Source organism: Chanodichthys erythropterus, chromosome 4 (assembly GCF_024489055.1).
Source record: "Chanodichthys erythropterus isolate Z2021 chromosome 4, ASM2448905v1, whole genome shotgun sequence".
Taxonomy (NCBI): Eukaryota; Metazoa; Chordata; class Actinopteri; order Cypriniformes; family Xenocyprididae; genus Chanodichthys; species Chanodichthys erythropterus.
In genome coordinates this window covers 8710918-8783006 of record NC_090224.1, presented here as the reverse complement: position 1 = coordinate 8783006, position 72089 = coordinate 8710918, and the positions used below count along the sequence as shown (strand labels likewise).

The 72089-nt window shown below is 36.9% G+C and overlaps 1 protein-coding gene across 9 annotated transcripts; it reads left to right on the top strand.

The window, feature by feature from the left end:
- The first annotated feature begins 23517 nt into the window (after positions 1-23517).
- On the top strand, positions 23518-45525 carry rnf144ab (ring finger protein 144ab). 9 transcript variants are annotated; one of them, XM_067383963.1, is made up of 10 exons: positions 23518-23783; positions 24560-24748; positions 26209-28571; positions 38676-38829; positions 39266-39370; positions 39485-39545; positions 40334-40544; positions 41983-42130; positions 42441-42530; positions 44093-45525. In XM_067383963.1, exons 4-10 carry the CDS (start codon positions 38695-38697, stop codon positions 44222-44224), a joined length of 882 nt encoding a protein of 293 aa, XP_067240064.1. In that variant the 5' UTR covers positions 23518-23783; positions 24560-24748; positions 26209-28571; positions 38676-38694; the 3' UTR covers positions 44225-45525. The 9 variants fall into 9 exon arrangements, with proteins under 9 accessions (XP_067240064.1, XP_067240065.1, XP_067240062.1 ...); XM_067383964.1 differs by having other exon boundaries at positions 24601-28571; XM_067383961.1 differs by lacking the exon at positions 26209-28571.
- The last annotated feature ends 26564 nt before the right edge of the window (positions 45526-72089 follow it).

Below are 72089 nucleotides of genomic sequence, written 5' to 3'. Positions count from 1 at the left end.
CTCAAAATAGGACATATTCTACTTATTATAACCTTCAAGCTCTGTGGATTAGGTGGCGTTTACAGGGCATCGTTTTTAACTAAATATATGGAAAACTCACTTACTGAGGTTAAAGAAAACTACTATTACATTTATCATTTTATATTTATCTAACCATTAAAAAGTAATTCTGAAACTGTCAGAGATCCTTCGAAATCTTTTCATCAGACTTTCCACAACAAATAATTAAAAACGCAGTACCCATGTCTTTGTAACAGGCACGACCTGTGCATCAGCATTACACAATTTCAAATTAGCGGTGTGTTAATGGTTTGGTCCCAGCTGCAGATGCCTGTAAAATGCACTTAGATAATGGATCTGGGTCTGTAACCAAGCTATCATTAGCGTGTCCAGCGCTCATTAAGACACATACATTAATGCAGATTGAATGAGACCAGGGGCCCTATGCGTTTCACAAATGACTAGACAGCTGTTCCGTAAGACTGAGACATAACCTTTTAACACACTATGCCACTGTGTAACCTGTGTAGTGATTAAGGGGACGCTGCCCGGGAGCTAGAAAAATTCACCTAATGCAATTCCCCTTTGGGGGACTTGGCCCCTTATTCCCAATGATTTCATGTGTGCAATCTATGAATGCAAGGTCCACATTAACAGACATTGTCCTTTAGGTTTATGGGCTTTATAGGATTAATAAAAAAGCTTGTCTTGACTCGGTGGTTTGACTGAACTTGTGTTTGTGTGTGGTCCTGGTATTCCCTATGTGATGGGGACCAAATGTCCCCACAAGTATAGTAATACCAGTAAGTTTTGACATTGTGGGGACATTTTTTGGTCTCCATGAAGAATCAAGGTTATAAATACACAATGATCTTTTTTGAAAATCTAAAATAGCAGAACGTTTTCTGTGATGGGTAGGTTTAGGGGTAAGGTTAGTGTAGGCCGAGGCATAGAGTATACAGTTTGTACAGTATAAAAACCATTACATCTATGGAATGTCCCCATAAAACATGAAAACCCAATGTGTGTGTGCGCGCACACACTCTAAATGAACTCATGGGACTTGCCATCCAAGTTCTCTGCTAGTTAGGGTTTATTTAATGAATGCAAGAGGCATGGGGTGAAAATCAGACTGGCTAAATATTTGGCTGTGTGTGAGGCCCTACTGTCGCCAGTGTGAAAACAGTCCCTTATGGTCTATCATCACTATGTAAGTCATGTTCATTATTCTGCAATAAAAGTTTATTGCATTATGAATCATAAAATAAATTGGGCAATAACAAAAACAGCTCCCATCACCATGTGGCCTAGGGTAATCTATCATCACCATGCTGCTACTTCATGACTAATGCTCAGTGTGCCAGTTCGTATACTTGTATGCAATAAATAAATAAATACATAAAAAATGAGTCTCTTTTTCTCATTGTAAATCCTAGTTCTGTTTCGCTCAAAAACATGCAGTATAGGCACTGAGTTAACAGCTGAGTTTTTTATCAGCTGCTCTGCCTTTCCATTGTTTATCTATGTAAACATATATTAGCCAGAAGTTTTTGACTATAAACACGGCACTAATGTTAAAATAAGTTTTTTTTTTTTTTTTTTTTTTTTTTTTCCCGTTTCCTATCACTTGTCACATTTTTAAATGCCTAAACGCATTATATGTGAACTGACCCATAGAACCCAGTTTAGCATTCCATTGTGCTGCTTTTGAATTGTTTTTATATCTAAACATGCTCCAGACGGATGTGTTTGACTGCTTCACTCACAATATTGCGTGTTTTGCAGCTTCTTTGTGTAATATGTTTTTATATTAAGTTGAACTTAACTTTATGTAAGTTGAACTTTCTAGATATTGAGGGTTTTTTTTTTTGTTGTTGTGGTTCATTCCACTGCCCTGCGCATTGCGTTTTTTAAAAACAGTGAGCTCCTGTTTCTTGAAATATTCATATGCTTTTTACAGTCACAGAAACTTTGCATTGTATTTTGTTTCAGCAGGAGAATCAAAATGTCAAACAGTGACGGAAAGTACGTTAATTGGAAAGTCAGTTCTATTACATATAAGCCAAAATAATGTGCAAAAGCGAGTCAAGCCATAATTTAAACGGATAACGATTTACGAATGTGATACTTTGAAAAAACTTAAATGCCCAGGTTTCATTTATGAGATTAAGTGTGATTCATTGTGTTAACCTTTTGTTAGTCAGTATTTTTATTTTCACAGTTTATTTTATAGGTTTGTTAAGGCAAAATTTAATACCCACTGAAATCTTCTTATGTAGGATTAAAGGTTAAACGTGGTTATGGATCACTCCTGAAGATAATATAGAAAAATAGTCATAACTTTATCAGAAATGTTTAGATTACACGAGTAAGCGTGCGTGATTCGGCCGTAGGAAATCACAGTGTGCTGATATACAGCCATATCGCTTGGCTACGAGTGTAATATTGCATTTATACAACAGTTTGACAGCACAAGTGCGTAAATAAATAGGATTTAAATAGGAACAACTGAGTGTCTTTAAATCCCTCTTTTGTGAGGAACTACTTCCTTCCACCATGGATTCAAATTAAAGTTGACAGTTTAACAGTTGAGCCCAAGCCTCCATTACTAATACTATAACGTCAATTTAGAACTAGTAACGAAGGAATGTTGGGTCACTTCATTGAAACTCACTAATGTGTAGAGTATTATGAGAGATAGATCGCCTGTAATAACTTACCTGCATCTAGCTGATATTCTTCAGGAAAATCTTATATTTCATACGACATGTTATTTATATATATATATATATATTTATTTATATATCTCAATACAGATGGCTCGGAGACAGAAGATCACAGTTATTGGTAGTTTATTGACACAAGTAGAGAATACGTTGAACACAGGTGAGTAATAAGTGCAGTGAGTGAAGTTGGAATGAGATAGAAGATGATACTGTCTTTTCTGTGACTGCAGGTTGAAGTTGAACTTGGTGGTTGAAGCAATGAGACGCTGAAGACTGGAGACACGCACATGCAGGTAACACACGAGGACACGAGGGATCGCTGGATACAGGTAAGTAGCACAGGATTCCTTGAGGTAAGCATACAGAATGAATCCTAGTTGCGAATAAGACCAGACAATGTGACTGAGTGTGAGTTTCTTAAATACTGGTGCTGATGAGTGAGGTGATGAGGTGCAGGTGTGAGTGATCAGTACTCCGGAGATTGGGTGCGCTGTGATTAGAGGGTGTTGGAGCCTGGCGTGTCTGTGACTATATATATATATATATATATATATATATATATATATATATATATACAGTACAGTCCAGTCCAAAAGTTTGGAACCACTAAGATTTTTAATGTTTTCGTCTGCTCACCAAGGCTACATTTATTCAATTAAAAATACAGTAAAAAACAGTAATATTGTGAAATATTATTACAATTTAAAATAACTGTGCACTATTTAAATATATTTGACAAAGTAATTTATTCCTGTGATGCAAAGCTGAATTTTCAACATCATTACTCCAGTCTTCAGTGTCTCATGATCCTTCAGAAATCATTCTAATATGCTGATCTGCTGCTCAAGAAACATTTATGATTATTTTCAATGTTGAAAACAGTTGTGTACTTTTTTTTTTTTTTCAGGATTTCTTGATGAATAGAAAGTTCAAAAGAACAGCATTTATCTGAAATACAAAGCTTCTGTAGCATTATACACTACCGTTCAAAAGTTTGGGGTCAGTAAGAATTTTTATTTTTATTTTTTTGAAAAGAAATTAAAGAAATGAATACTTTTATTCAGCAAGGATGCATTAAATCAATCAAAAGTGGCAGTAAAGACATTTATAATGTTACAAAAGATTAGATTTCAGATAAACACTGTTCTTTTGAACTTTCTATTCATCAAATAATCCTGAAAAAAAAATATTGTACACAAATATTTTGTACAATTGTACACATTAAATGTTTCTTGAGCAGCAGATCAGCGTATTAGAATGATTTTTGAAGGATCATGTGACACTGAAGACTGGAGTAATGATGCTGAAAATTCAGCATTGCATCACAGGAATAAATTACTTTGTGAAATATATTCAAATAGAAAACAGTTATTTTAAATTGTAATAATATTTCACAATATTACTGTTTTTTACTGTATTTTTAATTGAATAAATGTAGCCTTGGTGAGCAGACGAAACTTCTTTTAAAAAACATTAAAAATCTTAGTGGTTCCAAACTTTTTAACTGTACTGTACTGTATATATATATATATATATATATATATATATAAGACATAAAATAGGAAATAAACACAAGCAAACAGTTCAGTCAAACATACAAAAGCAATGCTCTAGTTAGTACAGGATTTTAATTTCAATGTAAATATAAAGTTATGAAACTTAATATAGCCCTTAAGCCAAATCTATTAGCTCTTGAACAAGTTATAGATTAATAAGACCAAAGATTCCCTGTTTGATATAACAAATTATACCTCATGTTTAAACACTATCTACATAAGAGCCAGTGGCAAATTCCTGAAGGACTGGCCGAGATGAAGCTGTTCTCTGTGGGTACATGAGCACTGAACGGTCACTAACGGTCTGAAGCTCACATCTCCGAAAGCATCTAAACAAATTTTCAAGTAGGCGCTATGTTTACATTTATTTAAATCGCATATCTCAGATTCGAGAACCAGAAAGAACTGTTGTATAATATATATATATATATATATATATATATATATATATATATATATATATATATATATATATATATATATATATAATCCATTAAATTCAGTAGTACATCTTGGGGCTGCATGGAGGACATCTGCTAAACCAATTACTCTATATTTAATATTCCACTCCAATGTATCACATATGTCAGCATGCTAGATGCCTTTTCCTCATTAACACAACTGTGGAGAAATAAGCAACATAAAGATGAATGCGACCGCTCTCATTACTGCCTTTAAGCACATGTCTCCCTCCCCTTGCATAACTTAGATCTCAGTGACAAATTGCTTCAAATTGTCTCTGTGCTGTATTAAATGAGTGGCTCAAAAAAACACTTGGAGAGTCTGGCAGTGAGATGCGCATGAGCTGCAGGCCTCCCACCGCCAGATTATTAAAGTCAGTCTGTAGCTATTCATCACCCCCAATAGAGACCTGCAGGCATCAAATGAGTGCATCGTCGCCCAATGACATATTGTAATATGCCAGCAGTCAGCAGGCCACACGTATGGCCCTAATGACTTTGCACCGGGTCAGTCTTCATACTGGGATTATACAACAACAAAAAAAACCCAATCCTGATATTTCACATGAAGTAATTTGTTGAATGTATGCAATGTGTTCATCTATTTAAAATCATGCAGTCAGAGGCGGAGGAGGCGGTAGAATGAGGTATCAGCTCATGTGGATTCTCCTCAGTATTATTTTTGATATCAGATGTGTTCATTATGGCGGTAGAGTTCCTCACGATGCATTATACAGTCAGCAAGTGGCACAGTCACTGTGATGCCTGTCCTGTGAATCTCTAGAGCACATCAGTTAAAGAATCACTGAGAGAATAACAATGACAATGTATTCAAAATTCAGCTTTGCATCAGTTTTGCATTTACTCTTGCTGTTTATTATCGAAATCAGCACTGTACTGTGCAGCACTGGCTGTGCCAGTGAAATAGCCTCTGTAATTATCTTATTATCATTAAATAGTTGCTTATGTGCATTACAGCTCAGACTGTGCTTCTTTAAAGCCATGGCTGGTATTTCTATCTGTGAAATCGTGGACTGTATTCTCTGGTTTCCCTGATCAATAGATAAGCAAACAATTCCCGAAACCAGGCCTCTACTTTCCTCTCAACACAAAAAAATGATGATTTCGATTGTGTGGAGAAGATAGTTGTTTTAGTTTCTTAGTTACTTTGTACTTATTTCAGCAATTATGAATGTATAGTAATATTGTGAAATATTACAATTTTAAAATAACTTTTCAATTTTAATATATTTTAATATGTCATTTCTTTCCACTGATGGCAAAACTGAATTTTCAGGTGCCATTGCTCTGTGGTGTCACATGATCCTTCAGAAATCATTTTAATATGCTGATTAGGGTGCTTAGGGGGCTTTTTTTTCAGGAATCTTTGATGAGCATTTATTTGAAAAGGCATTTTTTTGCAACTTTAAAAGTCTTTACTGTCGCTTTTGATCAATTTCATACTTTGTTGCTAAATAAATGAATTAATTTCTTCAAAAAAATCTTACTGACCATATTCAAACCAAAAATTATTCAGACGTTTTTGTGGTCAGAAAACAAGTTCTGATGACGAAAGTGATCTCTCGTGCTTTGCTTCAATGAGTGCAAGAGATCACCTCCGTTGTCAGAGCGCATTCAGACCTCACCAACCGGATGTGCAGAGCAGTTGGACATAGTGGTGTTTAAGAGGTAAAAAAATTATATAAATACTGTTTGGTTTCTCACACAAACCGATCGTTTCATGTCTTAGGACATCAATGTGTCGTTACGATCTGTCGCGTAACATTAAAGAGCGCCAAATCCGTATTCTCGTGCTTTGTTAAGTGGATATACGGAAATCCTTGACCTTTCCTAGTGGGTTTAAGGCATTTACCTGCATATCACATAGACTGGGGGATTCCCCCAGGGAGAACTCGCAGGGCCCCACGCAATTGCGTGCTTTAAACACGCTACTGTTTTTGGTATATTTTTACTACAATTCATTTATGGAAGTGAGGATACCAAAATAAAGTAAACTGTGACATATTTTACCCAAAAATTCTTCATACAGTGGATTACCAGTAAAATTGATAAAAACTTGGAACCAAAAATTATTCAGACACCTTGACCTGACCATGTTCTGCTTAAGTGTTATGAGACATAAGATTATTTTTTTCTGACACAGTTTAACTCTGAGATCTTGTCATATTTTCATTTTTTATTACCTTTTTTTTTAAACTATGTAATTTTTTTAACTATTTTAATAAACTGTAATAATGAATGAAATGTTCAAGGTGTCTAAATAAATTTTGGTTTGACTGTATATATATAATATTTAGAATAAATATTACTATATATATAATATTTAGAATAAAAGTGTGACAAATGTAAGTGATTTTTGAAGCTCAATAAGATGTTGCATGTGTGCCACCTGCAAACATGAGACACTGAGACAGGCACATCCAAAAACCTTTTTAAACATATTGTAATGTACATGTTCATATGCATGTAAATGTAGAACATGAATATTTAATCATGAAATGTGTTTAATGACATAGGCCTATAAGTTTGCATTACTGTACACTGTGCTTTTATAACAGATATCATTTGACAATATACACACATTTCTAGCACTTAAGCTAATGCACAGCCAATGTCATCTGTGTCTAACTTATGGGTGCTGCATTAATGATTTAACACTGATGCACACTCCATAGAGCTTAATTCACGGGCCATAGGGCTCGTTTTTTTTACTGAACTCTAAAGTGGCACCACATCTGAGGAGCCACGTGGGGTAACGGGGACCACAGCTCCTCTTCAGGCACACAGCGTCTGTCTCGCTTGCTGTAGTAATCTTGTGCGACGTTGTGAAACCAATGGCCTGAATGACTGTTGTCATGAAGCGAGAGAGTATGGATGGTTCCCGTGTGTGTGTGCAGTAGCATACCTGAGGGCATACAGGAGGATTGTGTGGTTCAGTGCTTAATGGCGCTTACCTCCACCGTGGGCACGGACACAGGGAACCACACTGACAGGGTCACGCAACGACCGTGCCCCAGGTCACATCTCTTACACGCAAGCCTCCAGTGGATAATGTAGGGTAACTGTCACATATTGTAAATAAAAGCTTGATTCTCTACTTTCTGACATTATAGGTGCAGGGATTTGTATGAGTGTATGTCTGCAAGGTCAGTTGCGGTTAATGTTAGAATGGGCTCGTTTTGGGGCTAAATCACTTTGAAACATTCCGATCAGTGGAAGAATTCTTGCTGAAGAACCTGCGCTCTCCTTTTGTGCCCCCTGGCCAACGCACCAAAACAGCACTCTGGTACTGTATTTAACTAAGTTTGTATTATATTTCTTTTCCTACGGCTAAACTTTAAGATGTTGTCATAGGAAGCCCATTTATGTCACATAAGAAAAAAAATAATGGTTTGGAAAATCATAATCATGAAAAGGCCTAATTTATGAGATACCTTTTAATGTCAAAATTATGAATTATGTTTGTTAGTTTCTGCTTTATCTCATAATATGACTTAGTATGTCATGATTTTGACTTTTTATCTCATAATTATGACCTTTTTTCATATGACATTTTATGTCATAATTATATCATAATAATGACTTGCTATCTCATTTAGATGTTTTTATAATTATGATTTACATAGCATTATTTTTTTCCCCTATGTGGCAGAAATAAGCTTTCAAAAGCTTGTGTACTACTGTACTTTTCTCTTGAATTTAGCGTTGTGGTATTGTTGGCTTTTGTTTGATAAATTGATTGTGTTGTTCTTCATTTGTAAGCTGATTTTGATAAAAAGCTCTGCTAAATTATGTAATATAAGTAAGCAATAAGGTACGAGAGGCTGTGTTGTATCGTGAATAAGTCACGGCTGAAGGGCGTTGTTAGGCACGATGTGTTAGGCACCCCTTCGGCCGTGACTTATTCACGATACAGCACTAGCCTCGAATACCTTAGTGCTTTTATAATGCGGTTACCGCACAATACAAATATTAAAGCCAAAAATATGTATCACTGCAACTTTAATGAAGTAAACTTTTAATAAAATCCTTCCTTCCACCAGAAAAAAATAGTCCCTGATCGCGAACAGCAACAGAAGTTACATTATTACGCCATTAGATGGCGGCGAAGACTGTCTTTATGAGTGTGTCAGTCAGTAGCGAAGACTTTTATATTGAAAGGACTGAATTGTTGTGAACACAGAACAAGGCGCAACTGACAAATGCATTGACTAGCGCTGTCAGTCACGGGAAAACCCCTTAGCTGTTAAAAGGACAAGATAATACATCAGACATTTAAACTATTTTTATATTGTGAACATAGGACTGACCTGAAGGAAAATGCTAAATCTGAATGCAGGTAATAAACTCGCTCACTCGATCTCTTTCTCACAATACTCTTCTACGTAATACAGTAAGTTTCAATGAACAATATCAACTGAGAACAAACAGTTTACGTTGCTAAGAGTGGTTGCTAAGGGTGTTGTGTAGTGATACCATTTATCTCCATGTTATGTTTTTATATTGTACAGTGGTTGGGGTTATGGCTTAAAAAATCTATGTAATGGAATAATGTATTTAAAATATAAAGATACAACATTGTGTTTAAACACATTTTTGTGTTTCCTTACATTCACATATGTGAAGGAATCCTCCAAACTGAGGGGGAAAATATCATCAGAGCGGTGTTTTGGTGGTGCAGTATAGAGTATAGAGTGAGCTATAGAATATTGCAAATTGCCTATTTGTCTATTTCATGTACACTATTATTCAGCATTTGCAGTCAGAAAGATTTTTTTGGTTTTGTTTTGTTTTTTGAAAGTGAAAGTACTTGTAACCCAAAGGTTGCAGGTTCGAGTCTCAGTACCAGTAGGAAATGTAGATGGGGGGAGAGAATAAACAGCGCTCTCTTTTCAATTCTCATAACCCACAACTGAGGTGCCCTTGAGCAAGGCACCTAACCCTCAATCACTCCCTGGGCGCCGCAGCAAAAATGGCTGCCCACTGCTCCGAGGGCTGTTCACGGTGTGTGTGTGTTCAATACTCACTGCTGTGTGTGTGCGCACTTGGAAGGGTGAAATGCAGAGCACAAATTCAGAGTATGGAACACCATACTTGGCTACACGTCACGTCATTTTCACTCTTTTTTGTTGAAATTGTAACAGTAAAGATTTTTACATGAATACAAAAAAATCGTATTTCAAATAAATGCTGTTCATATGAACTTTCTATTTATCAAAGAATGCTGAAAAAAATTATCACAATTTACACAAAAATGTTAAGCACAACTGTTTTCAACATTGATTATAAGAAATGTTTCTTGAGCACCGAATCAGCATATAAGAATGATTTCTAAAGGATCATGTGACACTGAAGACTTGAGTAATGATGCTGAAAATCCAACCTGATCTCACGACAATTCATGCGTATTTAACGAGGTGGCTAATTGAGCAGAGGTTGTATGAATTCATACGTTTTTTTTGCTAAATTGTACGTATTTTGCGAGTTACAAATTCGTATGATTGACCTACCCTTAAAGGAACACTCCACTTTTTTTGAAAATAGGCTAATTTTCCAACTCCCCTAGAGTTAAACAGTTGAGTCTTACCGTTTTCTAATCAATTCAGCCGATCTCCGGTTCTGGCGGTACCACTTTTAGCATAGCTTAGCATAGTTCATTGAATCTGATTAGACCGTTAGCATCGCGCTTAAAAATGACCAAAGAGTTTTGATATTTTTCCTATTTAAAACTTGACTCTTCTGTAGTTAAATCGTGTACTAAGACCGACGGAAAATAAAAAGTTGTGATTTTCTAGGCTGATATGGCTAGGAACTATACTCTCATTCCGGCGTAATAATCAAGGAACTTTGCTGCCGTTCCATGGCTGCAGCAGTGCAATGATATTACGCAGCACCCGTGAGCCCCTGCTTGCACAGGGAACGTGCTTTGCAACCATGGAGACGTTTGTGAGAGACGCTGCGTAATATCATTGCACTGCTGCAGCCATGGAACGGCAGCAAAGTTCCTTGATTATTACGCCTGAATGAGAGTATAGTTCCTAGCCATATCAGCCTAGAAAATCACAACTTTTTATTTTCCGTCTGTCTTAGTCAAGTTTTAAATAGGAAAAATATCAAAAATCTTTGGTCATTTTTAAGCGCAATGCTAGCGGTCTAATCAGATTCAATGAACTATGCTAAGCTATGCTAAAAGTGGTACCGCCAGAACCGGAGATCGGCTGAATGGATTCAAAAACGGTAAAACTCAACTGTTTAACTCTAGGGGAGTTGGAAAATTAGCCTATTTTCAAAAAAAGTGGAGTGTTCCTTTAACCCTGCCCGGAAAGCTACCCATCACTGGGGTTTAGTCAAATTGTACAAATTCGTACGAGTAAGGTCGTACAAATTCATACGAATTAGCCACCTCATAAAATACATACAAATTGGTCGTGAGATAGCGTTGGAAAATCCAGCTTTGGAATCACAGGAATAAATTACATTAGGAAATATATTCAAATAGAAAATAGTCATTTTAAATAGTTTTTACTGTATTTTCGATCTAATAAATGCAGTCTTTGTAAAGACTTCTTTCAAAACCATGAGTAGTGTATGAATAGTAGTGTACATGATTTAGGTTATGCAGCATTTGACTTTTTGCTTTTCAGATTGTCTTGTAGCCCCCACCAAATCAGATATCAGCATTCATTTCAACTTCTCATTTAATTTATGATTCAGACCCAAGGCCCAAACTGACACAAACGCTGTTGACAGAGTACAGTATGCCATTTCTTTTTCACTCCTTTTTGTCTGTTCCACATTTGTATCATGTTGCTGAGTTGAATGGGCCAAGCCCTGGAGTGACTACTTTGTATAGAGAGAGATAGAGCAAGACAGAGGAGGGAGTTGAAGGTGAGCTCCACTCCCTTCACACACTCCTCAATCTCAGAAACAGGATCTCGCCCAGCCCCATCGTGGCTTTGAAGAGATGACTGCTGCTGTAAATGGCAGCAGTGGCCAGGGGCTGTGTGTGAATAATTGAATAGAAGAAACTCCACAATGCCACATTTCCGTTTCTTAAGAGCTCAGTGGGGCTGTCTCAGTTACCGGTTATGTGCAGAGAAAATAGAGCTCCTTTGAGTCGATGCCTTGGTTTTTTGCAAGCGCTGAGGGCTACGGGCGAGGTGACAAAGACAGGGAGGCAGCCCCAAGATAAAGTTTGGCCAGCCATTATGTGTGTTTTTTCCAGGCTTTTAGCCTAAGCCTCGGGCTAGACTGTGCACAAGCCTTTGTGTGAGACTGATGACATCGATCTCAGAGAGGTGTTTCAGCATTCCTCACTCTCCTTCTCATTACCTGACTCATCCGCTTCCTGATGCCTCTGACCATGAGCCAGACCGCAGAGCGCGCACACACAGCCTGTCACTAGCCTTGATGACCTACGAGATTTGTGACACTAGTAGGCATAAGGAGCAAATATATTATGGCTAGTAGGAAGGGTTTGCAATGTGCCTTTTCTTTCAGTATTGTTATAGGACCTCCTGAGACCACAATAAAAATCTGGGATTGGAAATCTTATTTATACCTTGAAATGAACAGGAAGCCAGTTTCCCCCTTATAATCATGACTGTCTTATATTGCCAGTTTAGTTCTCACAATGGTGACTTTATAGCCTTTATGATTTCTTTTATAATTATTTTTTTACTTTATTTTTTTTAAACGGGCAATCAGGTTTGGTACAAAATTGTGGAATCATGTCAGTGCTGCTGTCATTAAAGGTCCAGTGTGTAATATTTAAGAGGATCTATTGACAGAAATGCAATATAATATACATAACTATGTTTTCAGTGGTGTGTATTATGTTTTTATTACCTTAGAATGAATCATTTCTATCTACATACTACGGAAGAGGATTAAAATGTTGAGAATAAACTCATTAAATTACAAGAAAAAACTTGTTAAATTTCAAGAAAAAATGTCGAGATAAAATGTTGAGAATAAACTCGTTAAATTATGAGAAAAAACTCGTTAAATTTCAAGAAAAATGTCGAGATAAAATGTTGAGAATAAAGTCATTAAATTACGAGAAAAAAGTTGTTAAATTACGAGAACAAATTCGTTAAATTATGAGAAAAATGACGTTAAATTTCGAGAAAAAAGTCGAAATAAAATGTTGAGAATAAACTCATTAAATAAAAAATGTCGTTAATTTTCGAAAAAAAAGTCGAAATAAAATGTTGAGAATAAACTCATTAAATAAAAAATGTCGTTAAATTTAGAGAAAAAAGTCGAGATAAAATGTAGAGAAAAAGTCGAGATAAAATGTTGAGAATGAACTCATTAAATAAAAAAATGTCGTTAAATTTAGAGAAAAAAGTTGAGATACAATGTTTAACGAGTTTTTTACAAGAAAAAAGTCGTTAAATTATGAGAACAAATTTGTAATTTAACAAATTTGTTCTCGTAATTTAATGACTTTTTTCTGATAATTTAATGACTTTATTCTCAACATTTTATCTCGACATTTTTCTTGAAATTTAACGACAATTTTCTCATAATTTGTTCTCGTAACATTTGACAACAAATTTGTTCTCGTAATTTTTTAACGACTTTTTCTCGTAATTTAATGACTTTATTCTCAACATTTTATCTCGACTTTTTTCTCGAAATTGAACAAGTTTTTTCTCGAAATTTAACAACTTTAATCTCGAGATGGTTTTATTTTTTTATTATTGCTTGGCCCTAATCCTCTTCCGTAACATACACCGCGGGTTCCCTTACATGGAAGTCGCCGTTTTGCTCCACCATGTTTCTACAGTAGCCCTAAATGGACAAACTGCTCATTGCTTGACTGGCTACTCTCTGCTGTCTCAGACAACGACATCTTGTCCTCTGTCAATCACTGTAGTTTCTCTATGTGCGCCGAAAGTGTGATTTCCCCCCCCCCCAAAACCAATTCAGTGGAAATCCCGCCCTGGAGCTGATTCTAAAGATTTAATTGGCAATGAAATGTCAGTCACAGTAATGATTGCCTACACCAAACACTGATCCCTAAACCTACCCGTCACTGTAACCTCAGCCAATGAAATTGGTTGCAGGGTGGGATTTCCGCGGGAATCACATGCTTCGAAAGGGAGGAGTTAGCGGTACACTGAGCCATTGGTTGCAATTCGCAACCTCACCGTTAGATGCCGCTAAAAAAAAATATATATTTTTTTAAGAAAATAGTTTTATTTATTCAACAAGGATGCAGTGATCAAAAGTGACAGTAAAGACATTTAAAATGTTACAGAAGATTTCTATTTCAAATAAGTTCTTGTGAACTTTCTATTCATCAAAGCATCCTGAAAAAATGTCACGTTTTACAAAAATAATCAGCAGCACAACTGTCTTAAAATATATTTAAAAATATATATATATTACTAAATTTAAATTGTAATAATATTTCACAATATTACAGTGTTTAAATGTAGTTTTTATTAAATGCAGCCTTGGTGAGCAAACAAGAAATTATATGGCATGTATTATAGTTTCATGTAGCATAGTCTTTACTAGCTGTAGGTTTTTCAGAAATCTCTACGAAAGTGACGGATGCGTGCAATGAACTTGTCATATACAGGAAGCTTATAACATTTTGACTGGCAGATCTTTCAAAGTCCCTGTAACAGAGAAACAGTTCAGTGGTCCTGCAGTGTTTATGTAATATGGGAGAACAGAGACAAAAGCTCAGCTGTATCAACTCAGACAGTAAAGAAGGATTAAGATCTATATGCAGAGAGTTAATGCTGTAAGACCATAGCAAAAATCCTGAATCAGGCTGTCAAACAAGTCTGTCAAAAACAGACAGCAATATAAAGTTGTAAATTATCCTAATAATAATCACCTTGCCATTCAATTAAAGGGTTAGTTCACCCTAAGAATGAAAATTCTGTCATTAATTACCTCATGTCGTTCTACACCCATAAGACCTTCGTTCATCTTCAGAACACAAATTAAGATATTTTTCATAAAATCCAATGGTTCAGCGAGGCCTGCATTTCCAGCAAGATAATTAACAATTTCAATGCCCAGAAAGCTACTAAAGACATATTTAAAACAGTTCATGTGACTACAGCGGTTCAACCTTAATGTTATGAAGCAACGAGACTTTATAACGACATTAATAACGACTTTATTCAACAATATCTAGTGAAGGGCGATTTCAAAACACAGCTTCATGAAGCTTCGAAGCTTAACAAATCTTTTGTTTCGAATCAGTGGTTCAGAGCACGTATCAAACTGCCAAAGTCACGCCCCTCAGTGGTGAACCATTGAAATTTCGAAACACATATGACATAACAAAGTCTTGTTTACTGAAATCACGTGACTTTGCCAGTTTGATACGTGCTAAAACTAAATATTTGTTATTTTCAAGTTACAAGAAAACATTAAGTAGCCTTATTTCTCTTTTGAGAAATTGACTCTGCAGGGAAATTCAAATGCATTACATTTACATTTAGCAGGTGCAAGGTATGCATTTTATCAATACATGCATTTTATTCCCTGGGAATCAAACCAGTGGCATTGCCGTTGCTAGCACCATGCTCTACTGGTTAAGCTACAGGAATGTAGTTAATGTCACAGTACAGATATCATCAGTGAAACATCTTTTAGTTCACATATTACTAAGTTGAAGAAAAAATTAAAGACAAAGTTATTTTAGAAACAAGCCATGTTTCTCATTTAATGTACTATAAGAAAGAAACTTGTGTCTGGCTACTTTTTTGTTGGTTCTTTATTATGGGGATGTTGTGTAGCAATTTTATCATAATTTTATCAATTGTATCATGGTGCTTTAAGATTTATAACAGACTGTAAATGCTCAGCACATCATTGTGTCTTGTATAATAGAGTTGCCATGGCCTTCATTGAATACTCAAAGTCAATGGAAGCCATGGCAATGAATTGTACATGTTTTTAATGTTGTATATTCCGTTTGTCTTATGTTGTGTTTTATTTTTGGCTGTCGATGTCAATAATAAAAATGAAAAAGCCAACATTAGTTGTGGGGAGGAGGAGCTGTAGTCCCTGATATTAGTAATCAGCAATTACATAAGTTCAAGGAAAGCGCTTTAAGAGACAAATATATTTTCCTAAGCTGAATAGTAATGTTTTGATATCTTTCATAAAGAATTAAAGGCATTCATTTTCCTGCTACATATTTAATTAATCTGTCTATCCATTCTCCCACTCACAGCATACAGAAAGGATAGAGAGGCCTAACATGACCTGTTAGCATCCACATCCCCATCTATTCACAAAGTGGTCCGAGAGCCTGCGATGCGAAGCAAAGCGACAATGGGATCAGTCTGCATTTGCATTATGAGCACACAATGCATGACACAAGCTTGCCCAGAGAGATATTTCTGCTCAGAAAATATCTGGCTTCAGAAGGATCTGTCTGCAGTGCTCAGCGTCACTCCACTGACTCTGTCTCTTGCTTATTAACAAACCAGCCTGTCACTTTATAAACCCTGTTTCAGCTTTCCCTCAATTGTACACACTCACTGTGAAATACATTCAATGACAACATTACAGACGATGGCAGATTGTCCATTCAGTTTGTCACCTTGCAAATCACGTCAGGCACTTCTATACACCAAACAAGATAAAAAATAAATAAATAAAAAAAAATTATAAATATGCCATGAAGAATTTAGGGCAGCTAATTCACTTCATGTGCTTCAAAATAATAGAGCAAGACTGGATTAGATATAATTTTAATCATCCTTTAATATCATAATCACAATGATTTGAATAGACACATAACATATTTGTTGTGGTTTGATTAATTTTCTGCTTTATATCCCCAGATGAGCTACAAAGTAGATGAGCATTCATTTTTATTCTGCCAGATGTGCATCTGAGTAGATGGGAATGATAAAAACAAGTATTCCTGTAAGTTTCTTAATTCTTATACGCCCATTACCCATGATACATCTCTGCTGCTGACAAATGTGTCCTCCATGTAGCTTGCTTACATAACACTGAATAAACTGAATGAACATCTTGACCCTTTGCACTTCATCCTCAATGTCAAAGACTGCAATGCTTCTCACAGAAGGAACAGAGAGAGAAGGAAATTATTTTTGAACATTTTAATCAGGATATCTGGAAATGTGAATGTAAAAAGTAATGACAAAACAAGAGAATGACACCTACTCTGAAAATCACACAGTAAAAGAGATGTGGAAATGAACTGTGCAGGGATTTGGCAAGGTTCTGTATTTGGATTCAGCTCCACCATTGATGGCGAGCTGCCTAAACTGAAGGGAGCTTTATTTATTTATTTATTTATTTAACATAGACAATATTTCTTCTTACTCTGAGGACAATGAATTCCCATTCCCAGTCTGATAGGATTAAATACCAGTGGTGTAAAGAGTACCTAAAACCACACTTGAGTATAAGTACAGATACCTTACAGCGAAAATTACTCCATTACAATTTACAAGTCACCAATTCCAGTATGAGTTGAGTAAAAGTCTTAGAGTATCTAATGTTCTCATCTCACATGAAACACCTGTGATTCACAACTACCTGCTAATGCACTCACATTTGTGTAAGTTTGGGTGAGTAAAGGCAAAACGCACAAGATATAGTACCTTCAATGCCCTGTAGATGGTGATATCACTTCTTTGTAAAAGAAATAAACTGTTGCTGAAAAAGTTAGGTGCCATGCAAAATGTAATGAGTAATTGCATTACCCATTACAAATGTACTGGAGTAAAGAATACATATACTTATTCAAAAATGTAGTCCAATAGAGAGTAAAACTTGCTAATTTCTTTGAAACTTGGTCAAACTACTAAATAGTGTAGAAACTAATTACACACTCTAAAAAATGCTGGGTTAAAAACAACCCAAGTTGGGTTAAATATGGACAAACCCAGCAGGTTGGGTTAAAGGGCACCTATTATACCCTCTTTCACAAGATGTAATATAAGTCTCTGGTCCGGTCAAGTTTAAGCTTAAAATACCACACAAATTTGCCCCTATTTGGGAGTGAGCAAAAGCATGCATTTCACTATATTACTATATTGCTGGCTAAAAACATAAAACCAAAATTGGTATAAAAAAATGGCTGGGTTGAAAACAACCCAATCCCTTGGTTTGTCCATATCTAACCCAGCAGTTTTTAGAGTGCATTTAGTCAAATACTTTACACCACAGTTAAATACCTGAAATAAACAAATTGAAATAATTAAATATTCTGTAACACTTTCCAATAAGGTCTAATTTATTAACATTAGTTAATACATTAACTAACATGAACTAACAATGCAGCAGCATTTATTAACCTTTGTTGAAAATGTTCATAGCGCATTAACTAGATACAACGCTTGATCTTAAAGATGTATTAGTAAATGTTGAGATGAACATTAAGATTAAGAAATGCTGTACAAATATTCATTTTTAGTTCATGTTAACTAAAGTAGTTCACTAAAGAAAAACACTTACTGTAAAGTGTTACCAAATACTCAAAATACATTTGTTACTTTATTTCTTTAATTCATTCTCTATTCTTTGTGTGTATTGTGTAAACCACTCCCCTTCACGCCTTGGACGTTTTCTGATAGGTCCAGATTCTGATGTTTAAAAGGCCCTCAGGGGCCCTCGGGAGCTAATGTAGGCCTCTTATACAACCTCTCCAGTCTTCAGGGAGAACAAGGTATTAGCCTTACAGCTGCTAATGGAATCACTTCCACCTGAAGTGATGGACACAGTCCGGTTGGTTTCCGCTGGGAGAAGAACTGCAGCTGGGCCGAGGAAAGAAGCGTTACGGCTTGTAATATATCTACACACACAGGTCTTCTAATTCCCTCCCCTGGAGTCTGTCACCATCCCTGTTCATCTAGTAAATAACAAGGTTGCTTCTGGTTATGTCATTAATTATTCCAGGAAATAAAGGTCTGGGGCTCTGGGTATAAATACAGATGAAAACCACAGCCAGCTGAGTGAAGTCATACAACTGCCTGAGTTCGAATGAAACTCATAAAAACAACAATGATGAGGTAATGCCACCTAGTTTAATCAAGGTGCACAGGAGGACAGGAATAAGAGGGATAATGGGAGGGGAAATGATAGAGGAATCATCTGGACATTGTCTGACTGACAACAGTGCCCCTACTGTCACCCTTGACCTCAGGGGTTCATTAGTTCAGACCAGGTGGAGAAAGAAGGGAGGGGGAGATGTATGGTTATGGTGCAGGAAAAAGGAGAGGGACGCTGGGATTGAATGGCCTGCAGTGGTCTGATGTCAGGCTGGGTGATGGATAACAGATCCAAGCTGCTGGTCTCTGCCCTACTGCAGTCCTGTAATCAGGACTTTTCAGATGAAAAGAGACTTCTCGTGTTGAATTTGGCAGAACGGTTCACCCTCAGGTCCTCTGCCTCTTTGCATCAGTTGAAAAATTTCACAAATACTGTATGTGTGATCAAAAATCAGTTCCTATCTTCTCTAATGACCATAACATAAAGAGGTCACATGGCTTTACGCTCTTTCCAGTAATTCAATTAGTGTCAAAGGGGTTCATTGGACTGCACTGAGAATGGCCCTGCGCACACAACCCCAGAGGTTAAAGTAGGAGCAGAGAAGACAGCTAGATGGATCAGTGCATCCGGTTAGCTCAAGCATGAAGATTTAATCAAGATTTTTAAAAAAGATGTATTGGCTGCATGTAATGAAATTGGTGGGCCTAACAAAACAAAGGGGTCAGCAGGTATATGACATGGATGTTCTGCATCTCTAGCCCTTATCTAACCCTCTTCCATCTTCTTTGAGAGAATGATAGAGTCAGGAGGGCTGAAGAATCCAGGTAGTGATGTTTGAAATCACTTTTAGAAAGGCTAATATATATTAGAGATATGTTTAGTCTGCCAGTCATTATTGCAAAATAAACCCACCTTATTACACGGCTACTCACCAAACAAATATGAAATATGGCATGAAATACAAAGTTCTGTCATGAGACTCTAGATGGCGCAGGGTGATAGGTCCTTTACTCAATCTGCTTGCAATCACATCATCTATAGGGCACAGCTGATTGGTTCCTGCTGTAACCAATGAGCTCGCTGCTCAACCTTCAAATACTTGGGCTGCGTCCGAAAACCTAGGTAGCTGTCTTGCTGCCTCGCTATCTTATAAGAGAATGACTTGTACGGCAGTGTTTGTGCATGAAGGCACCTCACGAAATTGATTTCGGACAGACTTCTGAGGCAGTGTAACAGTTTAATGATCTACAGCAATATAGCGCAAGCTTTGGTGAGAACTAAACAAATATTTAATTACTACAGTAGTAATTTCTCGATAGAAATGATATCAAAATTGAAATATGTTGATCAAAATCGTACATTTGTACAAAAACTGAGCAGCAAACGCAACTTTCGGACGCCATCTTTATTTTTCTAGCTAAACTGTCACAGAATGGAAAGCACAGGATTGTGGGATATCAAAGGCAGCTAAGGATACATCTGTGCTTCCTTCAAAAATCGATCAGATGAAGGTATCTCATGAGAGAGGGAGTGAAGCTAACATTGGATTCGGACATGCCTTGATGCCTTACTACCTTGAAATGTGTCCTCGTAAGGCAGCATTTTCCAGTTTTCGGATGCAGCCTTGGTCAGCGCGCTTTCAGAAACCATCCATCTTCACCTTTATAGATCTGCTATGGGTAACGGGATGCTCCTGCTCCTGGTGTTAATGCACTAATTGGTTAACATGCACGCCGAAAAAAAAAAAATATGTGCTGCTCACGCTTGCAGTGTAAAACGGCCGTAATTCATGTTGTTTTGTACAGCAGCAGCATGTCTTACTTTCTCAAAGCAGCATGTTGCGTATGTATTGGCAGTAGCAAGTCCTGTACTTGCTTTGCAGCATCAATAACAGCAGCGTAGCAGATCTGTTCCGCTAAGACCAAACATATCAACATTGTCATATATATTACCATGCCAAACACTCTTCTTGTTGCTAGACCATTTGTTTCGTACATTGTAATTGTCTATTTTTTCTTAGTGTAAACTTTAAGAAAAAAATGCCATGAAAAAAACTGTTGACCATTGCAACAATATTGCAGCAATATAAGTCCTCTGACGTTTTCACAACAATTTATAACAGAGGCGGAAGATGGCGCCAGTTGAGTTTGTATTAAATGAGAGAGGACGAGTCCATGATGTGATACGAGTAGCGCCGGTTTCAGCTACCACCATTGATTGTTGTGAATATTGAATAATAATAATAATAAAAGATTGTAGTAAAAATGAGGAGAACGAGGGGGTTGAGGAAGTATGGGAAGAGTTGGCCAGGTTCTATGTTCAAATTCACATAATGGCAAAATTATTTCCCACATAAATGTATACTGTTGTACTGTAAAATGCATTCAGGGCAAAAAAAGGTCAGTTGTTTTTGTCAATAGTGTAGCAATCTATGAAGAACAGCTCATACAGAATCACTATCAAACTAAGCAGCTTTCTGTTGGTCAACAACAATGCAGTGAATCTATGTGACCAACTTGAACCTAATAAAAGTCTGCATGGGAAAATACACAGATTTTGCAACAGTTTCGAGTTGGTCATGCAGATTTTGTGCACTGATCAACAGAAACCCACTTGGCTAGATGGTGTGATCTGTGTGATCTGCTCAGTACAGTTGCTACACTATTGACAACAGACAATAGACCTTTCTTGCATGTGAGGTTTCTCTGAATGTGACTACATTTACTCAGAATTCCTGATCATGTGGATTCCAATAGAAATAACTGAATTTCTAGAACCACCGTTTCGCACTTGCTGTTTTTGGAAGGGGATTTCTGTAGTATAGACTATAAAGCCTGTGCATTTCATAGTTTTATCGCACACAATATAACATTTCCTTCAAAAGATACCACCCAAATGCAGGCAGGAAAAAAGCTGACAGATCAAAGTGACTCTTCGTAGCAGAAACATTAAAATAAGAAGAGAATTTATCTCCAAACCATACTGGAGAGCCAAAGAGGAAAAACGCAACTACTTCAAAATGATATATGACTTGGACCAAAGAGCAAAATCCCATACATGTCTTCTCATGACATAAAACATGGCAGCTTTCGTTGTATCCCTTTATACTGAAGTAAATCCACTGATTTGTAACATATGAACACAGAAACCCACCACAGGAACAGGTCAATATGTGACTGTTTTCTTTAGTCAGACAGATTGCATTTGAATGAGCAGCACAAAACTATCACCTCCAACAAGGCACACCATCCATTTGGAATTCCGAACTGCAATTATTCCCTTCCTGGTGCAAGGAAGTTGCCATAGTGACTTGCCCTGGGCTACATGGAGTGCAAAGGTAAACACCAAACCACAAGCCAATATCTGACCTGCTGCGCTCCTCAACATTTTTCACCAAGAAAGCTGCACGCTTGATAATTTCAGTCTCTCCTAACAGCTCATTTCTTCCACTGCTGTCTTGTCAGTATAACTAAGCATATACTCTACCTAGTAAAGCTCAAATTACTTTAGATATTGTAACTGTTTACTACTGAATACTGTAATGTGTGTAGGCCTATACAAAATGCTTTCTACAGCTTTACAATGTTTTAAGTGAATCTGTAGATCTTGTCTGTGTGATAGAAACAAAGCCATTATACCATAAATATTTTTAGATATATCAAGTTCAACATTCTATAATAACATTATCAATTAGTTTGCATCAAAATGTAAGGAATTTATAATTACACAGTGTTCGGCCTTCAGCACTATGCTGCAAGTTATGTAGCTATGCTTTGCAGGATATCATTTCCGAACATCAGATAAGAATGTAGATTATTATGCAGACTTCCAAAACAAATAACACGGTGAAATAAAATGTTGTAACATGTCCTGGCATGTTCTGCGGTGTAGACAAGTGCACTTTTTTTCATGGCAGAATATTTTGTGACTTTGCCACTGTGGAATTGTAAGCTTGGAAGTCTCACGCTGACACCTAGTGGGGATAAATGGTAATGACACTGCAAAATATGCCAATCTCTCAGATTACAAAGTAGCGTTACGTACATATTCACACAGTAAATATTGAAATGGTTTGTTTTGCTTTGGTCGTCACAGCTTTCAACATGTCTGACTTAAATGATGAAAACATTTCTTAAATACAGGTTTTATTTTTTACCTTCATATATATAAAAAAATCGACATCCTGATTCTAGAACTTAAAAGTGTCTATAGTTGAAGAAAAAAATGCTGTACTGCTGTATTTATTTACATATGAAATTTTTACATAGGCCTATGAATTTTATAAATTTTCTTTCAGTTCACATCAAATTCAGTTTCAACAAAACTATTTATTTATTCATTCTTTCATTCATACTAACACAATTATTAAGTAAAAGTATACTTTTATTATGTTCTGTCAATGCGATTTCAATGTTACCCGGATCAAACTCCTTTTACAAAAGAAAAGTCCTTTTTAAATTTTTGGATGAACTCCAATCAAGGTACACAAATCTTTTACAAAAGAAAAGTCCTTTTTGAATTTTTGGATGAACTATAACTTTGATTTACAATTACGGCATGAATTTTAAACGTTGGTGCTGTTATAATGTGCAGCACAGGTCAAATTAGGACATCTCTATGCACGTTGATGCTCTTTATAACCAGCAGATGGCACTCTACGCTTTGTCTGCCTGACACCTACCACACTATTCGCGTCGCATCAGCAGAGGGCGCTCGTGAGCGCAGATCTTACAATAACACATCGGTCGCGTCTCAGCCGCGCGCCTCAAAGCGCAGTCAAATGGCGCCTCTCCAGAGAGCCACGGCGACCAGTTTGACCAGCTGATGTTAATTAGGGCATACACCGCTTGTCTGAGATATCACTCTCTTTATTTGTTATGATTCTGTAAACTATGATTTCTTAATTTATCTGCGACAAATGCGGACGTATAGGAAGACATTGCGCTTAGTTGTGCATGGAGCTGATGTTATTCCTATAACGGACTGACAACTGATAGATTCATCCTAAGGTAAGCGATGAGTGTATTGCTACTTTAAATCATTCTGATATAACAGCAGTGATTTATTTTGGTTGCAAGAACCTTGCATGTTATATTTGAAAATGTTGCTGTTGTTGACGTTGTCTCTTTGCAACACGTAAAATACTGTATATTTTATGAGTAACACATTACACTAGCGTTTGGGAAATCTCAGCATGCTGTCTGGATGATCCTATTCACATAATCCAGGGAAACTCCCATTATATCTTATACGTGTCATTTAAGGAGCTGGTGATTCAACAACAGGTTTCCCTATCGGGTTTTTCCTATAACCACCGGTGGCTTTAATGATAATAGTGACATCTAAATGGATGGGTTTAATTCACTTCAGAAATGTTCTTTTAGTATTGTTTACTGACGGCTAGACTACTCAGAAAACAGATGAGATCATGTTGCCCCCTTTCCCAGAACATAGCTCAGTCAAAACATGACCTTTTACAATGTTTGTGGGAGTTGTTTTTAACAGTTTGTTATATAATGCTGACAGTCTACTGTTGATTCATTGTGAGAATATGCTTCCCACATTTGTTGTTTATGCAGGGTTTTAATGCATAAGGAAATCAGTTGTGAAATAACTTTTTTTAACAAACCAACTGACTAGAGCGAGAGAGTATTATTCATTAACTAATTATAGTTATTTTTTAGTTTTCTGTTATTGATTAAAATATTATTTTTTTTAAAAAGTCAAAATAGTAGTTATTTTAGTATTTATGTACTTATGCAAACTTTTTTTTTTTTTTTTCCAGATTTCATAAGTCTGTGTTCTATATTTTCTTATGATCTTCAGTCCTCTACAGAAGGGTGGCCAAGCTGGACATGTGCCCTATTCATGCATAGACTCCTGCAAAGCCTCTCAGCTTTATTTGACTGGACTAGCAGCCTTGCATTCATTGCTGTGGCCAGTCTGGGGGTGACCCAGATCATGCTTGATATAAGTATTGAACTCTAGATGTAGTCTAGTGCCTGATCTATTGATTGGCAGCCAGTTAGGACTTACTCCCCAACAGCAAAGATGGCTAAAGCCAGAAAAGTCTTAAAGGGTTAGTTCACCCAAAAATGAAATTTCTGTCATTTATTACTTACCCTCATGCCGTTCCACACATGTAAGACCTTCGTTAATCTTCAGAACACAAATTAAGATATTTTAGTTGAAATCCGATGGCTCCGTGAGGCCTCCATAGGGAGCAATGACATTTCCTCTCTCAAGATCCATAAAGGTACTAAATCATATTTAAATCAGTTCATGTGAGTACAGTGGTTCAATATTAATATTATAATATTAATATTCACTCTTTCAATAGGAAAAGATATCCCACCTTTTAATAGTCATATTTACAGTACAAACCTTGAACTATGAGGGCAAAAACCAAACCAGAAACAAAATAATCATTCATTAATCATAATCAAGGTAAAAGGTTCAATTAATCGAGGTTTTGATTTTAGGCCATAATCGTCCAGCCCTATTATATAGTGACGAGAATACTTTTTGTGCGCAAAACAAAAATAACGACTTTATTCAACAAATTCCCCTGTCATTCTCCTACACTGTTTGTTCAGCGCTTCCAGGTTCTATGTCAGAATACCGCATGCGTCGTGCTGCTCATATGAACGGCAACAGCCAATACTGAGTTGGCGCTCTGACGCAGAACCTGGAAACAATGCACAAACCTTGTCATTTTAACGATGTCTTTACTACTTTTCTGGACCTTGAATGATGGTAGCTTTCTATGGGGGATAAAAAAATAACCTCTCAGATTTCATCAAAAATATCTTAATTTGTGTTCCGAAGATGAACGAAGGTCTTTTGGGTTTGGAACGACATGAGGGTGAGTAATTAATGACAGAAATTTTATTTTTGGGGGAACTAACCCTTTAAATTCAAAGAAATGTGGTGAATAAATTCAAATGAGGGCTTTATGAAATTAATTGGGGTTTTTTTGACACGATGTAGAAAATTATGTAGAAAACTAATACTAAAAGGGATTTGAGCCCAGTTTTGAACTCCACCTCAAAAAAAAACATTCGATTGGATTTGGTTTACATGAATGTTGATGCCTTTAACCTAAATTGGGATGTTCAGACAAAAAAATAACATGAGGGGAAGTTAATGTGTGACGTTGCAGAAGCGGGCTGAGCATGAAAGGGGCATTAGTGTCTGCTGTAGTACAGCTGGTCAGCTCTGAATGTCCCTTTCATGAAATGCACAGGGACTTCCCATGTCCGGAACAAACTGTGCCTGCCAGCTTTTAGTCTTCCTGCTCTATACACACACAAACACTTTAAATATTACGTTAAGGTTTTGTTAATGTTTCAGCACAGGTAGACAAATTGTTGCCAGAATAAATAAATTGGCCTATTAATGTGTCCTTTATGAATTTTTTTTTTCTATGACCAGGGAAATATTTAGCATCTTTTCAGTCAGAGGAAAAGAGGCTGTGGTGACTCACTGCATGCTGATCACCAGCTTTACAGAATGTGTGGTGTATTTATGTCTGGTGGAGCATAATATCAGCCTCGGCCTACATCAGGGGTGTCAGACTCAAACCATGGTATTTAAGGGCCAGACTGGACTAAGCGTCACCTTATATATTATATTGTATTATATTGTCTTGAACTTTAGGCATAAGAAAACTGTTTAAATGTATAACTAATTTAACTCTGACAGAATAAAAACAGCATGAATGTGTATTAAAGGTACAATTTGTAAGATATTTGCAGTAAAATATCCAAAAACCACTAGGCTAGTGTTATATATTTTGTCCAGCTGACTACTAAAAATATCTCTAATGTTTTCAACTACTTGTAAATCATGAGAAAATTCCCATTCTAAACAGTGACACGGGGCAGTGCAGTCACCTGCCAATGACGTCAGTTACCCTTTGTTTACTGACGTAGAAACCGCATGACAACAGTGTCGTGGAAGTAAATGCGGAAGTAGTGTCTAGCGTCCAGCAAACCACTAGCTTGCTTCAAGCAGTTCCTTATTTACTTCTTGCACGTTTTATGGTGGATTGTGTTACTTATTTATGGAACATAATTACTGTTTATCTGCCGCTGGTTCTGTCGACAAGGACAGCTCCCGTAAACGTAAGCGTACGGGCCAACCAAACGACCCAAGAAGAGTTTGGGACAAGCGGAGAGAAAGAGTGAGGATCAATATCGGTGTTGCATTTTCTAGATGGAGAGAGCTTCGTGACAAACTTCACCTAGAAAGAGATGCCTTGTTTTGATTCGTATCTTTACAGAAAATGTATGCCATTATAATGGCATACGTTATATGGGGCACACGCGCCAAACGCAGGGCATTGCGTCTGTAGACCCGCGCAAGGATGCGTCTGATCCATAGTTTATACATTTATAAAACTTTACCTCATCCGTTAAATCCATGATTTATCTTTCCGTCTGATTGATGGCCGTCAGCGGTTGGGTAGAAGACAACAAATCCCATAATTCCACGCACCTTCTTAGCGTCATCAAACCACACGATTGTTATTTTTTTGGTAGTGCGCCCTCTAGTGGCAGGTTCTACAAATTGTACCTTTAATATTCAGTGGTTGAGAAATTCACTTTTTGTACCTGTCCATGTTGTCATGAGTGATTCGCACAAACTGTAGGTAAAAATGAACTGGGACACTTGTTACTCTGATCCAGATTGAGATGAAAAGGGTGCATTTTTCATAGTGTTCTTTATTTAAGGAGGTTCTGTCGCTTTAAGATGTGAAATGTCACTTGCAACAAGTTTTTATCCATCCTGCCGCAGCTAAAAGTAGAATATTATGAATATATCATACAGCAAAATGTACTTGAGTGTTTTATTTAGCATCATTTAATTTTAATATTTTTCTGCAAATCATTCATATTGGACTTTATGGGGCCTAAGTTTGATCCACGTGGCCTAGATCAGGATTTCCCAAACCTTTTTTGTCAGCCAAACCCCTTTGACATTGATGTACCCCCTGAGATTTTTAAGACAATATTCACCTGTGTGGTTCTCTGATGTTGGTTAATGATCATATGACATACAGATAAACACATCAAAGTGTTAGTAAGTTAATTACTTTTATTTGTTTGAATTTTTTAAATAACGTATTTATATTTGTTTGCTTTTCATGATCTCACAAACGTCAGTTTAAGAAACCACGGCCTAGATACATTAGTTAGGAACTGTACCTGTACTGTTCCTACGTATTTGGTGTCATGAATTCGATTTGATTTGAAATCGAATATGATTTTTTTTTTTTTTTTTTTCATCTGCTAAACTCGAATATGAACTTTAATGTCTCCAGACATCAAAAGAGCATTGAATGGCAGTAGATCTGAATTTAACCGATCAGTATAGAAGGAATCCCAAACGAAGTAGGTTAATCTCCATGCTAATGAGGCCACAGGCCAGTGACTTCAAAACCGAGATTACAAATTCACCAAAAAGTAAAAAGTGGCCTACTTTCTAAACCTTTTGGATACATATCAAGTACTGATTTCTCAAACCTTGCAAATGCTTATGAGAACACAGAGTACACAAAGGCAACGCTTCTACATATTTCTCTGTATTTGTCAGACATTTGTTGAATGAGAGATGATGGGTGTGCATTTTGAACTGTTACAAATCCTTTGATCCCAGCCATTCAAGTAATCTGTTAAATCCTCTTTAGATCATGTTGTCTACACTGAAATGGAACAAGCCCTTTAGACACTCATCTCTTGAGCTTTCCCAAAGCTTTCTGATGCACACTGTGATGTCACTCTATTAAACACTTGGTAATGATCTCAAATCCTTGTTTGTGAGATGATCTCACATGATCTTATTAGTTGTTACTTAAATCTTCTCATTAAATGATTAAATTACTTTGTGGTACAAACCAAAATATTAATTAAATTAGGCATAAGCTTTTGGTGTCTGCATATTTTGTGTATTAAAACAACCATAACATTTCCTTAACTATATTAGGTAAGAGGGTCAACAGTAAAGGAATCATATCATGAGGAATGATTTTCTTTAATCTTTTGAGTGAAAACATCACAAATGTCTCATTCAACTTCTGTATCTTTACATGATGCAGATGAACTAAAACTATTTAGATAATTACTGGAAATTAAAATGGATAATTTTTCTTATATATGGTGTAGAAAATCTTTTTTGGCATAAAAAGCAAAACTTTTTTTTGTGTGTATATTACGTTACACAAGCAGGTCTCAGTCTTGCAGAGCATAGGTCTGTGCTCCACAGTCATGCATATGCTGGCATGCGTATGGCAAAAACAGGAAGTGTTGCTGTTTCCTTGGGCAGAGCTCACATCCTGTGCTTGGCAGGAACACTCTCAGCTCCCTCAGACCTGCACACTGCTTTGCAGAGATTACTTAAAACCACACTGTTCTAAATGAGGACGCATGCTAGTTTTGTTATATTTGCAGAATTTGCCTTCATTGTTGTCAATTCCTATTTGTTCTGAAGGAGTCATTAGCATCAGTTTTTCCCAAATGGCCACACTGTTTTGAACTTGCCCATCATTGACTGAATATTTGTTGTTGTATGTATTAACAAAGACCACAGTATAATGACCCATATGACTGTAAGTTGAATTTCAGAACTGAAACATATTCATGAACAAACCATTCAGACTGGTTTTGTGAACTGGACCAACCAATTTTGGTATTGTCTTCAGACCATAGTACGACATGACTTCTAAAGACTTGATATACAGTTGCAAGAAAAAGTTTATGAACCACTTGCAGAATCTGTGAAAATGTGAATAATTTTAACAAGATAAGAGAGTTACAAAATGTTTTTATTTAGTACTGTCCCAAGTAAGAGATTTTAAATAAAAGGTTTACATATAATCCAAAAGACAAAAAAAGCAGAATGTATTAATATTAGAGGTGGGCATAGATTAATTTTTTTAATCTAGATTAATTCCAAAATTAATCTAGATTAATCTAGATTAAAATGGCTCATTTGAATTCTGCCGAAGACATTCGGAATATGTGAGATACCCAAATTGTCCCTGCGTCCCAATGTCCATACTATCCATCCTAAATAGTATGTGAGATTAAAATAAGTGTGTCCCAAAGCATAGTATGTTGAAAAGAGTATGCCAAAAGTCCCTGGATGGTCCACTATTTCCGGTAGATTTTCGAAGTGTGGATCCGTGCACACTATAAAGGCTAATATTGCCCACAACCCATTGCGCATTGTATGAGGATTCAGTTCAGAACTACAAACACGAGTAAAAAGTGTTAAAAAATACAAAACATGGCGAATATGCACGATCGACGTTGAGAGGTTGTTTGAGTGACTAATAATCAGTTCAAACTGATAGAAAATATTTATTTAATGTTATATGTGTTATTTTTCATCTGCAAATGTGGACTTTTATAAAGATCTGATTGGCCATTAACTTTTAAATGCATCATTATGCATTAATATGAGGAGAGTTCTCCACATGAAAGACTCGCGGCTGCAGATCAACGTGCTGCATTTCTCTCCGATACGATAGGAAATTAGCTAAATGAAATGTGGAGGATGTAAGATGATTGACAGGGCAGTTTACGGTGACTGGATGCGACAGAGAGCAAAGACGCAATTGTATGACGTGATAGTATGTCCCAAAGCTTGTCTACTCTTTTGCTACACACTCAAAAGTAAGTAGTTTTTGTTCACAGAAAGAGTACGTTACATACTTTTAGGGCGTATAAGTAGGCGAATTGGGACGCAGCAAATGACTAAAGGTAATCCGCCATTTTGTCCGACAAAGCAGATAGGAGTTAACGTTAGAAGATTAACCTCGGTGGAGTTAAACTTTTGTATATTATATTTTGTATATTGACATCTTTCCGCGTTTGAAACAACATTGATTCTCATGTTCATTCATGGTTATTTGCTGCTATAAATGGACTCGTAGTAAGAGATGATCGGTTTATGAGCCTCTTGAGCTGAGGCGCTACAGCAATATGTCACGACCATGGTCACGACACATTAAAGAAAACAGGTTTTATTGTTTGAATTTCTTAAGAAACTACACAGTATTAAAGCTGGGACTAACGTATATCATAAGTTACCTGCTCTGTCTTGTCTGTCGACGTGCACGTCAGTGTCCTCTTTGCTCCGTGATGCATTAATCACTGTGTGTGGCGCGTGACAGCGCCACGGCTTGTCGGACAAAGCAACCGTAACTAAGGGGGGCGGGTCTTTGCGAAGGGTCAGTTCGACTAGGTATACATCCGCGCTAAAATATCAAGGTGACAGTCATCATAGCTTGTGAAGTATAGACCCAGCTCCCAACCCCAATTTGAGAATAGATTAACGGCGATATTTTTTTTTATCGCCCGATAAGAGTCTCGCGTTAACGCAGCACGTTAACGCCGTTAACGGCCCACCACTAATTAATATGAACCTGTTTAAAAGTTTATGAACCATTGGTTCTTAATACTGTGTTTGGTTACCTGGATAATCCATGACTGTTTTTGTTTTGTGATGGTTGTTCATGAGTCCCTTGTTTGTCCTGAGCAGGTAAACTGCCCAATGTTCTTCAGAAAAATCCTCCAGCTCCTGCAGATTCTTCAGTTTTCCAGCATCTTTTGCATATTTGAACCCTTTCCAGCAGTGACTGTATGATTCTGAGATTCATATTTTCACACTCAGGACAACTGTGGAACTCAAACTCAACTATTAAAAAAAGTTCAAACATTCACTGATGCTCCAGAAGGAAACGCAATGCATTAAGAGCCGGGGGTGAAAAAATGTGATCAGGATGAGGATGTCCACATTTTTCTTATTTTGTTTAAATATCTTTTTTTTTATTTATTTTTTTATTTTTTTTTATAAGTACTGCCCTCTGGAAGCAACAGAAGATACTTGAATGTTTCCCGGAAGACAAATTAAGTACATTTTACCTTGATCTTCAAATTAAAAATATTGTCACCCCCCGCAATAATGCATTGTTTCCTTCTGGAGCATCAGTGAATGTTTGAACCCTGTAAAGTGTTCAAATATGCAAAAGATGTTGGAAAACTGAAGAAACTGCAGGACCTGGACGATTTTTCTGAAGAAGACAGTTTAAAGGTGCCATCGAATTGAAAATTGAATTTACCTCTGCATAGTTGAATAACAAGTTCAGAACATGGAAATGACATACAGTGAGTCTCAAACTCCATTGTTTCCTCCTCCTTATATAAACCTCATTTGTTTAAAAGACCTCTGAAGAACAGGTGAATCAGAAACAGTCGGTGTGTACGCCCCCAATATTTGCTTATGCCAGCCCATGATGATGTGCACAGCTGAATCATCAGACTAGGTAAGCAAGCAAGGACAACAGCGAAAAATGGGAGATGGAGCAATAATAACTGACATGATCCATGATATGATATTTTTAGTGATATTTGTAAATTGTCTTTCTAAATGTTTCGTTAGCATGTTGCTAATGTACTGTTATATGTGGTTAAAGTTACCATCGTTTATTACTGTATTCACGGAGACAAGAGCCGTCGCTATTTTCATTTTTAAACACTTGTAGTCTGTGTAATTCATAAACACAACTTCATTCTTTATAAATCTCTCCAACAGTGTAGCATTAGCTGTTAGCCACAGAGCACTATCAAACTCATTCATAACCAAATGCAAACATCCAAATAAACACTGTACTTACGCGACTAGACATGCTGCATGACGAACACTTTGTAAAGATCCATTTTGAGGGTTATAATAGCTGTGTGAACTTTGTTTATGCAGTGATAGTCAAGAGCTCAGGGGGGCAGGGAGCGCGCGATTTAAAGGGGTCGTGCGCTGAATCGGTGCATAGTTAATGATGCCCCAAAATAGGCAGTTAAAAAAATGAATTAAAAAAAAAATATATGGGGTATTTTGAGCTGCAACTTCACAGACACATTCAGGGGACACCTTAGACTTACATTACATCTTGTAAAAAAACGTTCGATGGCACCTTTAACTGCTCAGAACAAACAAGGGACTTATGAACAACCATCACAACAAAAACACAAAAACAGTCGTGGATCATTCAGGTAACCACACAGTGTTAAGAATCAAGGTTCATAACTGGGGTCTTTTTTTTTGTTTGTTTTTTGTTTTTTTTTGACAGTACTAAAAGAAACATGCATTTTGTATGATCTCTTATTTTGTTCAAATTATTCACATTTTCACAGATTCTGCAAGTGGTTCACATACTTTTTCTTGCAACTGTACATCAAGTCTTTAGAAATCATGTCATGGTGTGGTCTGAAGACAATACCAAAATTGGTTGGTCCAGTTCACAAAACCAGTCTGAATGGTTTGTTCATGAATCTGTTTCAGTTCTGAAATTCAACTCACTGGCACTGGAACTGTTCTTTTAAGGTTGACTTCAGGAGACTGCTACAAGCTGAATGACTGAGAACATTAACAATATTATTTTTTTCAGGAACCAAGTTCCGTGTCGTGTCCATTGTTCATAAACGTTACTGTAAATGCAAAACTGTTACTGTATATTTCTCATTTTCTCTCTGTGGCTTTCTCTTAGCCACATTAATTCCGACTAGCACAGTTATATGCTTGTTTATGTATTCACATACTCCTTCGTAATGTAATCCAGTTAAGCAATTAGGTTGTTCGGATGTTTCAGTGTTGTTGCTGACACAAATCTGAAGACCTACCAAAGGCGCCTGTACTGTATGTGTGTGTTCTGAGCACTTTTAGACTTATTTAAAGAGCTTAAATGGTTTCTATAGCCAAACTGTTTCTAGACCGCTCATTAGAGACAGTTGGAGCGACAATGGAGAGAACAGCTTAATTTGGCTTTAACCTAGATAGATTAAAAATAGATCTTATGTAAGACCTTTATCAGTTACATAATTTTACTCGTGCTACAAGCTCAGATGAAAATTATCGTGGCCCAAATTCTTTTTGCAAAACTGAATAAAACCAGTTCCTTTATTTAAGTGATCTGTGAGCTCTTTTAAATGTGCACACGCAACAAGAAAATGTGCTTAAGAGCTACTTAAGACTATTGACCTCTATCAGCAGATAGAAAGGTTCAATGACAGTGCCAGGCTTTAGGACACTCTGTCTTCATCTCGGACCCTTTTGAGGGATTCATTGTGCCAAACTGATGTTCGTGACCCTACTTTTTCCCTTCCTGACCCATTTTCATGGAAGAGCTCAAGATGTGGTTAGTTGTCTAGATGAATGACCAATGGACATTTTATAGGCCTTCTTTTATGCCTGGAATTTACCCTTCGATTTCGGAAAAAAACTCTGGGTGCGGTGGAAATTTGTTTCTATTAATTTATTCCTTTTCAAAGTTACCTTGTTCTATTTGTTTGTATTTGAGTCTCCTTTTTGAGTACGTAGAACTATGGTAGAGTGCTTTTGCATCAATTGCAAAAATGTCCTTTTTAAACCGGTTGCATAAACACCTTGTGTACCATTGGTCTTACAAACAAAATATTAAAAAAAAAATAATAATAATAGGTGTACAATACTAATTTTGGAACTTGATATTGGGTAGAATTCATGGGAACAGGAAATTTTAATGACTCTTCATTATTGTGATGTGTGTGTATACATCCACGATTCATCAAATTTGAAGAATATAATTAAATGAAATTGTTTGGATTGTAGAAAGTAGGCATTGTAATCTAAAACTGTTTGAACCATTTCATGTGAGCAGCAGTGGCCTGTTGCATGAAGCTAGTTGAACAAACTCTGAGTTTCGGAGTAGGTTAAGAGTGTACAAATCCAGATAAATCCAAACTGGTTAAGATCAGGATCAGATGTTGTACAACACTCGGTATGAATGTTCTCTGTCAACTCAGGTTTAATCCAGAGTTTGCGATTAACTCTGAAGCGTGTGCACCTGAAAGTGTGACACGTGCGGCAATCAGCCAATCACATGGAACATGCAGAGCGTCCGTTTGATCACTTCTCGCAAGAGAGCCATGCAATTTACTTCTCTTCTGAAGATTAAGAGATCGTTATGAAAAATATCGTGAAATTAAATGCATTTACAAAGCAGGAATAAACACTGCTGCAGCGAAAGTTTGAGAAGGCAGCTGAAAGAAAATATCTGACTATATCAATGCATGTGAATCAAAGAAATATGCCTAATAATTTATATTAGATTCACAAAGAGCTCAAATGAATACACATAAGCTTAATTTGTTTAAAAGCTTTATATAATCCATGCATCGATATATTTATATCAATTTAAAAGCAAAGTTAAATATTAATTAATTATATGAATATACTATTATATGAATTATACATTAACAGCAAAAGATGAGCAATTTTGTCTCTAAAATGTTTTCACTATAAACTGCTTTAATTTGGAGCAAGAGATACAGGGGGAGTGGCTTTATTGCATCAGATACATGTCACTTTACTCACAGCTGATTGGTTCATTTTGGGTTTGTGATCTCTAACCCAAAATAAAACCTGTTCCGGAGCAGGTTAGCCATGTAGCGTAAGTTACCATAGCAATGAAACCTGCTAAAAACCAATCCAACTTCATAAGCCCGAAAAAAAAACGTTTGCTCAAACTAATCTTGAACTTACCTGGATAGAAACTGAAACCAGCTTTGTGCAACAGGCCACAGGTTGCTGGAGAAGAGGGATTGAAACTTGTCTGGCCATTGGACAAAATTATTGGGTCTGCTTATACCTGGTATTAAGATGCATTTTTGTCGATTGGATCACAAGTGGACGATGCTAAATACAGGTGTAAATAGGCCCTAAAATGTTTTGAGTTTGTCCACTTTTGACCACTTACAGAGGTAGACGAAAACGCATTGTTTCATGCAATGTCTTCAAACAACCACAAAAGACAGCCTATGCCTACTGAACTAATGATTAAACGTTATGGGAAGTTCGCTAGCTAGGCAGGATTTAAACTTTGTCGGCTGAAGACCCAAGTTTGGTTTCAAGACACAAAAAATGTACCAAGCACAATGTTCTCTCACCATTCCTGATTTTCACCTGGAAATCAGGACACAAGTGGTCGAATTTGGACAAAATAGACCGGTTAAGAGATTAGGTATAAACGGGTGTGTACCTCCCTCGTCTACTTGTGATCCGATCGACCAAAATGCGTCTTAATACCAGGTGTAAACAGGGCCATTATTTAATAGTCGTTCCTGATGACATTTGATGTATTATGCCTATACTGTTTGACTGTGACCACGATTTTAATGTTTGAGACAAATTTTGGTAATCGTGAAATAATTATTTCGTAGTAGGGCAAATTCTGCTGTCTTTTATCACTCACACTCACACATTCACACTGACAGGCATTTTATTGCAAGTGTGATGAATCGGAAATCTTGGGTTTCAGTCCTACGGTGTGATGGAGAACTAGTAGGTACACAGCAACTGGTGATGTTTGATGCAGTGTGTTTGCCAGAGAAAGAGAAATCTTGTATTCCCTTGACATTATCAACATTGCCTCCTTCGCACTAAAGAAAAAGCACTCCACAACATATTTTTTTGCGTTATGAGGATGTCATAAAGTGCAGTGATTTATGGGCCTGTCATTGTTGTCCTAAGATGTACATCATACAGTCAGTCCGGCATAAACTGTCTCACGGTTTGCCTTGATTTCTACCCAAGATGTCACGGCAGGCATTTTACACAATCTGAAAATCAATGATCATAAAGTACAGGATAATCTCACTGTGTACACGTGGCTTTGCATATGATATGACTTAGAGTTACTGTGTCCAGTTAAGGTTGTGTGTGTGTGTGCTTACGGAGGTGAGAGGCCCAAATGGAGAGACGCACAGCCTTCTGAGAGCCCTTTGTTGTTTGGGCTGTCAACTATTCCCACAACTAACACAATGAGATACTGCAGGCGCAAGCACGAGTGTCCATCTGTTTCCACCTACAAAGATATCTGCTGTCGGGAAGCACACTAACTAGTCTGAGTGTTCCTCAATCATTTATATGAACTCATGATGGTGTGTAGTCTGCAATGAGGTGGTATAGTGGACCACAATTACATTTTAGTCACTTCAGGTGCAAAAAGTTTTGCTGTGCCATATTGTGATGGAGCATTTGAAAGCTTACACATACAGTAGCCTATAAATTATATGTGTTTGTTATGTGGAGGTCTGTTTGTTTTTAGCAGGCTGCACTGTGTTGCTCGTACTCTCTGAGGGAGTCTGTTCTGTAGGGCTCTCCAGTAGAGGCAGTCATTAGTTTTCTTTGGGTTGCCTGGCAGCAGTACTGAGGGATATTGACATACTTGCCATTGACTGATTGGACAAGCTCTCAGCAAACAGCAGAATCTCTTAGAAGGAAAACATTTTTAATGGATATGTAATGAGATACCCTAAATCTTTATATTCATGGTCCTAGATAAAGGTGACATATCCTTCGTTCATCTTCTGAACACAAATTAAGATATTTTAATTTAAAATCTGAGTTTTTTTTATCCTTCATTGAAAGCAACAAAATTACCACATTCAATGTCCAGAAAAGTATTAAAGGTGCCATCGAACGTTTTTTTACAAGATGTAATATAAGTCTAAGGTGTCCCCTGAATGTGTCTATGAAGTTTCAGCTCAAAATACCCCATAGATTTTTTTTTTTTTTTTGAACTGCCTATTTTGGGGCATAATTAGAAATGCGCCGATTCAGGCTGCGGCCCCTTTAATTGCTCCCGCTCTCCGCCCCCCCAGAGCTCTTGACTCTATCTTTGCATAAACAAAGTTTACACAGCTAATATAACCCTCAAAATGGATCTTTACAAAGTGTTCATCATGCAGCATGTCTAATTACGTAAGTATGGTATTTATTTGGATGTTTACATTTGAATGAGTTTGATAGTGCTCCGTGGCTAACGGCTAATGCTACACTGTTGGAGAGATTTATAAAGAAGGAAGTGGTTTATGAATTATACAGACTGCAAGTGTTTAAAAATGAAAATAGTGATGGCTCTCTTGTCTCCGTGAATACAGTAAGAAACGATGGTAACTTTAACCACATTTAACAGTACATTAGCAACATGCTAACGAAACATTTAGAAAGACAATTCACAAATATCACTAAAAATATCATATCATGGATCATGTCAGTTATTATCGTTCCATCTGCCATTTTTCGCTAATGTCCTTGCTTGCTTACCTAGTTGCACATCCAGACGTTAATACTGGCTGCCCTTGTGTAATGCCTTTCATAATGTTGGGAACTTGAGCTGGCATATGCAAATATTGGGGTCATACATATTAATGATCCCGACTGTTATGTAACAGTCGGTGTTATGTTGAGATTCGCCTGTTCTTCGGAGGTCTTTTAAACAAATGAGATTTATATAAGAAGGAGGAAACAATGGAATTTGAGACTCACTGTATGTCATTTCCATGTACTGAACTCTTGTTATTCAACTATGCCGAGATAAATTCAGTTTTCAATTCGATGGCACCTTTAAAAACATTGTTAAAATAGTCAATGTGACTACAGTGGTTCAACCTTAATACTTTTTGTGCACAAAAACAAAACAAAAAAAACTACTTTATTCAACAATTTAGTCTCTTCCCTTTCATTCTCCTATGCCGTTTACATTGTATAGACAGTGCAGGCTTCCGGGTTCTACGTCACAACACTGACTCCGCATTGGCCGACACTGTTCACATGAGCAGCACGACGCATGCGTGTCATGTTGACACAGGAGCCGGCCAATACTGAGTCAAGAGTTCTGACGTAGAACTTGGAAGAGCTGCTGCACCGAGTCTACAACGTAAACTGCGTAGGAGAATGTAACGTGAGAACAGAGATGTAGATAATGTGTAGTTTTGTTTTTAATTTATTTCAATAAAATAGTATGGTATTTATTAACTGCTTTAGCTGTTTTTAAGATATGCTTTCTCTCTGTCCTTTAGTGTCCCAGATCCACGTACCATGAGCAGCTCTCGCTACGAACCCAGCTGGGACGTGGACCTGGCACCACTTTTGTCTTGTAAACTGTGCCTGGGAGAGTTTCCCCTGGAACAGATGACCACCATCTCCCAGTGCCAGTGCATATTTTGCAGTCTGGTAAGGACTGTCTTCAGTGGCCACTCCTGTTTTTCAGCAATGCGCCAACTAGCCTTACAATACAAATTGTAATACAGTCTCTTTACATGTGAGAATACAACAGTAATATAGCTGCACTAAGCTGGTGCTCATAGTATGCCCCTAATTCTTGTGACCTGTCTGATTCCTATTATGCCATAGATGGATAGATAGATGTGTACATGTACTGTTAATAATACTTTTGCCATGCTAATAAAAATTCTTGAATCTTGATATGGGCCAAATTGGCCTGTTCTTTACAAGCAGCTCTTGAATGTTGTCTCAGCAGAATACTGTGATGGTCTGATGTTGGCTTGACTACAATGAACAGAGCGTTTGTGGGTGGAAACGCAATCACAGGCAGCAGTTGTCTCATTATTTTTTCAAAGATGAAAAATAGGAAATCTGTCTCTTACAGTGTTTGAAGCAATATGTTGAACTGCTCATTAAAGAGGGCCTTGAACCAGCTATTAGCTGTCCAGACTCTGCCTGCCCAAAACGGGGACATTTGCTGGAAAATGAGGTAAGCTGACTTACAGTTTGTCATTTTTACCAGAGACTAGAAATAATTGTGCTTTATTCAAGGTTTCTGTCATTTGCTCCTGTCTTGCTCATATACTCTGTTTCTCTGCTGTAGATTGAGTGTATGGTGGCCACAGAGGTCATGCAACGTTATAAGAGACTCCAGTTTGAGCGAGGTGAGTTTCCCTGAGAGATGCATAAGTAGTATGTTCCTAAATAATTTCTTTTTTTTTTTTTACAACCATTTCTATTTTATTTTTTCTGTCTTTAAGAAATACATTGCATCTGAAATTAAAAGAATAGATCACCCAAAAAATTTAAATACTGTCATCATTTACTCACCCTCAAGTTGTTCCAAAACCTGAATGAATTTCTTTCTTCTGTTGAACACAGAAGATAGTTTGAAGAATATGGGTAACCAAACAGTTGATGGGCCCAATTGACTTCCATAAGGAAAAAAATACTACTATGGAAGTCAATGGAGCACATTGACATTCTTGAAAACATATTCTTTTGTGTTCAGCAGAATAAAGAAATTCAGGATGACAGAATTATTATTTTTGGTTGAACTAACCCTTTAATAGCGCTTTGTTTCTCTAAGACGGGACTGTGAGTCCTGTCATCGAATGTAGGTTTTTTTTTTTTTTGAATGCTCACTCTGCATCAGGCAACATGAAGTGATCAGGACATTGTTAAATGTTTCATCCAGAATGAGCTGTTTTTGCAGCTTAGTTTCAATAAATGTGTTTGGGTTTTTTTGTGTTTGTTTAAGAGGAAGTTCTTACATCTGGGAGGAAGTTGTTACATCATACAAACTAAGATTATGTGTTCATTCATCAACATATTTTATATCAAAATAAAATTTGATTCCTCAGGTCAAATTGGGAATGTAGATGTCTGAAGTAGTTGTAGATCAGACCAAATGGGTCATCATTTCAAACATGTTGTTTGTTTTTCCTTACAGAGGTGCTTCTGGATCCTTGTCGGACCTGGTGTCCTTCGTCCTCATGCCAAGCGGTGTGCCAGTTGAATGAAGCTGAGGTGCAGTTGCCGCAGCCGGTGCAATGCCCTCAGTGCAGTCTGCGTTTCTGCTCTGCCTGCAGGGCAGACTGCCACTCTGGCCAGGCATGTCAGGAGAGCCTACCAATTACCACCTTCCTACCTGGGGAAAATGGGTACTTGCTCTAGTATACTTTAAACCCTCAGCATCAAATTATGTAGAATTCACAGCAGAGATTTTGTTTTTGTGGGTGTACCCCATTATGTATGAATAATAATAACCCCTTATTTTCCCTTCAAATACTTTTTAAGTTCCTCTGACCTATTTAAAGTCAACTATATTGTACTGCAAATAAGCATATAAAAATGATTTCTGAAGGATTGTGACACTGAAGACTGGAGTAATAATGCTGAAAATTCAGCTTTGCCATCACAGGAATAAGTTACAATTTAAAGGTGCCCTAGAACCAGCTTTTACAAGATGTAATATAAGTCTAAGGTGTCCCCAAGTTTCAGCTCAAAATTACCCCATAGATTTTTTTTTTTTTTATAATTTTTTTTTATCTGCCTATTTTGGGGCATCATTAACTATGCACCGATTCAGGCTGCTGCCCCTTTAAATCTCGCGCTCCCTGCCCCCCGAGCTCTCGACTATAATACAGTGCATTTACAAAGTTCCCACAGCTAATATAACCCTCAAATGGATCTTTACAAGATGTTCGTCATGCATACTGCATGCATGCGTCGGATCATTTGAATATAGTATTTATTTGGATGTTTACATTTGATTCTGAATGAGTTTGATGGTGCTTCGTGGCTAAAGCTAACATTACACACTGTTGGAGAGATTTATAAAGAATGAAGTTGTTTGTGCATTATACAGATTGCAAGTGTTTAAAAACGAAAATGGCGACGGCTCTGGTCTCCATGAATACAGTAATAAATGATGGTAACTTAACTGTACATTAGCAACATGCTAACAAAACATTTATAAAGACAATTTACAAATATCACTAAAAATATCATGTAATCATGGATCATGTCAGTTATTATCGCTCCATCTGCCATTTTTCGCTATTCTTGTTTGCTTACCTAGTCTGTTGATTCAGCTGTGCACATCCAGACGTTAATACTGGCTGCCCATGTGTAATGCCTTGAACATGGGCTGGCATATGCAAATATTGGGGCGTACATATTAATGATCCCGACTGTTACGTAACAGTCTGTGTTATGTTGAGATTCGCCTGTTCTTCAGAGGTCTTTTAAACAAATTAGATTTACATAAGAAGGAGGAAACAATGGTGTTTGAGACTCACTGTATGTAATTTCCATGTACTGAACTCTTGTTATTCAACTATGCCAACGTAAATTAAATGTTTGATTCTAGGGCACCTTAAAAACTTACTAAAATAATAAAAAACAGTTCCTTTAAATTATTGTAATGTTTCACACATTACAGTTTTTACTGTATTTTGATTAAATAAATGCAGCCTTGGTGAGCATAAGAAACATAAAAAAAAAATAAAAATACAGACCCCAAAAACTGTGGTGTTTATATATAAATTTGAAGCATCTAAACATCTGTTCTCTTCCATTTTCATCTCAACGTTTCAGTTCCAACATCAAGAGCCAGGAGGATGAGGCTCCGATCAAACGCTGTCCTAAATGTAAAGTCTACATTGAGAGAGATGAAGGCTGTGCCCAGATGATGTGTAAGAACTGCAAGCACGCCTTCTGCTGGTACTGCCTGGAGTCTTTAGATGTAAGTTATACATACAGTATGACTTGTTTAACTTATTATTATTATTATTATTGTTATTACTATTACTATTATAACTATTTTATTATTAGACTTACTAATATTATTACATATTTAAAAATGGGCCATAAAATGTCTATACTAATTATGTACCATAAAGGTAGAATTTCCATAGGAATGTCTTTATTAAACATCTTATTCCCCCACTACAGTCATGTTTGGTTAGACCAATATATTGCAAGAGTTTTGAAGATTCTCCATGTAACTCATATTCATCTTTATTGACACTAACATCTTTCCTTTACTTCCTCAGGATGACTTCTTACTGATCCACTATGATAAAGGTCCATGCCGGAATAAACTGGGTCATTCCAGAGCCTCCGTCATCTGGCATCGGACACAGGTATGTACCACATGAGCACATCCCTCCAAACTGCAGATCTGAAGTGCTAAAGACAAGCTGGCCCACACAGTTAACCCGAAATAACCCTCCATTTCTATAAAAGTAACCGAGCATGATTTATCATTCTGTAGTAGGGAGATATTATGCGTTTATTTTGTGTTATGTCACACTTGCTAATGGCGTACTTTACTGTGCAGGGAGATTAGAGACACTTTATTATATTTGAAATGGAGAGAGAGTGAGACGTGGATGAACAGGAGGCATTGATGCCATTTTAAACCTACCTAAATGTGTGTATCTCCCCTTGACTGTACTGCTGTATGTTAATATTTTAGACGTGATGTAGAGCAGTAGTTCCTTTTAGATTTGAGATTAGTGCTGAATAATCAAACTGATGATTTGTTGAAGTTTGACAACATTTTCTTTATTTTATTGTCACCTCAACAAATCATAAGTTTGATTATTCAGCACTTATTCTCAAAACTAATGGGCTAGTCCAATTAAATCAATCATTTTAAATCAATTTTTTTTTTTTTAATGCACACCAAGACTGCATTCATTTGATCAAAATATAGTACAAACAGTAATATTGTGGAATATTATTACAATTTAAAATAAGTTTTAAATTTGAATATATTTATTTCATTGAAGTCTACTGAAAATTCAGCTTTGCCATCAGTCACATGATCCTTCAGAAATCATTCCAGTATGCTGATTTGGTCCTCAATAAACCATTTCTTATTATTATCAGTGTTGAAAATGGTTGTGCTGCTTAATATTTTTTGTGGAAACCATTATACATTTTTTTAGGATTCTTTGTTTAAAGTCATGAAATCTAAATTGACACTATTTACTTTTAGTGCACAGTCTTGTGATGAACAATTAACCTGTGCAAGTTATTACACAGGAAAAGTTGTGGTAATCTTTATTCAATATCTGAAAATTTGAATAGAATATCCTTAACCACTCCCCTCCAGCCATCTGCTACGAGCAAGAGATGGAGAGGAGGTGCGCTAAAATAAAACCCCGCCCTCTATTCAGTTTCACTTGGAAATATGTCATAACACTAGTTACAACTTCCAGTTCATGTGGACTTTAATATGTATATCCTCTGTAACTTTATAAATGTCCTTATGGTCACTTTTAATCAATTTAAAGCATCATTTCTTAGTGTTGAAATATATCTATTTTAAAATTAGGTCACAGTATTAATACAAAAGCAGCATGTTGCTTGTTGATATTCCATTTTATTTAGAATGTTTGTTAAAATGTTCAGAAATAGAATTAAGAGTCTTTACTTTCTTGACACTCCCAAATTTATAATAACTTTTTTCAGAAAAAAACTAAATCTGTACCTGTAGTATAGGATAAATACCAAGTTATGATCACCAAGAACCATTACTGCCCCCCTGTGGCAGAATGCCATCTGGTTTGACATGTAAGAGCATCACAGACCAAGATCTGTTTCAGTTTATAATCAACAGGAATGTGCACTCAATATTCTCATTTTTTTCCTCCTTTCTTCTTTTTAATCATTGTGATCTTTTCACCTCTCTGTTCAGGTTGTTGGGATCTTTGCTGGCTTCGGTCTGCTCTTGCTAGTGGCCTCCCCTTTTCTTTTGCTGGCAACTCCCTTCGTGCTCTGCTGCAAATGCAAGTGTAAGCGCGGCGACGACGACCCTCTTCCTACCTAGAGTTCTGTTTCAGCGTCAGGAGGCGACTTTCAGCTCGTTTGACCGAGGATCAGCTGTGATCCAGTCTCGTCTGATTCTCCTGAGCACACTTTGCAGGGGCATTGGTGAAAGACTCATCTGTCCGTGAGACTGCACATCTCAGTTGCATTAAAATGGTGACTTGCATTGAAAGGAGTTATGAAGGAGCAGAGAAGCTGATTGGATGAGCAACAAATCTGTAGTGTTTGGAAACAAGCACTTCTGTTTCCTGTATGACATACAGCTGTCCTTTTGTTACACACTGTCTTGTACTCTTATCTTTTCTCATCTTCACTGTTTCTTCACTTTATGTGGTATTATAGTTAACTAAGCTATTTTATGATGTTGTTTATCCTGGGATATAACAAATTCTGTTGACTACAGACTTGACAGAAATACATTTCTAAGCAGTGCTTTCATACTTTTCTTGTAGCATAGTCACATAACCTCAGTATTTCTGCCAGTTTTTAGTCTATTTGCAAATGCATGCTGGAGGCAGAGGAAGTTTCACTTCTGTACTTCCTACAGAGGCTCTAATGAGCCTCAGCCTGCCACTTGCTTCTATATGCTTCCTATACACTCGATCTTAGGACAGAAAAACCTCGTTCTTCCATTTGAATCTACTCAGATGCTATACACACCCCAGACGTAGCAGACGTACCACCTGATGCCTTCTCAAAGCTTCTAGGCTTGGGTGTTGATGAAAGATTTCTTAACCTGGTATCGGAGAGCTGGTCAAATATCAATCACTGTTTATAACCGAGCTATCACAAACGAATCATTAATGCAACTCCTATTTTATACATGTCGTGAATGATGTCATCTACATACATTTTGTTGATATAACGCGCATGTTGGCTTTTGTTTGTATTTCCAACCCAGAAGGGTCTTGTGCACAACCTGTTGAAGATCCAAATACAAACCTGCATTACCATGTGCCTGCCAATTTAGGTCAAAGTAATCAGGCCAGTGAGGCTTAACTTCTTACTTTTCAGGTCACTCTAGAAGTTATTTAATTAATTTATTTTTTTGGAGTAATACTTTTGGGAACAATTTGCCAAATGTGATGTGTAAGCCCATGTGTTCACTGTCTAGCACATTAATAATTGGTTGATGACTAGGGTACACCTAGTTTTTGTTCTTGTTCCTTCAGTTAAATATGCCTTTAATTTTTTTTCTATGTTTTGTAAACTTTTTTTTTTTTTAAGTGTTGAAACACTTTTTGTAGCCGACTGTATATAATGTGTATTCACATGTTTTTCATGTTTAAATATATTATTATTCTGCAGTGCACTTGGTTGGCGTTTCTTTTGCATTAGAACAACTAAAAAAATGAACTTTAGGCAAAACAACATAAAGCTGTACCTTTTAAATCTTTGATTTTTTTGAAAGTTAAATCTCATTTAATACCTAACTAACTTATAACTAGAACTTTATAATTAGTAACTTATTACAAATAATGTGCTCAAGTCCTCCTGACTTGTTTGTTCAATACATGAAGATGCTGCCTGTAAACTGCAACTATATATTCTGTTATTATTGCAACAACATCTAAACTTACTAAAGCCACTATGTTAGACTTTCTAATTTCTTCCATTTATATGTGTAATATATGTGGCCCATCTCTATACTGTCATAGCTGGTAAGCAATGTTAAAGGGTTAGTTCACCCAAAAATGAAAATTCTGTCATTACTGACTTTCATGTTGTTCCACGCCCCGAAGACCTTTGTTCATCTTCGGAACACAAATTAAGATATTTTTGATAAAATCCGATGACTCAGTGAGGCCTCCATTGCCAGCAAAATAATTAACTAATAAATAATTAAGAAAGTAGTCTACCCATGATATGAAACATTATATAATCACAAACTGTTTTGTTGAGTTTAGGAATGCAATGTCCAATCAGAGGCATTGTGATTAGCCACCGCGCAAATGCCGGTGACTAATGAGGATTGACTGAATTCTGAATCTCATTCATGCGAATTCTGGTTTATCATCATAAACAACAAAATGCATAAAGTAAGAGATTAATTTAATGAAGAAAATATGCAAGTAAGAGATTCATTTTGCAGTATAGAGAGTTTCAGAGGTTACATTGGGAGTTTTTGCGAAAGTGCACAACTCACATTAGACTGAAGTCGTGGACCTCATCAGTGTTCTTTGATCGCTTTATTAATGTAATGGCGATATTCAGAGTTTCAAAAAACGTTTTGTTTTCATGCTACTGAAATATGCAACGTTAAGTCGTCTTTTACTAATCCGTAAAAAAGCAATAAACAAATTCTCATTTTGTCTGTAGCCAGCCCAGAATACGATTTTTTTCCCCCACCAAAATTTGTCGACTTAATAATCATTACAATTTTAAGAGCAATGATGATTTTGTCATGACATTGCAGCTTAACCCCTAAGTTAATGACTTCATGTTTATAGGCTTTTTACCTTTTGCAATGTAATGAGCAGTAGGGGAGGGGGGAGGGAGGATCATTGGTAACAGTCTGTAGAATTGTGATTGATTGAAGTTAACTGGTAAATTTAGGTATTTGAACAATAGATATGCAGATTCAAGTCGATTTTAATATGGTAATTATAAAAACTGGCCCCTACAAAGGTAAAAAAAAAAAAGTGTAAATGAAAAGGCCTTTATTTATATAGATAGATAGATAGATAGATAGATAGATAGATAGATAGATAGATAGATAGATAGATAGATAGATAGATAGATAGGCCTTTTCATATACACCTTTTACATTTGTATATACACACTTAACACCACTCCGGAGCAGGGTTTCATAACCCCCTTCCCGGATAAAAAGCGGTGCTAACCTTCTAAATTACAAGTGTGGAACGTTCCTTTAGCCGGGGTTAAGCGCAATGTGAACAGCACTTCTGTGTTGCCACTTTTCAAATGATTGCCAATCTTAACATAAATCTCTGTGAAGTCTCAAAAGTCCATAGATTTCCACCCATCTTAAATACTCTATCAAACATGTCGACGTCCATCTTTTGGAGAGCGTGAGAGGTTTCGCTGGGGTTCTGCTGCAGCATCTGGTGGGAAGCCGAAGGGCCGTGGCTGACCGGGCAGAGGGGCTCTCGCGGGGCCAGTGGGCATCTGCCTCGAGCCGCTACACTTCACCCTCCAGCATCATATATTCATGCGCTGCTCCCCCCGCACCATCTGTGTCCACGTTCACCAGCGGTTCGCACACGAGCTCTGGTGACACACAGGACGGGCAGAGCAGGGGTAGGGCATGGGCACGGCAGAGCAGACTGCGGAGCGCTACGCTGTGCCAACACGTATGAAAGAGAAAGACAGGAGCACAGCTGTCTTCCTGTCACTGCATTCGCTTGGATATAAAATTAGAGTTGTGAGCATGTGTTCGGCACACTAGTTTATAAGTTTCAAGTTGATCTTCAACACGCTTCTTGTGCTTTTTTCAGATGCACTACATGTATCAGCCACAAGATGGTATGACTGACTCACATTTTTACCAGGTTCTTCCTGTATAGTTGGCGGTCCAAAGCCACGCTCTTCGATTATTGGAGTTTTGCTTTGTAATAATGCAAAACAGCGTGGTAGTCGTGGTTATCTGCATGTGACCCACTGCTTTTACGATCTCTGACCAGCACTCGCTTTCCTCCGTCGCGTGCCCCATTCGAGCAGCTGAGACCCAGCGGCTCGCTGGCAGGTGTTGGTCCTCCTGTCGGCCGCAGCTAAGGGAACTTCACTGGGCCTTTGTGCCCGCTTCAGCCTGGCTCTGCCGTCCCGCTGGCAGATGGCATCAAGCTGCGGGCGCCTCTCCCAACTATAATTACCAGCTTCAGCTACAGATGGAGACAAGCAGGCGCGATGGTCCCTGTATCCTCTGTGGCCTTCACCAACCTCCGCAGTCTGCCCTGAAAAGCCTAAACAGGCCTGCTGCTAGGACAAACCACCACACACTTCACCAACTGCTAAAGTGTCTGTGAGCTTCCTGCAGATTAAATACTGTGTATATGTTCCATCGGTAGTGTAATATCAGATATGCACTATTAGCTTAGTATTGGATTGATTGATTGATTGATTGATTGATTGATTGATTGATTGATTGATTGATTGATTGATTGATTGATTGATTTTGTGTGTACTGTTTATTTAATTATTATTTTGTAATTGGTAATGAAAGCAATCAGGCAATCAATCTTCTTTCAGTCAGCTTGTTTTGCATTTCATTTGTGCACTTTTTTTTTACCACAGGTTTGTTGCCACATGTTTAAATACAAAAGTCAAGTTTAAAGGAACACTCCACTTTTTTTTGAAAATAGGCTCATTTTCCAACTCCCCTAGAGTTAAACAGTTGAGTTTTACCGTTTTCGAATCCATTCAGCCGATCTCCAGTTCTGGCGGTACCACTTTTAGCATAGCTTAGCATAGTTCATTGAATCTGATTAGACCGTTAGCATCGCGCTTAAAAATGACTAAAGAGTTTTGATATTTTTCCTATTTAAAACTTGACTCTTCTGTAGTTAAATCGTGTACTAAGACCGACGGAAAATGAAAAGTTGTGATTTTCTAGGCTGATATGGCTAGGAACTATGCTCTCATTCCGGCGTAATAATCAAGGAACTTTGCTTCCGTACCATGGCGGCAGCAGGCACAATGATATTACGCAGCGTCTCTCACAAACGTCTCCATGGTTGCAAGGCACGTTCCCTGTGCAAGCAGGGGCTCACGGGTGCTGCGTAATATCATTGCACTGCTGCAGCCATGGAACGGCAGCAAAGTTCCTTGATTATTACGCCGGAATGAGAGTATAGTTCCTAGCCATATCAGCCTAGAAAATCACAACTTTTTATTTTCTGTCGGTCTTAGTACACGATGTAACTACAGAAGAGTCAAGTTTTAAATACGAAAAATATCAAAACTCTTTGGTCGTTTTTAAGCGCGTTGCTAACGGTCTAATCAGATTCAATGAACTATGCTAAGCTATGCTAAAAGTGGTACCGCCAGAACCGGAGATCGGCTGAATGGATTTGAAAACGGTAAAACTCAACTGTTTAACTCTAGGGGAGTTGGAAAATGAGCCTATTTTCAAAAAAAGTGGAGTGTTCCTTTAAAAGTGTTTATCTTGAAGTATTAACTGTCAGAAATCTATAATTTTATTATTTTCTAAGGTAAAAGCTGAACTGATCTATTTGAAATAGGGTATGACAATGTAGTACGACTACATTTTGTTTTGCTTTTGAATTACTCTACAGTCAACTGAACTTCAAGAAAGTTTCTTTCTCTTCAGTCAGTTATTGTTAAAGGTGCTAAAGAGGATGTTTTGTTTTATACATTTTTGCAATGTTACTTGAAACTGTCTTTACTAACTGATAAAAGACTATTTATTAGGTGCACTGAAAGGAATAATATTAATATACATCATCTGTGCACGAGGTAGGGCCTTAAAAACATCAGCCAATCGTTTACGCGATCATCGAGTAAACGATTGGCCCTCTGGCTTGTCAATCACTGCCGTGACGTTCCTTGTGAGAGACGAGCGCGGCTGCGCGCTCCAGTAACTTTCCACACTCCACAGGCGCCGCATGCAATGTTTTTGTCCGGAGACAGGAGTAACAACTGCAGATTATGAGTTACCTGCGGTGAGTCCGACATAATGAATCCACTAACACGACACAGCGAATTCCGGTGGTAAACACTCGTGTTCCAATACTCGTGGCACGAGTTTTGGGAGGCGTTCCCTCGAAAGGAGGGGGGGGGTTGTTCTTACGCATGTGCTCATTTCAAAAACTCAGTAACAGTCTTTGGTTTCTCAGTCGACGAAAAGATCCTCTTTAGCACCTTTAACTAAAACAAAAACTATTAAACATTGTATTCGTTAATTAAAATAAGGCTGAAATAAAACAAAATGTTAATATTAGATTAAATTTGTTTCGGGTAGTTTAGTTTTAGTAAATTTAGTACTTCATCTTTCACTTAAAAAACTGAAGTTGAAATTAAAATAACGCTAATTAGAAATAAACAAAAAATGGCTATAGTTGGTGAAAAATGGCTATAATTACTCAAATGATATTAATACATAATAATATAAAAATAATACTAAAGTAACACTGTCATCAGTACTTTGGCATTTCTTCTTCCCTTCTTTTTAGACCTTTTGTCTCCACCAGAGAAAGGTTACCATTTTTCGGGCATCCTAAAATGTCTGAGCTCTTTTTCCTCCAAGCTAAGCACTCTCCAACTCCATCTACTTCCAGTTTCTGTTGAAGGTCATGCAGTCATTGGCTTCTGGTGCATAGAAAGCATGAGATCTCTCCTTGATGACCAAATGACTTTCACTAATCACACTGCAACAACTGCCCTGTCCTGCTGCTTCATCCAACACAAGGTATTTTCAGTTTTTCTGCAACCTTGTCCCATCTGACGCATTGTTGAGGCCTTTGTTGTCTCATGACTAGCAGGTTGTTATTCACTTCTCACTGACTGCATGTTCATTCAATACCTTACATGGATCCAGAATCCAGAGCTGTATCCCAATTCTTGTACATTAAAACTCTTATATAGCTGATGGGAAAGTCCGTACTTTTGAGTGTATAGAAAAAGACAAAAGTATACAATGTCACAAAATTGTGTCTTGATACCACATACTGTATTGTTTTTGCATTAGCATGCAAGCATTAGCATATAAAGTCCTGTTCACACTACAACTATATTAGCGTCCACACCAACAAACCGTACCATTATGTTTATTATAAGTGTGCTGCTGCAGTTATGTCTTCTGCTGAGCTCTTCAAAGTCCTTTGGATCCTTATGGGGTGTCAGTATTTTTATGTTGTGCATCAGCTGGACAAAACAGATATCTCTTGATATCATTCCTCTGTGTTGTTATCATTATAGTTGTGGTTAGAATGATTATTAAAACTTTATCATTACAGTTATTGTTCTTGGTGTGAACAGACCTTAACTTAATCCACTATGACAAACTGTTTACTATGTTTTGGACAGTACTAATTCTTATCTTAAATACAATTTAGGATGCATATGTCAATTGGGCATATGCTTTTTTTGGGTCTCACCATGAGCTTCCTGTTGCAGCCAGAATCAGATTCAAGATCTTGTTTCTGGTCTATGATGGAGCCAATGAAAAGGCACCCATGGTTATCTTCAAGCCATGTACCAACCATACACCCCAGCTGGGCAACAGCAATCAGCTAAATCTGGTAAGAGCTGCATTTTCTTTCCTCCACATGAAAGACTATTAGTAGCCATGCTTGTTAACCAAATGTGGAGGTCATTTCTGATTATTTCTGGCTTTGGCTAAGTACCTTTTATTTTAAATGATCTCGATCTTTCTTAAGGTAGTTGTGTTAGTAAAAGCTGTCCGAGATGCATCTGCGTGTATGTGAAAGTGTTTTAAAGTGTGCCTAGACTAGCGGGAGTTGGGTTAGTTCTCATGCCCAGCTGGCTCTTCTCTGAATCAGACATGGCTCTGCAGTAACAGATGGGTACTCTGGGGAGACTTAGAGAGAAACAAGCCTCACATATCAGACACTCTCTGCTCTAGATCCACACTACTCTCAAGATTGCCCCTCAGTCCTTGTGGGAAACCGCTATTCACTATTACTCCATTAATTCTTTTAATATATTAAATATGACATTACTAACCGGATAGTTGCGTCAGCACTTTGGGGAGATTGCAGGGAAAGTGACTGTTCTACTGGGCTGCATTGTGCATCCACAAACACAATCCCTGAGCAGTGTTAATCTCGCCAACAGAATTACTAATGGTAATGTTCACTAACTAAAGTTTTATATTTCATCAAAAATGATGACATGGAAAAATGTCATTATGGTTGAAAAAAAAAAAAACATGACGATTTTAAAACTTTGTTGACAAAATTTACACAGCAAGATGGAGTAATGCTCTAATGTTGTTGTTTTTTTTTTTGTGTGATTTAAAAAAGAAAATTAATTTTAAAATAATCCAATCATACTCTGGGATTGAGCTGTGCAAGCTGAAGTTGAACAGTGAATGAATACCAGTAAACTGAAGTGCTTCAGTTTAATTAACTTACCCAAACACATCCTACACAGACATCAGGCATAATTAATAACAACATATAATATCACAACTTACATCTGCACAAAATGACAAGTGAACTGTTTTTCTAATCTTACTGTATATACATAGTGGTATCTTATATGCAACTCATTTATGAGTGGGAAACTCATATTTTTAAATTTTAAATTCTAGATGATATAAGAGTTGCCAAGCTGTGAAATTTAAAGGGGCTTGTTGATTTAAAATGTAGTTATAATGAATGATTCATTTTACATGCTGTGTTTCAAAAATTTTAAAGGCATAATATACAGAACAGGTTAAAGGGATAGTTCACCCAAAAATGAAAGTTGTCATCATTTACTCCCCCTCAAGTTGTTCCAAACCTGTATAAAATTCTTTGTTCTGCCGAACACAAAGGTTATTTCGAAGAATGTTTGTAACCAAGCAGATCTCTCCCCCATTGACTGTAATAGTATTTTTTTTTCCTACTATGGTAGTCAATGGGGGGCGAGATCTGCTTGGTTTTAGACATTCTTCCAAGTATCTTCCTTTGTGTACAGCAGAACAAAGAAATTTACACAGGTTTAGACTTGAGGGGGAGTAAATGATGACAGAATTTTGGGTGAACTATCCCTTTAATCACTTAACTTTCACGGTTTGCTTTATGTAACAAATATTTGGTTGTGATACCTTGTATAAGTAAGTTATAAAAATGACTAATACTCATCATTTTGAATTCATACTTAGTTGTATAGGTTTATTGTTCACAATATAAGTTATTTGTGGTGTTTATACAACTTCTGTTATGTTTCCGACTTGAGTGTATTACATGTCGTAATAACGAACGGCCAACTCAAGTTTTTCCGGTGCACCTGAAGACAGCATAAGTTATGTGCTAATCAGATTTTGTGAGTCACTTGAATAACTAAAGCATTCACAAAATTCTAGAGTTGCACCGATACTAAATTTCTCTGCTAATACCGATAACTGATGCCAATACCGATTTATTTTTCTTAAAGAAAAAATCTCTCCCAAATAATGCTCCAAACTATACAGGGAACCCTCTCATTTATTACACTATAACAATAGAGGTTACGATTAACAACAGAGGTATTATATTCATCTGCTATTTATTTTCAGATATAATAATTACACTAAAATAAAAACTGAAATGTTTGTTTAAAACCCAGTTGTGCATAGTTTTCATAAGCACTTGTCTTCATGGCAAATTTATTCAAACATATAATTAACAGTAAATAAGCTCTTCTCTAGTGTTTGTTTGTTTGTTTGTTTGTTTTTTAATAGATAACTAAGGAAACATTGGAAAACATTCCTGAGGTAAATGTGATATTAGACTATGTGACATTGTTATTATTGAAGTATTTCCGCATTTGAAACACACATTAAGTGATTACATGAGACATGATACATTCCAGTAAGTTGTACTGTATCTTTCAACATACCTTTTGATGTTCATTCATGCATGTTTTTCGAGATATAACTTGTGTTAATGTGGAAGAAAAGACTACAGCGATCTGTCACATCACATTTAAGAGTCTCAAAACGGCATAATTGTTTGAATTTCTTGATAAAATGGACAGAATTTGAAAACAGAGACTTTATTTCTTATCAGAAGTATTTAATTTTGCACTTTTACGTCAGAGTAAATAAGAGTAAAAATGACAAAAATGAATGAATATGAAAAATATTGACAGGATATTTTCATAAAAAGAAGAAGAAACTAAATAAATAAATGGGTGAAAAGACATTTCAACAATGACCCATCCATCTTGCCTGTCACACTTGGTGCTCGGTGAGGCAACAGTGCTGAGACGGCCATGGCTAATGGGGGCTGCAGCAGGTCAGGTCAGTTTGGAGAAGGGAAGAGAGGTAGAGGTGACCTTCTTACTGTACCATTTTAGCCTGTCCAGGCCAGTGCGGTAGAAGGGATGTGTCCGTGGGGAAAGTCAGACAGATGCTGTTTCTCTCACTCTCTCTCTTTTCCGCCCTGTGGGTGAGACAGAGTGCAGTCTGGCCCGTGCAGCTGCCACCCGCACCATCAGGAGCCTCTTCTGCCTGCTTCTCCTCGATGACCTACACACTAAACTTCACTTTTGCTGGGACCACACCAGTTCAGGCAGGAGTATCTTTAGGAATGTAACCAGAAGTTCAAATAAGCATGTTTATATATGTATTGACGGACTGTGTATTGACATCTGTGTGTGGCAATGATGAGTGAATGAATGTGTGGGTGAAGGGGGTTGGGAGAAAGAGCCAAAAGGAAGGGGAGGCTTCATACCAGCTGCTAAACATGACATTTCCTGGCTGGGCCTTCGGTCCCCAGCAGGGGCGACATCTGTGTGCCTGCCTTTCATCCCCCTCTGCTCCTCAGGCAAGATGGCTGAACTACCTGCAACAGGGCACAGGCCCCAGAGACAGCCAGCACTCTCTACTCCAGCCAGCCAAAGCCTCTCCCAGCTGGGCTCCTGTTGCCTGGGGCCTGAAGCCCAGGCACCCAGCTGCAGTGTCTACCCTTCCCCTGGCCCTGTTTGATCCTCCGCCCGTAGTCCCTCTGTATACACACCAGTCACCTCCAGCCCTCAGAGGAAAGATCATGCTGGCTTCACACCTCTGAGCTGTTCTTGCTGGAATTAGAGGTTTTTGGTCTTGAGGGAGCTATATTTGTACAGAGTATGCTTGCTAACTAACAGTAATTGCACTATATTTTCAGTAGCATGGTTGGCAGTGGCTCAAAATGATTGGTTCCTAATAACAAAGTACTCTTTTTCCCCAACAAGTAGCATTGTAGAGAGACAATGTTATATCACTTTGTAGCTGAGCAAGCTGAGACAGTAATAAAAAAAAAAAAGAAAGTCTGATTAATTTCAGTGAATTCAGACATAAACCATATTAAAAAAGAAACAGTTCACTCATCGGAGTCTGTGTGAGTTCAGCTGTGTCTGAAATCATTTGCTGTCAGAGTATTGCATTTAAAGGGTTAGTTCACCCAAAAATTAAATTTCTGTCATTAATTACTCACCCTCATGTCGTTCCACACCCGTAAGACCTTCGTTTATATTCAGAACACAAATTAAGATATTTTGATGAAATCTGAGAGGTTTTTTTATGTTCAATTTGAAAGCAACGAAAGTACCACATTCAGTGTCCAGAAAAGTAACAAAAACATTGTTAAAATAGTCAACGTGACTACCCTCTCGGATTTCATCAAAATATCTTAATTTGTGTTCCTAATTTGTGTGGAACTACATGTGGGTGAGTAATTAATGACAGAATTTTCATTTTGGGATGAACTAACCCTTTAAGTCAGTGGTCTCAAACTCAATTCCTGGAGGGCCACAGCTCTGCACAGTTTAGCTCCAACCAGCTCCAACTCACACCTGCTTGGAAGTTTCCTGAAGACCTTGATTAGCTGGATCAGGTGTGTTTGATTGGGGTTGGAGCAAAACTGTGCAGAGCTGTGGCCCTCCAGGAATTGTGTTTGAGACCACTGCTTTAAGTGAATGTAAACAGTTGACAAAGAAAACGCATAACACTATATTGGATCCATGCAGCTCTTAAAGTGACAGCAGCCTAAATTTCCTGCTGCCGTCTCTATAATAACATTAATCAAACAATAAAAGACAAAGAGAAAATTCAGTCGCTGTTCTTGTCTGAATAGTTTTTATAACTATAAAGTGCGATGTTATTTTACATTTGATTACAGTTTCTTTTTTGGGTGAACTAACCCTTTAATTAAGAACTTGAGCATTCTTGACTGTCAGGTGACGTACAATGTTCAGCCGCATCTATATATATATATATATATATATATATATATATATATATATATATATATATATATATATATATATATATATATACAGTATATACAGACACACTACCATTCGAAACTTTAGAGTCAGGAATAGGTTTTTGTTTTGGAAATTAGTAGCTTATGCTCTCCAAGGCTGAATTTATTTGATCAATAATACAGTAAAAACATACTATTGTGAAATATTATTACAATTTAAAATAACTTTTCTATTTTAATATATTTTAAGATGTAATTATTCCTGTGATAACAAAGCTCAGTTTTTAGCAGCCATTACTCCAGTCTTCAGTTTCACGTGATCCTTCAGAAATCATTAATGTTTTTTTGAAGCTCAAGAAAGATCTCTTAATATAATCAATGTTGGAAACAGATGCTGCTTAATATTTTTGTGGCAACCATGAAACTTTTTTCACAATTCTTTGATGAATTGTTAGCTTGTAGTTTAGCTACTGTAAATACCCTTTGACTGTAGCTGAACTATTATAAATTATTTGGGATATTTCATCCAAATGGAAATTCTGTCATTATTTACTCACTCTCATATCCATTGTTGGGAAAAATTACTTTTAAAAGTAATGCATTACAATATTACGTTAGTCCCTAAAAAAAAAGTAACTAATTGTGTTACTTAGTTACTTTTTATGAAAAGTAATGCGTTACATTACTTAAGCGTTACTTTTTCTCACCTGGGCTGGGCTTGCTTTAATAACAAAAAAAGTTCTATTTTTGGCAAATGTTAAGGTCCTTTCACACCAAAAGTGAAATGAATAAGCCTCAGGCTGCAGGAAATGCATATTTACGCTTGTACAGTAGAGGGCGCAGCTCAAACAGCTGTGCTGCCATTCTGGTTTAAAGAAGAACAGGGTACAATAGAAGGAAGTTCAACACTCATATTTCTAAATCTAATCTAAAGTCATTCAACCATTTCAGTATGGTTGAATTGGATCACTGAATGTCAGCAGCAAAGATATTGGTTAATAAAGTGAGATTAAATACATCAAGTATATTTAATATAGTTAATTACAGGTTTGTGTAAAATTCTGTTTTTATTCATTTTGAGGAATACTGAATGTTTTCATGCAAGTGAGAAGAGTAATGCATGTTTACATTTAGTCTAGAATTGCAATAATCATCATGTTTACACAGCGCACACAACACCTCTGCAGTTTATTTCTTAAACATGGGGACAGGAGAACTGTCAGTCAATAAATGTGAAAAAGTAACTTGCATTACATATTTGAAAAAGTAACTTTGATATTTTGTTGTAAATTGAAAAATGAAGGTGCTACTTTACTAGTTACTTGTAAAAGTAATCTGATTATTAAGTAACTTAAGTTACTTGTAATGTGTTACCCTCAACACTACTCATATCATTTCAAAATTGTAAGACCATCTTCTGTGGAGCACAAAAGTAAAAATTTTGAAAAAAAAATGAATCCAATGTTGTTTTGGACACTCCTGACATTAAAGGTGCCCTAGAATCAAAATTTGAATTTACCTCGGCATAGTTGAATAACAAGAGTTCAGTACATGGAAAAGACATACATTGAGTTTCAAACCCCATTGCTTCCTCCTCCTTATGTAAATCTCATTTGTTTAAAAGACTTCCGGAAAACACGCGGATCTCAACATAACACCGACTGTTACGTAACAGTCAGGATCATTAATATGTATGACCCCAATATTTGCATATATGCTAGCCCATGTTCAAGGCATTAGACAAGGAAAGGCAGTATTAACGTCTGGATCTGTGCACAGATAAGGTAAGCAAGCAAGAACAACAGCGAAAAATGGCAGATGGAGCAATAATAACTGACATGATAGCATGATATTTTGTGATATTTGTAAATTGTCTTTCTAAATGTTTCATTAGCATGTTGCTAATGTACTGTTAAATGTTAAAGTTACCATTGTTTCTTACTGTATTCACAGAGACAAGAGCCGTCGCTATTTTAATTTTTAAACACGTGCAGTCTGTATAATGCATAAACACAACTTCATTCTTTATAAATCTCTCCAACAGTGTAGCGTTAGCCACAGAGTATAGCCTCAAATCATACAGAATCAAACGTAAACATCAAAATAAATACTTTACTCACATAATTCAAAGCATGCATACAGCATGCATGATAAACATCTTGTAAAGATCCATTTGAGGGTTATATTAGCTGTGTGAACTTTGTAAATGCACTGTAATATAGTCGAGAGCTCATGTGGCAGGGAGCAGGCGAATTAAAGGGGCGGCGCGCTGCCAAAATCGGTGTATAGTTAATGATGCCCCAAAATAGACAGTTAAAAAAATTAATTTAAAAAAATCTATGGGGTATTTTGAGCTGAAACTTCACAGACACATTCAGGAGACACCTTAGACTTACATTACATCTTGTGAAAAAGCATTCTTGGGCACCTTTAATTTTATGGCCAAAAGCAGTTAAAAAAACTTAAAAAAAAACTGTGTCCCTCAGAAAAAAAGAAACTCATACCGGTTGGCATCGACATAAATAAATTACAACAGAGGGTTTTTTTTTTTTTTTTGGGTGATCTATCCCTTTAAGTCAGTGTCGAAGTTGCTGGTTACAGGAAAGTGTGGCATATCTTGTTCCTGTAACTGTGTACTTTCAAACCCATCTGGTCTTGGTTTCATGCAAAGATTTAATGACTTTAACGAGAATGGTGAAGCCCAGTTATATGGGAAAAGATTTGTGATTTTTCACCTCGGTTCATTGATGCTTAGTTTCTCACGGAAAATATTGGCCATGCAGATTTTCCTCACAGATCCCAAAACTCCAGTTTAGATTGCAAAACTCCAGGAGCCACAGACTTATCAAAGCCACATGTTGAGGCGAAGACTCTGGTTTGCCACAGTGAACGCCTGGACAGTGTGGTTTTGGACAGTTCTAGTAAAGTTACATATGTATGTTTCAAAGTTTCTACATGGAAAAAGAGGCAAATGTATTCCAAGAAGGATGGCAGTGTGATTACGTTATAGTATTGTATGTCATTTTGTAAGCAGCATATACAGAGAATGTAAATGTGTATAGAAGTTAAAAGAATGTAATTGTTGAGCAAAGCATAGCTGGCAATTTAGCAAGCCACCATAATGGTTATGATACTGTGAGCATATTTAACATAGTGAGCATTTTAAAACTCCAACTCCAACACTCCCTTATGACTTTTAAATGATTCCCAAAATGATTTAAAACTATCAAAGAATGAACTTTGAGTCCAGATTTATTTCTAGTCATTTGCATTTCCACTCATTAGCCGATCCTATTCTGTCACCATTTTCCGAGAAATATTCAAGCGCATCTGCTTTGAGATCTTCAGCAACAGCCAAAATCTTCCTCTCTTCCACTTTGTTGATTGTTTAAAGTTATCAGCAAATTTCCTAATGGAGCTATTCAGATGTCTTTTCCTTGGGTTAATGATTTCCTTTTTTTAACCGGGCCATTTATTCATTTTCTTAAGAGAATTTGGTCCCGCCCTTCACTAAGAGACAATCACTTCTCTGTGAAAGCGATGGGGCAGTTTGGCAAGCAATGGATTTCCTCATGTCATCTCTCAAGGAAAAAGTGCTTGGCTCAGAATAACAAAATATAACACTGTCACAACGTAAGGCAAATCCACAGCCTGTGAAGAGCAGGCACCTAGCCAAGCACTTTTATGAGAGTGGAGGACATATTTATGCAGTACTTACACTAATGGAAGCACATTTAAGTGGTGGAGGCAGGGAGGGTCCATTTATGCATTATGTTTTCTCCTTAAAGTTGATCCTAAGAAAAGTTAAAAGAGAACCGAAATTAAGTTTAAATGGTCCAAAACCATTACTTTAAAAATGATAATTCCTCTCGAGATGCAGCAACAGGCCTATAACACTATGTTGTACAACAAATGATGCTCAACTGATCGCAAATAATCTCCTTGCAAGTAAATACAACTTGGCCTAAACCAGTTAAATTATGGTAGCAACAATGAATTTTACATTAAATATCTATAAAATTTCAGAATGTCTGCATAGTGTGTTCACTGTTCAGAAAAATCACAGAAAGTAATGAGCAGTATATACACGATGAGAACATTCCCAAAATGTTTCCTCATTTATCAGACACCACCTGAATATGAGAATGGTGGCACACCATGCAGCTATAGGCAAAGAAGCTCAAACATTTACCTAGTAAATGTGTTGCTCAACAATAGAAGCTCACTAATAATCCTGGGCAGTTTGCATGTTATCCTCTATCTGCCCTTTCAGCTAGCCTGCCAGGCTCACTCTATCAGCAGATTGCACGCACACATGCAAAATACTATTGGGGGTCATCGTGCAGCTGTACTGCTCTGGGCATCCGCGTACGCATATGCATACGAAGAAACACACATGCTGTGAAATATTCAAATGCTGGGATGGGCGCGTTTTCTGTGGCACAGTGCATTACTGTTAAGTGCTACAAAGAGTTATTCTTATGTTGCAGACTCAACCGACACCACACCCCCTGCTCAATAACAGGTTGGTGCATAACTGTTTGTCTTGCAAATGACATGACAAGGTCTATGGGCATCAACTTCATTATAGAGTATGAAAGAAGATTGCCTACTTAAAGGGATAGTTCCTCCCAAAATAAAAGTTCTGTCATTTACAGTATAAACTTATAATGAAACTTGTAAGAATTATACTGGTTGCTGTTTTCCATGAAATCAATAGAGACTGAGGGGGCGTTTACACAATGCCATTTTCATCTAAAATCTGAAATATTTTTAATGCGTTTTGGCTGTTAATTTACTTGACAATGGTGTTTTGGAGGCCTGAAAATGCAAACTTTTGAAAACAAGTGCAAGTTTTGAAAACAATACTGTTGTCGTCTCTGTGTAAACTAATATGAATTTGTGGCACTTGTGGCTAGGGTTGGGAATGAAAAAATCGATTCCAATTCTGGAATCGGATACTTAAAGGATTAGTTCACTTTCAAACTAAAATTTCTTGATAATTTACTCACCCCCATGTCATCCAAGATGTTCATGTCCTTCTTTCTTCAGCTGAAAAGAAATTAAGGTTTTTGATGAAAACTTTCCAGGATTTTTCTCCATATAGTGGACTTCAATGGACCCCAAACTGTTGAAGGTCAAAATTTCAGTTTCAGTGCAGCTTCAAAACGTTCTACACAATCCCAGACAAGGAATAAGGGTCTTATCTAGAGAAACCATCGCTCATTTTATAAAAAAAAAAAAAAAAAAAAAAAAATGAAAAATTATATGCGTTTTAAAAATGCTCATCTTGAACTACCTCTCTTCTTCTTCTTCTCTATTAGAATTCCAGCAGTGTAGACACTGCTACGTGTATTACTGCCCTCCTCAGGTCAAAGTTTGAACTAATTGTTATATACTTGCACAAGCATATTGTATATGACAATTTAGTTCAAACTTTGACCTGTGGAGGGCAGTAATACACGTAGCAGTGTCTACACTGCTGGAATTCTAATAGAGAAGAAGAGGAGAGCTGGTTCAAGATAAGCATTTATGGTTAAAACTTATAAAATTTTAATTTTTTTTTTAGAAAATGAGTGATGGTTTCTCTAGATAAGACCCTTATTTCTCGTCTCGGATCACGTAGAACGCCTTGAAGCTGCACTGAAACTTTAATTTTGACCTTCAACCGTTTGGAGGCCATTGAAGTCCAATATATGGAAAAAAATCCTGGAATGTTTTTATCAAAAACCTTAATTTATTTTCGACTGAAGAAAGAAAGACATACACATCTTGGATGACATGGGGGTGAGTAAATTATCAGGAAATTTTAATTTGAAAGTGAGCTAATCCTTTAAGGTCAGAAATAATTTATAAAATTAAAATTATGATTCCTCATCGATTCCTTTGTGTGCATTTTAATATGACTTTAAACCATTCAAGCACAAGAAGACTTGCACACTGTTGTCTGTGCTGCACACACATCCAAAACGTGCACACAGAAAGCCACCTCTCATACTGAATAGTGCGCGCTACTGAACTGAGTTCACTTCTATGTCTTGAGTGAACGTAAACCGTTGACAAAGAAGACGCATTACAGTATATTGGATCTTAGCATAAAATTCCTGCTGCCGTCTCTATAATAACATTAATCAAACAATAAAAGACAAAGATAAAATTGAGTCACTGTTCTTGACTGAATAACTTTTGTAACTATATATGTAATGTATATTTTATTTATAAAGTGCCCTTGTCTGTGTTCTTTATCCTGTTGATTTTTGTTCATGGTAATTAGCTAAAATGAAATGTTTTGCAATAAGGTGTAGAATAAACGTGAAGGATATTTCAGTTTGTTTTTTTGTTTTTATCTTATTGGAATCGATATTAGGAATCGATAAGAATCAGAATTGATGGGTACAATCAGAATCGTTAAAATTCAAACGTTACCCAACCCTACTTTTTGGCATTTTTGTTCAGTCTAGGTTTCTTTACTGAGTGACATCACCATTTCCTTACCTGGCATGCATAATACAGCATTTTTAGTTGTTTTCAGGAATCCATGTGAACGGAGATCGTTTTGACAACACTGTCATCTATGCACAAAAAAAAAAAAAAAAAAGCAAAGGAAAAACTTTTCAGTTTTTAGTATATTGTTGTTGTGTAAACATAGCCTGAAACTTTTAAGCTTCAAAAATGACAAAAAGTACCATAAAAGTATCAAAAAGTAGTACATTTAACATATGTGCTCTATTCAAATTCTGCTGAAGTCATGCATTTGAAGTCAGTGAATTGAATATTTTGTTTTCAGTTGATTGAACAAATGATTCTGATTCATTCCGTTTGTAAATTTGATGATGAGCTGGCTAAAAAGAACAGTTCATTGACAAATTGGACATATCTCTCTCATGAACAAAGCAAGGCAGGTGGGTGTGAATAATGGCTTAAATTGCAATATAACAATATGATTGTGTGGAACATGTGGACTATCTTTATGATGTTTTTATAGTGCTTTTGTATCCTTTATGAAGCCTCAAAGCCTTGTACTCCATTCATTGTAACTGTATAATTCCGCTTTTGTGTTTCACAGAAGAAAATCAGTCGAGTTTGGAACAACATGAAGGAGAGTAAATGATGACAGAATTTACATTTTTGGGTAAATTATTCCTTTAACCAGAGCATTTCAGAATCAATACACACATGCACAGAGGAAACTCAGAGCGCTTTAAAGATGCGTCTGTTCAGGCTTGTCAGGGCTCACTTTGACACTGATGGAAATGAGAGGCTGATTCCTGTGGTACACCACAATGAGCTGTAAACTTTCAGAGATGGATGATAACCAGAATCCTTGAGGGACAGCAAGACGCTTCCTACCGATGGCTTCCACAGCACAATACACTGGCAGTCAGCAGACAGTGAGTCTGAATCCTTTCACTGTTCTCTGGTTGTGTTGTTGTTGTCGATTGTTTTGGCACAAATCTAAAAACACAGTGGTAAATGGACCCTTATCTATATCTTTCTCAGAACATTGTTCTTTGTGTAGTTGATATGGATGCCAATGGAAACCTATGCATGTCTTGCTTTTGTTACTTGGATAAGGTGAAGTGAAAAGGCAATTTTCACTCTAATGGATCAGGCAGCATTAGGTGACTGACTGCACTATGGTGCTGGAGGAGGTCCATTACTCTTTGCTGAAATACAGAGCTGGAGCACCTCTTGTGCTCGGGATGAATCTGCTGATGGCAGCACTTGATGTGCCAGGTATCCGATAAGAAAACTGAAGCCACAAAATGCTTACCAGCATAATGCAATTCATTGATACCGCAATATGTGGTAGATCCGTGTCTGTTTTTCAAATGATTTAAAATTCAAATGAGATACCACCATACAATTAAATTTCATAAATAAGTATAAACAACTAAGATTTTCATAGACTGACTCCCACCAAAATTGTAAACACTGTGGCTCTGCTCTCAAAACTATTCTGTTTGATTGATTGTTGTGTTTGTTGCATCCCAACCAGCCTGAGACTGCAACACTGGCTCAACTAATGGTGTGAGTTTGGGGTAGAACTATTTGTTTACCGAACTAATGGCGGCAGTGTTATTTTTATATTATTTGTATACTATTATAGTATTTATTAATATTTTGATTAGCTTTTATTAAACAATTATACAATAGTATTTGTTAATATTTTGATTAGCTTTTTTTCCATTTTCATTTTAGTATTTTTATGTGCTTATTTTATTTTTATATATATTTCTATAGCTTTTATTTATTTTAATTTCAGTTTTAGTAATCTTAGTACTTCAACTTGTTTTGAGTTAGTTGCCAAGGTAACTTTTTTTTAGGTTTGTTTGTTTGTTTAAATTTTTCATCTGATATTTATACTTTATTTTATTTCAGCTTATTTCAATTAACAGTTTTAGTTTTAGCTAATAATGACAACACTGATGGCAGGGAAACCTGTTTGAATACTGTCATTATTTACGAGTGGTGCATATATCAAACATTAAATAATTTTCTAGCTTTAAATACCTAAAAATGGAACCAAACCTGTATAACTACTCTAAAACTGTTGACTGCTCTTTTTACATAGAAAAGAAGGAAGTACTCTTGGAACTGACAGAAGAAACAAAACGTAAGACACTCAACATGAAAAAAAGACAAGGTTTTGTGGCTGAGCTTAAAGCCAGTGAAAAATATTCATCATTTACTGAGTTTATTGGATCTGCAAATCATTACAGCCCATTAAAGGCAATTAAACAGGTCTTTCTTAAATAGTACTTTAAGTGGAAACTTAAATTTACTCAAACTAAGATGCTGTGAATTAGATCTGTAGGAAGTCATTTTTGCACCATTAAAGGGTTAGTTCACCCAAAAATGAAAATTCTGTCATTTATTACTCACCCTCATGCCGTTTTACACCCGTAAGACCTTCGTTGATCTTTGGAACACAAATTAAGATATTTTGGTTGAAATCCGATGGCTCCATGAGGCCTTCATAGGGAGCAATGGACACTTCCTCTCTCAAGATCCATAAAGGTACTAAAAACATATTTAAATCGGTTCATGCGAGTACAGTGGTTCAATATTAATATTATAAAGCGACGAGAATATTTTTGGTGAGCCAAAAAACAAAATAACGACTTATTTAGTGATGGCCGATTTCAAAACACTGCTTCAGGAAGCTTCGGATCATAAATGAATCAGTGTATCGAATCATGATTCAGATCGCTTGGCAAACTGCCAATGGCTGAAATCACGTGACTTTGGCGCTCCGAACAGCAGATTCGACACACTTGATTCATTTATGATCCGATGCTTCCTGAAGCAGTGTTTTGAAATCGGCCATCACTAAATAAGTCGTTATTTTGTTTTTTTGGTGCACCAAAAATATTCTCGTCACTTTATAATATTAATATTGAACCACTGTACTCACTTGAACTGATTTAAATATGTTTTTAGTACCTTTATGGATCTTGAGAGTGGAAGTGTCCATTGCTCCCTATGCAGGCCTCACGGAGCCATCGGATTTCAACTAAAATATCTTAATTTGTATTCCAAAGATCAACAAAGGTCTTATGGGTGTAGAACGGCATGAGGGTGAGTAATAAATGACAGAATTTTCATTTTTGGGTGAACTAACCCTTTAACATGATCGCATTACCTGAGACAGCTGTTCAAACTAGGTGTATACAGGGCCACAAAAGCAGTACCAAAACTATAACCTCAACAATTTGAAGAAGAAAAATTTGAAGCACCCCCAAATCCTTAGCATTGCAGGAAGACTAATCCTAACCAGCCATTTCCTCACTTTGTTCACTTTCCTTCAGCCGCAGATAAGAGCCACACACATGCTGAAACGTGCAGTTCCTTTGACATCCACCATGGCTGTGTTAAATCTCAGGAATGTGAGAGACAGTCTGTGGACGATAAGCAGACAGAAGATTACGGGGTCTGAGGGAGGAAAGGAGAGGATGGAGTCTGTTTTCAAGACCCTTGAGCAAACAGAGAAGTGAGAAGGTGTGATTGTTTTCTGTTTAAGGGATAGTTAACCCACAAATCAAAATACTGTCAGCAAGTTCTTACAAACCTGTATGAATTTCCTTCTTCTGCTGAACACAAAAGAAAAAATTTTGAAGATAGTCTGTAACCAAGTTGATGGGCCCCATTGACAGTGGCTCTCCTCAGGACGGCCACTGCTGTTCACATGAGCATATGACCGTTCTCTATTAAGACAGCAATAGTCCTGAGTCAAACTGCTCAAGCCATTGATAAAGCTGCCAAGTCATTGCGCGGTCACTACTGTTGAAATAAAACGCTTTTATTGCATGGAAAAGTCGGAAATGGTTTATTGACATTACCTGAGCAGTTTCAATGAGCGCATTTATTGCATGGACGGAGCAAACACATAATGTAAGTGTCTAAATGCATACAGTTAAATGAATGATAAATGAAATTATGAACACAATGTCATTAAACTGAATGTGTCAAGGAAACTGCTGAAATAACTACACCATTAACAACACTGACATAAGAGCGCGCGGTTTATCAATCAGATGAGCGTTAAAGTTGCGTTCTTTACTATAGCAACAGTAGAAACCCAGCGCGTTTTCTTTCAGAATCACCATAAGGAAAATGTTCCATATAAAGAGAACAATGATGGGTTTTATAACAAAGACTATGGAAAAACACAAGATATGTCACTTGTATTTGAATGGGAGAAAGTGTAACGCGCAATATGCAATAAGAGCCAATCGCCGACTGGTAAAGTCATCGCGTCACTGCAGCGGCCGTTAGAAGCACTGGTTTCTATAGAAACAATTAGACGCGCGCCTCCGAAATGAGGCACAAGAGACGCGCATTTAGGTCTGCGCATGCGCATTAGCTTGATCCAGCCTAAAATATAATTTTTTTTGTCATGATTCCAGCGTTTGGGAAAAAACATTATGAGACAGTTGTTGTCAGATTTCATTGGTGATTTCAAATATGAAATTTAATCGAAAGCTTTGCAAACAGCTTTGGAGAATTTGATGTTTCCCCATTCAAAGAGATAGGAGCTGCATGGATGCCCAGGATACCCGAGAGGCGTTTCAAAGATGCCCGCTGAGTGAAATGACTTGTCTTAAAGGGACTTTGTTTATAACTATTCCGTGAAGAAAAGTTAGTTTAAGATTAGTTGGGAAAGTGCATGATAGTCTCTCCATGTAAACATTAGTATTTTTAATATACCTGGAACAGTTTAATAAGGTTGTGTAGCCTTTAACAATATCCTCCATTATATTTAACATGAACTATGCCTAAAAATACTTTTAAAGCCCTTGTAAAGTTTTGGCTTATGTAAATTTCCACAAATGCCAATTTTTATAGATTGTTAAAATAAAGTCATGTCATTGAGAACTAACATGAACTAACATTAACAATGGACAAAAGGTTTTTTTGTTTGTTTGTTAGTTTTTGCCCTTACTCTCTGACCTCCTGAAAGCCGCTGTGTAATTCACACCCTGACTAAGACACATTGAGGGAAGCATTTCAATATCCATATAAATGCATATTAAAATGCAGAATCGAATCGCATTGAATTTTAAAGTGAATCATCTTGAATCTAATCATTCTGAATTTGCAAAAATCGTTCTTGAATCGAATCGAACACCTATGAATCATGAATCGATTTGAATCGCTGTCTACCCAAAGATTCACAGCCCTAATAAATTATAATATCAGTCGCTTACAGCATCCATACAGGTTTAAACGATGTAAAGCAAGAGTATGGCAAAACTTTAGCAGCTCTCTATGATGGGGACCTCCCTCCTTGCACACAGTGGCAGATTAGATTATCTGTCTCAATGCCTTCTGCACACACATTTGCGGATGTCCTTGCCCAGGGAAATGAACACACTATTCCAGGGTGGAGACCAAATCATCCTGGAAATAAAAACAGATTTGAGATAAGCACTCTGTCCATCTTTTGAGTCAGCTAGACTCTATTACAGTTTGTAGATGCAAAGCTGTATTTTAAAATGACCTCACTCTAAAGACGGTTAATTAGAAGTGATTTTCAACAGGGCCTAAGATATCCTTATAGAGGTCCATGATGCCTCAAAATGACTGTCTCTAGTGCATAGAGATGATTAGTGCTCTGTCCTGACCTAACAGTGAGGACTACACTGAAACCGGAGCTATTGTCTCATGATTCAGCATCTCCAGTGTCTCCTGTGCAAGGTCTCGCCCACAATACTCGCTCCTAAAAGTATAGTTTTTAAAGCAACCTCTGCTTCCTACCCTAGATATATCTTACAACCAAAATGTTTCATTTATTAGATTTTTAATTTATTATTTTCTCTGATCCAATGCAAGAAGTTATGAGATGGTCACCCAAGGGAAGAGTTCACACATGACTTCTGAGGTGACCTTGTTTCATGAAATTGAGATGCCAAAGTGCAGAACCTCAAGCCTTGAGCTAGCATTTATTCACATACCTCTAATCCAGACTTGGTTAACCTTCTAATATAAAGTTTTATATTTTTTTAAAGTTCACTTTAGATCCATATGTTTAGTTTAGTTTTCTTCCAGATACTTAATGTGATTGTAAACATCACAAAAAAAAAAAAAATAATTACTAAAATACTTTGAATTAAAACTCAATGAAATCATCCTGCACCTTTAAATTTATAGATGTTTATAGCTACCCATTTTTAGCCAAAAGCATTTGTAGTTTATATGTGGCACTTAAATTTTTATTCTGTGTAAGCATAGCACATTGCCTTTGATATCATCTGGCAGTGATAATGCAGTAGAAGTGGATTTCAGACAGTGCTATGGTTTTTGGAGAGCTATGACAGACGCTCTATGGCATAAGGACAGAGGAACCTCACAGATGGCTTCTAATGGCACTTACTCAGGAAGCGAGAAGCTTCTGCTTTCACCATCATCGCAAGACCATTAACAAATTATGACAATGGTGAATCACAGGTGCAGAATATGACCTCTTGTCAGTGTAAATCTCTAAAATGGCACTACACCAACCAAAAATGGTGGAAAATCATAGAAAATATAATGGCTGTATGAAGCTTTGTAATAATGCTAAAAACAAAGGTTACTGTTTAGAGATGAGGTTGTTGACTGCAAAATAATAATCCTATGTGTTTAAAGACTGATGTGAAACTGCAAAAAAATACATACTTTTTTTTCAGTAAAAAAATATCTAATCATACTTTTTATTATATGTATATAAAATATATATCATTTAATATATAATGTAAAATGTAAATAAACATTTATATATAATGTAAAATACATAGTATGTTGAGACATTTTTACTGGATAACTTGAAAATATGTAAAATTTTGTTAGATTTATGCTGTAGAAAAAAAATAAAGATTTATTGTCTGAAATACCTTATTAGCTATTATTATTGGTTCATAGATTTAACTTGTTTCATGGATAATATATTTTAATGGGGGGAAAAAAGAAAAAATACTAAGAAAATGTTATGCAGTGTATATAGTACAATTTACGTTTGTTTCAGTGGATTATGACCATGTGTTGGGGAAAGTTACTTTTAAAAGTAATGCATTACAATATTGCGTTACTCCCTAAAAAAAAAAGTAACTAATTGCGTCACCTAGTTACTTTTTATGAAAAGTAATGCGTTAAATTACTTTTGCGTTACTTTTTGTCACCTGGGCTGGGCTTGCTTGTTTGTTTGTTTTTAATTACAACAAAAAAGTTCTATATTTGGCAAATTTTAAGGACCTTTCACACCAAAACTGAAATGAATAAGCCTCAGGCTGAAGGAAATACATATTTACACCTGTACAGTAGAGGGCGCAGCTCAAAAAAAAAAACTTTCAGATGTGTTACCATTCTGGATTAAAGAAGAATATGATACAGGAGAAGTTCAACACTCATATTTCTAAATCTAAAGTCATTTTTGCTTATAAGTATGGTTGAATTAGATCATTGAAGGTCAGCAGCAAAGATATTGGTTAATAAAGTGAGATTAAATACATAAAGTATGTTTGTGTATTTTAATATAGTTAATTATTAGAGGCTTGCATAAAATTCTGAGATCGCATTTCACTGTTTTTATTCATTTTGAGCAATATTGAATGGTTTCATGCAAGTGAGATGCATGTATACATTTAGTCTAGAACTACAATAACCATCATGTTTACACAGCACACACAACACCTCTGCACATTATTTCTCTCAACATGCGGACAGGAGAGATGTCAGTCAATAAATGTGAACTTGCGTTACTTATTTGAAAAAATAACTTAGATATGTTGTTGTAAATTGAAAAAAATAATGTGTTACTTTACTAGTTACTTGGAAAAGTAATCCGATTATGTAACTCATGTTACTTGTAATGCGTTACCCTCAACAATGATTGACATCCACAGAAATCATCTTTGTTTTGGTGTCCATCAGATGAACAGTTATCTACAAACTGACAACTTTTCAACGGTTTATCGCTTTCTCAGAGACACATTCAGTGAGCCAAGTTGGTGGCTGGACTGTGTGGAATATTAGTTTTTATTGTTTCCATCTGCCTAAATGATGACTGCATGACAGAAAGATACCACATATCTGGGCGAGTTTGACATTAACTTCATCTACCAGCAATCATCTCTGCTTATAAACTTCCAGCGGCCCATACAGCCACTCCTGCCATTTTTATTACATTTCATTCACAGTCAGCTGAAGAGCCCTGGTCCTGCTGCTGTAGAGTGAGTAACACTGCTGCATTTCTTTCCTCCTTGTTAATACACAACAGTGAAATATGGAATGTTGCACTAATACTATGAGTAGTGCTGGTGTGTGAATGGAGCTTGTCCTGGAATAGTGTGACAGTGACATAAGTGAGAACGCTTAAGAATCACGCACACCGCAGAGCACAGACTTCAAAACCGCAAGAGTTACAATTCAAGGTTGGTGCCCATCTGTTAGATGACCTCTACTGTAAATGCTGGAGGAGAACAAAGGGGTGTGTGTGTGTGTAAGAGAGAGGAGAGGGTTGTTATGGTGTAAAGAACAATATATCGTTGCAGGCTCTAATGTCATATGTTCAACCTGCAGTTGACCCTGTACTGTTATCAGGTGTGAGGACAGCAATAAAGGTGACCTTTATCTGCCAGCTCAATTCCACAGAAGTCACCTACATCAAAACCAGCACTGCCTGACATACAAAGGTAATAAGTAATACTCAGTGACACACAAATAAATAAGTAAAGCGAGAAAGGCTTCCTGTTGAACGTTTGAAATAAAGTTTTGTAAACCAGTGTGGAAGGACCCTTCAGAATGTATTGAGATTTTTGAATGGAGTGCAAAAGTCAGTTTAGAGAAGTACTTGCTTTATGGGATTGAAGTTATTTCCCTCATTAAAGCTGTACAAAGTACAGTCTTGTACCTTTTGTCTTTTTGTCCAATTTTCAAAATTTGGTTTGGTTCATGGCTTATAACTCTTTAAAGGCTATTAAAAATGCTATGGGAAAATGAATGAGTAAAATACATCTGGAACCAATGCCACTGAAACAGTTTTTCCTTTTTCCTGTCATTCCAACTCAAATTCTAATTAAACTTCCTGTGGGATGTGACTATATCAATTAATACATTGAAATGGAGCAGACTTTTTACATTTTGCCCAATTCTGCTACAATATGTATGGATTTAAAGTCAGTTCTTCCTTTAAAATGTTCAGGAATGTTCTTAAAACTTCTCCTCACCTCGACAAAGGACAAAGCAGGCGATCCTACAGCAGAATGCAGAACTTAAGACTGATGAAAGACATAGACTCACAGTGGACATACTGGTGAGCTGAAGACAGGACAGATAAATTAGGTCAAGCCTTTGTGGTGAGCAGCCAGCAAGAGTGACAGCTCCATTACCCAGAGGTGGGCAGATGCCCGCAGCATGCAGCTGGGGCAGGTGGGGGAGGGGGGCGAGAGCGGGGCAGGGTAAGCAGGTGTTCTCCCTGTGGGCAACGCCCTCCCCATCCTCAACAACCACCAG

Bases quoted from the DNA above. Each gene is read 5' to 3' on its own strand.
- rnf144ab (XM_067383965.1), top strand. From the start codon at position 38,695: ATGAGCAGCTCTCGCTACGAACCCAGCTGGGACGTGGACCTGGCACCA. The intron at 39,546-40,333 runs GTGAGTTTCCCT...TTTTCCTTACAG, and splicing joins GAGACTCCAGTTTGAGCGAG to AGGTGCTTCTGGATCCTTGT. The intron at 42,131-42,440 runs GTAAGTTATACA...TTACTTCCTCAG, and splicing joins ACTGCCTGGAGTCTTTAGAT to GATGACTTCTTACTGATCCA.